This window comes from Fistularia commersonii, chromosome 6, assembly GCF_037954325.1.
Source record: "Fistularia commersonii isolate RoL2024-O1a breed Wild chromosome 6, RoL_Fcom_v1.0, whole genome shotgun sequence".
Taxonomy (NCBI): domain Eukaryota; kingdom Metazoa; phylum Chordata; class Actinopteri; order Syngnathiformes; family Fistulariidae; genus Fistularia; species Fistularia commersonii.
In genome coordinates this window covers 9,504,396-9,575,067 of record NC_141289.1, presented here as the reverse complement: position 1 = coordinate 9,575,067, position 70,672 = coordinate 9,504,396, and the positions used below count along the sequence as shown (strand labels likewise).

Below are 70,672 nucleotides of genomic sequence, written 5' to 3'. Positions count from 1 at the left end.
TGAAACCCGCCTCTCAGCCAATGAAAAGTAAGGTAGACTCCAGCATCCTTGATAAGCAGTATGCCAGTATGACTGGATGAATGAATAAAAGTCGGGTACAAAGTAGAACATCCAAAGTTTTACGAGATAATTCCTCATTGTGTATCATGGTGGTGCTGTTCAAAAACGAATGCTGTGGGACTAAAAAAGACAATCTTATTGTATTATAATATCTTAAACTGCTCTCCTGTAAAGGCAGTAAGGAGAGAAGCCGTGATCTAGTGTTCACGTGTGATGACAGCAAGTTAACCACAACAAAGTCTGCCTCGGGATAAATCGCAGTTCTCTCACCTAAAAAAAAATGTTACTGGTGTAAATTTTGGCATATCTAGCATGAATTAATTTTAACATCTGAAAAAACAAGAAAAAATGACAAGGATGTGTTTTTCCCCATATCATTCAAAGGCCGTATGACTGCAGTGACAACTGTGGCAACTGTGTGTGTGTGTGTGGGGGGGGGGGGGGGGGGGCTTTGACCTTGCATCTATTCAACAACCATCAGCAGTCGGTGCATTAAATTTATAATTTGGAAAAACAGCTCGTTGTCTCACAGGGGTTGACATTAGCATGGCAATACATTCATAAATGCATGGCTGTGTGTGTGATTTCCCCATCAGTATTCTGTACGTTTTTTCGACACGATACCGAGGTATTGACACGTATAACAAACTCCCTTCACCTCCCACACAGGGGGAGAAGGACCGTTGAGATCCGGGGTCGGGGGTCTATATCCATTTCCCATCACCTCTGTTCTTCACCAGAGAGCCTGATTTGGACGTCATCTAGGGGCAGTCCACACCTGCGGCTCATCAGGCGAAGGATAAGAGAAGCCTGCTGGTTGGTTGTTCCTTGCAAGTGCCTTGTCCCTGTGGTCAATGCCTCTCCTAACTAGTTTCTGAGACCCCCTTGACGCAACCACAGAAACAACCCGGCTCCAGCACAGCCCTTTTTTCATTTCCCTAAACCCCTAACGCCTTGCCTCCCGAGTGTATTTGCGTTTAGGTCAGTCAAAATCATGACAAGGACAATCAGTATGGGGTTTGATAAAACTTTGTTGTCCTGTATTAAGTCATCAGTAGGAACACGGCGTATTTGTCGGATTGCGGATTAAGACCCTAAATCTTTACATGTACAAGTGTGTGCCCGTGAGAGGAGAAAGAACAGACAGGATGCCGAACAGAATGACACAATGGAACAGGTGAAAGGGCCCTTAGCTTGTAATCCCTAGTTGCTGCACATTTTAGGATTATTTAACTCCTTATTTAACGTAGCTGCAGAGCTAGGATTCTTGCCGGATGAAAACGCGGACAGAAAACAACATGCCCTTTCTGGGCAGTTAGTACAGACGTAATTATTGGTGATCGAAATTACCTCTCCTTAAATCCTGGGCAAATGTCAATTTTCCATTTATATCTTTCACTTTAGCACACGAACATTCACCTTCACACTCTCTCACTCTATTAAAATACTGAGTGCAGTAAAGTAAAATCGGTACTGCACACGTGTACTTTCAAGGACAGCGACCGGTTTCTATACCTCAGGATACTGTGATACCAGCATTGGTCTCAACGGGTGACAATATTCCTGTAAATGATCCGAGGCTGTGTCGCAGGCACGTTAGCAGAGTGGTAGCGAAAACTAAAAACGAGAAAATAAAACCATTTCCAGTATAACTACAGAACAGATTTGAAGTGTGTGAAAAATGAGCAGTCTGCTAAGTTACTCCAAACACCACCTACTTCCTCTAGGTTATTTAAAGGGAAAGTAAATGTAATTAATTGTGAAATAAGTCTATTCATTCGTTTATTCATTCATACATAATCTATACCGTTTATCATGTATTTTTTTTATCATGTAATAATTATGTCTCAGCTGTCAGTGGGCAAGAGGCAAGGTTCACCCTGGATCTTTCACAGGCCTATATGGAGACATACAACCATTCCCTCTGTTATTCACACAACATATAGAGCAGAAGTGCCCAGTGTGTTGATCGGAATATGTCAGAGGTAATGTTGTCAGATCACATGCCGATCAAAGTCTGCCATCCACCCTCCCTGTGGCCCTTTCCAAGTTGATTGAAAAACTGGGCAGCTATTCTGAGATCTGATATTTTCCTGACATACAATTCACCACGCATATGTATTGAATGGCTTGCAAGCAACTACAAGTTCCAGAAAACAAACCAGCAAGTTCGCCTTTCAAATGATTTACTCTAAAGAAAGGGTAAAACATGAGTGCGGAAGCCAAATCAAGTAAGAAACTGAAAACTCACCACTTCATGTGCTTCGTGTGTTTTTTTTCCACAATGTCATATTTAATGTCCATTCTGTTCCTCTGTCAATCTTCCATTGCCTGTCTGAAGAACAGAAACGCAGGGGGTAACTTTTGGACCATTCACAAAAGTTATGACATGAATTTCCCTCCGAAAAGTGAGCTGAGAAGGAGAAAGGTAGAGGAACTGAAATCAAAGTTGTCCAGACAGCAGTCATTTATCTCAGGGACGATTTCAAAAGTTTGAGACCGGCTACCAGCCGATGCTGTCTGGGATGGCGCTCTGGCTGACTCCATGCTGTCCACGTCATCAGAGTAAGGGAATGACCGAAAATGTACTCTGTAGTGTGCTGTGATGCAAGGTACAAAAACATATGTGTTAAGTGTAGTCGATCTATAAATAAATATAAATTCAGCATTTTTAGTTTCAGTAGATTATTTTTACATGGTGATTTGAAAAGTAGCTGGGGAGGGGAATTAACAGGCAACCATTCACACATCATGCATACTGCTTCAAACTTTTGGACCGGGAAGGAACCGGGAGGAAATCCACACACACATGGGAGAACATGGAGACTCCACGTAGAAGGGCCGCCCTGTCAGAATCCAACCAGGGACCCGTCTATCCACCCATCCATTGTCTACTGCTTACGAGGACCACATTTACAGACAGAAAACCATTCACTCTCTCATTCAAACATCTGAGCAAATTTTTTGAATTGCGTGTTTTTGGACTGTATGTGGACACACATACACTGGCAGAACATACAAATTCCACACAGAAAATTCCCCTTTTGGAATCGAACAAGCGCTAACCACTGCACCACCATGCCTTTCTTCCTAAATGCATCCATCTTCCATAGTATAATTGCACCTCCAAAATGTCCTTAGAGGATTAAGCGGTTGATTGTTGGTAAAGCTTTGTGATGTGGAAAAAAAACACCTTGCTGTAATTTAGCTATGAATGTGGGATGGAGATCCATCTGCTAATGTCAATAAGCTCAATCAATCTGGTCAACATGTGCCGCCGCAGCAGCTGGAAGCGGCAACATCTGGCACCTTAGGAAAAAAAAATGTAAATATGCGCAGAGTTGTTGCTCTTTTGCTGCATAAAACACACAGCCTGACATTTGCACAGGGGGGGGGGGTATAGGATAGAAAAAGTCAAACATCTGCAACTGAAGAATGGACCGTTAGGAGAGTAAACGCCACAGCGGGGATAAACAGGATGCACGCGGTTTAATTGAGAGCTCACCACAAATCCACCTGTATCTGCGAGGCAGTCACATCGAGATACGGACAGGGATATAATTATGTGCGGTAGCTGTTAAGAAGACCAAGCAGGATAAACAGCCTAGAAAGGATTCTTTAATTGGAAGGAACATCACAAGACCAACTGACTTGAGCTACGAGCATCGTCGCCGCAATACGATCTGTGGACAAGTGGTGATGAAATGAGCGCTGCCCCTGTTCCCTGTGTGTTTTTTAATTACTCATCTGAGTGCATTTCAAAAGGGCCGCTGCTAGCTTTGACCAAAACAACCCCTCACCCACCCTTGAACATGATGTAGTACGCCGGAAAATGCTAAACTGAACACAAACAAGGAGAAAAAAGAATAAAGAAACAATTTTTGGTAACAGCGATGTTATTGTGCAAGATACCCATCGGTGGAAATACTGCCAGCTACGAAGGCCTTTCCTATCTCTGTAATTGGAAAAGCCTGTTAAGCTTGATTTACTGTATTTGTGCAGCGCTTATTAGGCTAATTAGCGGCAAACAATTAGCTCGGAACCACCTTTTTCAGATTTTGGCACATCGCTTTTCGCTCCTCACGCTTTCTCCTGTGGCGTTTGTGTGTTGCAAAGCGCTCTTTTCTGACCACCAAATTTGGCCGGCCCCTTGGGCTGCAGAGCCCCCCCGTGACCTCAAACTACGTGGCCGAAAAGCAGCCGAGATCCATTATTAAGAAGGTACATCTCGCATTACATCGCAAGCCAGTGTTTCCTTCTTAACAAGCACAACTCCCCCCACATCTTTTGGAAAGGATTAATCCAAGCGCAGATACTGTTCTGCAGGATTTGTGAAGGTTCAAGTCTCTCTCTCGACCCTAATTAAAACCAAGCGCAGATATTGAAATGTGGCATCAGAGCTGTGGAATGGCACATAAAAAACCTGTATATTAATTAGTTTGCTCTCTTTCAGGGATACCCATTTCTGTTTTCTCAGAAATTCATTAAATGTTGACATTATTCATTGCACATGGTGCCCTCACTTTACTTATCCAACTCAAACACCTATTTTATAGCTTAATTTCTAATTGCCCTATCTCGCGTTTCATTTACATGCCTAATGACCTCTTAATACCTATAAGACCATCTCTTAAACCTCGATCTGGTCATTTTTTGTCAACTTGACAATAGCTGTGTTCAACTCGCCAATTCTTTTTTTTAATGAATTAATGAAATAGCCTTATATTAAATAGAGGTGTTTTTCTTCTTGTGCTACTTCCTGCCTTGACTCTCATGCGTTGCCCTTCACATTCTCCGATCCCCTTTCAACATTCAATTAAATATGTAAAATTGCACAGTGAACCACAATCACATAATTTTTCAAGTATAGGTAATAGATTAGGGCCTGTTTTGACAATCCTGTGATCCACAATAGCACCATCATAATGTATGAGATCAGGAAGTTCTCCCACAAAGTAGCAGGAACTGCTGCGAATGCCTGCAAGGCACCGCAATTTGGGTTTCAACCCTGGCGTCTCATAAATCTCTACCTTAAATAGAACTGAGGAAAGGCACACATTCAAAGAAAAAACAGTCCCAAAATAGACCAAATTCTTTCTCTAGGAAAGGATTTTAATAAAAGACGCATCACAGAGATCAAGAAAAAGTAGACGGCTTGATAAGTGCCGTCTTATCTCTGACCGTGAGGGACGGAAAAATCGGTGTTTAAACAAAACATCTGCAGGACTGATGGCAGTGGGGGGGGTGTTTTCCAGTCATGGCGTAGCGTCTGCGCTGCATTTAGTGCAACAGCCAACACACCACCTCAGCACCTCAGCGATGTCAGATCTTCACAAAGCGGGGACATGGGCCTGAGCTTTAGAGAAGTTCTGAAGCCTGCAGGGCCGGTTGCTAGAACCAGATTATTATTCTTTAGTTTGTTAGACAAAGGGTGGGTTTCTTAGATCTAGAGTAAGTGGTCTTAATTAAAAGTCAAAATCAGATCATATGTATAGTGGAATCTCTCCAATCCACAAAGTGGTTAGACCTTTTGTCTGACAGTAAGAAGGTCCCTGGTTGGATTCCGAATCTTCCGAATCCACACACAAAGATCCATGTTCTCCCCATGTCTGCGTGGGTTTTCCGTTTTTTTCAGTCCAAAAACATGCAGGTTCACTGGAGACCTTAAATTGTTACTAAGACGGTGGATGGCTGCGTGTCTCTATATGACGTGTGAATGAGATTGAATGTTTTTATGCCTTCATATGTGGCCATGGTTGACTGGCTCAGGGTGAACCCAGCCTCTTGCCCAATGACAGCTGGGGTATCTTAACCCTCCCAACAGTAAGTGCAGGACAAGCAGGGTAGATAGTGAATGAAATTAAAAATGACCCAATATGGAAGGACTTCTGTGACATTGACTCAGTTAAATACTAGTGTAATGGTTAGGTATGAGTAGAATTTTTTTTCCAAGTTTCCTGAATTGATTAATTAAGAAAATATACATATAAAATAATTTAAAAAATCTGAAAACTTCACAAGCATGACAAAACCCCATTTTTAAGGTGAAATTGTGCAAGTAAACTCTGAAATCCATGCAAATATTACATAAATCACCTGCAATGACCAAAAACTAGTATCAACATTCAACTATTTCAATGATAGATATAGATCCCCTTTGCAAACATCATTAAAATATACAAGTCCAAAGGTGAAGGTGAAGATACATGCAAACAATTAACATTTCATATACCTTTTTTTTTCTTGGCTCTTTGGAGCTTGGAGAAATTAAAGTGATTCGATAGGTCTGATACACGCAGGCAGGCAGTGACCTTGAACTCCCCATCCACTTAACCCTCCTCCTCCCCTCCCGCCACCTTCACCCGTACTGTTTTGATTGGGCTAATCTCAGCTAAATTATAAAACCTCTCAAGGCAATATGATTGAACGGCGGTCGTGGCACTGCCTTGGTCCTCAACCACCTCAAGGACATCAGGGGCCATGACTGGGCACGGCATCTATTCCACTACGTCGCAACACGTCGAAATCACTCCTTGATGAAAGATGGCGATTGCCAAAGCTGTTGTGAATGAAGGAGCGGGTGAATTGTTTTGAGTCCCGTCTCTGTTCATTCATCCAGCATGTCAAGCCCCAGTGCCACTCCATAAACTATATTTGTTTGCTTGTTAAGGTGCATATTTTCTCGCATTTCTGATGGCCGATCGGACGGTGAAGCGGTGCGGTCGAAGATGACTCAGAATGCCGTCAGTCTACCCTTTCTCGAGACACATTAAAGCTTGCGCGATAAAAAAAGGGTGATTCGGGTTTTGCTTTCATTTAACACATCATTTCCCTTTTAAACGTGTCCAAAGGATGAATCCCCCGCTCCCCCCTTTTAAGACAATGGTTTTAATGAAAAGATGAGTCATCACAAAGGACAACTCTGGCATTTTGAAAAGTGTTTTTTCACTCTGCTGTGACAAGTATATGAGAGCAAGATTCTGAATCTGAAGACACCTTACCACCTCACGATAAGAATCTTTCCTACCTTCAAACTTTGCATCTTCTGCTCAGAAAACGAACTCATAACCCTTCAAACCGGAGTGACACCAATTAAAAATGTGGTTTTCTCACACATTCAAACTTCAGACTGTGGTTTGGCAAAAGTTGGCCAACCACCTCTCGACCAATAACAGTTATTCACATTTCAGTGCGTCGGGTTTAGCTATAGGCCACGAAAATAACCTTGCAAATTTCAAAGATGGTCAAGGTTACTGAGCGACAACTTGGTTCTATTAGGCCGACACGTCTTCTGGACTTCTTCCGTCCTCCTATTGAAAGTTTGCTTCAGTCAAGGCTGAGAACAGGTGGAGTACATCCGCTTTTTCATTTCACAAGGTCTCCCTCTCTCTCTCTGTAACCCATACAAAAATACTCACAGCTCAAATCCCACCACTCCAATCTCTGGAACGGTTGTTTACAACATAATTTTGTGTAGAACACAGACAACTATAATATACAAAAATCTCTATTTAGCTTCAATTAAAGCCTGTCTGTTCATTCATTCATCCGTTCATTATCTATACCACTTCTTCTGATCTTAGCGTCACGGCTGATGAGCTGTCACGGGGTGAGAAGTGGGGTTCACTCTTGTTAATATGAGTTCACCCTTTCATTCACATGTTACAACAAACAATTATTAACTCTCTTTCATGTAATAAAAACATAGCCATTACCTCCCTCATTCATACCTCATTCAAACATGAAACCATTGTCTTGCTCTTTAACACATCATATAGACATAAGAGTAAATCCTCGCTATAACGCGGTTCACCTTTTGCGACACCACTGATTCGCTATTTTTTTTTGTGTGCGTTTTTTTTAATGCTTTTTTTTTTTTTCATAGTACTGTATGTTGTGTTCCGCATCCTAATTGGCTAAAGGAAGGTAGGCTAGTGTCAACAATCTCCATGACATGTCTCTGTACAGCTTGTCAAATTTACTTTTGCAAACTTTCTCCATAACAAAACCCACTATGTCGAACAAATGTTCTGCACCAGCAAAGGCACCTGACGACGCGCCCAAAGTGAAGCAGAAGATGTTAACTATCCCACAAAAAGATTAACTTCTGGTCATGCTGAATGAAAGTAGAAGCTAGGCGGCTGTAGGGCGCCATTACGGAATAAATGAATCTTCGATTCATTACATAAAGAAGAAGGAAACTAACAGAAAGACAACAGCAGTAATAAGTTTTAACAAGGATGCAAAAAGCGTTGTGACTGTTTGCTATTGTACGGATGGAATCTGCTTTAGCTTTGTGGATTAATGACTGCAGGAAAAGAACATTATACTGGATACCAACGTTATCCGCACAAAAGCTAAAAAACTTTATGAAACCTTTGCTGACAGCGATGACATTCATGACAAGCTGACTATTTTGCGGATTTCGCCTATTGCGGGTTATTTTTAGAACGTAACCCTCGCAATAAACGAGGGTTTACTGTACAATCATTCATTCGGTCTTTCACATGCCATATAGAGACACACTCACTCTCATTTACACATCATAGAGACATACCATTCATCCTTTCATTTACATATTGTAGAGATATACAGCCATTCACTCACTCATTTATGTCAGACCTACAACCATTCACACATCATAGAGATATACCAGCATTCATTATCTCAAACACTTCATACAGAGACATTCTACCATTCACTTTATCTTTCACACATCTGGACAATTTGGGGTCTATGATGAAGCTACAGCATTTTTTTGGACTGTGGGAGGAAAGGAAAGCGCAGGTTGAAGAAAGCGGTCAAAGAGCTGGCAGAGGAGACAGAGAAAGGTTTTTGGCTGTGGAGGAAGCTCAGGTGCATGAAAGATCAGCTAACCCCTACAACAGCCGCAGGGGTGACACCATTCAGCTGCAGTGAGTGACCGGGAGACGTCCCTGTTGCTGCCCTGCCACCAGGAGACGTTCCAGGCATAAAGGGGAGAAACATCGACGAATGGTGGTTCCTGGCAGTCGATCTTGCAGCGGGTGTCCCTGCGGCTGACCCACGGGCACCGGAGGAGGTGCGACAAGCAAAAATGCCCAGCAGGAACTCCCACCTACCTGTACATTTTCTGAAAGGATATGGTTGCTATATAGCCAATAGAGCAGTTACATAAGTTGGTCTTTTATCTCTTTCTAAATGTGCTGCCGTACGCTATTTTAAAAATAACACACTTCTGTGGAACGTCATCCTTTAATATGGTAATAGGACATAAAAATCCACGTCAGGGTCTCGAGTTGACAGGAACACCAGATTTGTGTTAACTTTAAAAAAGAAAAAATTCTGACAGTAATGGATTATATTCGGGAGAAAATCATAGCACCTTCTTGAACTCAACTTCAGATTTGACAGTGAAAAAACAGTGGCAGCAACAGCTTGACCAAGAGAAAAAAAAGCATTTTATCCGTTCTGCTTTTTGAGACACTATGTTTTTAAAGCTCATTTGAGAGAGCAAATCATGAAACCTCCGTCTTGTGCTGACTTGGTTATGATATCCACTCAAATGCACTCGGTCGTGACGATAAAGAAGAGTCACTGTTTAATTTAGATTGGTCTCTCTTTGATTTTCTCTGTAAATGGGTCAGGACACCTTGCTGCTGCTCCACCTGCTCTTTTTCTTTGTCATCAAGGACAAGACGTGAAGAGGATTAAACATTCCCCTACCTTTAGTAAAAGAAGATGAGAGGCTTGTTATGCTGGGCCACAATGTGTATTACAGTATGTTACGACTTAATGGTCTGAATATTCTTAAATGAGGCCAACTATGCCACAAAAAATATGAACTCCAACTAACTCCACTAACTCCAGCTTCAAATAACCTATTGCATAGATTGGGAATCGTGGAAAGGAACCAGGTGTTACAGTGGTTCCTGCATCCACTTCACGACAAGAAGGTCCTTTATTTGATTCCAAAAGGGGTACTTTCTGTGCAGGGTCTCAATGTTCTCCCTATGACAGATGAGTGGGTTCTCCGGTTCTCCAACAGTCCAAAAACATTCAGTTCCGAGACCTGAAAGTGCTCAGACTTGAATGAGTGAGTGAATGAATGTATGTCTCTATCTGTGATAGACTGGTGACTGGTTCAGGTTGCACCCTGCCTCTTGCCCAATGACAGCTGGGATAGGCTCCAGGATTAGCAAATGAATGAATGAATGAGCAAACCAAAGAACTGGGGGAAAACCCCAGTGGACATAGGGAGAAGATGTAGCCTCCACACGGAGAGCCAAACGTCGACTCGAGCCATGAGGCCATCGTGCTCAAAACTGCTAAATATAGAAATATATCAAAAAATAAAACCTACTTTAGTCCTTCTGTCAGTCTAGACCGCTTTTAATTTAAAGAAAAACATGTAAAATAAATATTCAAATAAACCACAGCCTTGGAAACCATTCTAATCCCTCCTTGAAGCCAAAACAAACCAACAAGTTTGTTAAAAGTCAAACTTAATTTATTGCGGCTGTTGAAAGAAGTTGCAGGGTTTCCAGCTGGAAAACTTTGAGAAGGACAAGATGGCAGCATTCCGTCTGACCCAACATTACGATGAAAGGGTCTCTCAACCAGGAAGTGTCGGAAAGTGACACAGTGAATTGTGTGAAGTGGAAAAGCTGCTGTAAGGGGAAAAAAAAAGAAAGAAAAGGGGCGACCGGACCGAAGAGGAAGATGGACTGGAAGATTGGATGCTGTTAAAAACCACTGCTGCCGGTTTGTTGCAGGTCACAGCGGGAGTGTCTCAGAAGTTGTAAACAGCGGGTAACGGGAGAAGATCCTGTTCCTCCGTTTCGGCAAAATCTGTTCGCCGCAGCGCCATGCCAATTGGGCAAACCAAAGCAGGTTGTCGAGTCTCCGCTTGTGCCGGATCGGTGCGGTAAAAGCAACTTGCACACTAGCTCATGGGGAATCATCCCTTCTAATATCGAGACAAAGCGAATGATTATAGAAAAAAACATATATTTTACCGGAAACCGATGAGGGTGACAGCTGGGGTAAATTAATTATACACACTGACTGTTTGCAGCTTCACTGTATCTGCTCTTTTCATCTGTCTCTCTCCACCGCGTTTCAGCCGCTATTATTACACCGACTATTACTTATTAAGTGTGTATCATTCCTGTGGCTTTAATTAAATATGTGGCTACAGTACAGCTTCCCTTTAAAACGGCTCAGCTCGATACATGTACCACTAAATAAAGATATTAGATTGGATATTAAGGATATAACTCATTTCTCAATCGGTCTGGCTTTTTTTTTTTTTTTTGAGCTGCTGTGAAAACGATATTGGTGAACAAAAAAACTCACCCCCACCCTCTGCTGTCATCTCAATGGATCCTCTGAGTGAGATGCCGCTATGTTATTTTGTTTGTGTCTGTAAAGGGGGGGAGGTTACTTTAGTTTGTAGTGAGGTTATACTCACTCCGTGGAGACAAAATTAATATGCAGTCATTCCTAAAACAACTAACGCGGTAGAGTTGGAGCTCCCTCTAGGGGGCAACAGTGGGCACACACTCAATTGCCCTCATGCAATGAATTTGAACCATAACGCTTCTTGCAAAACTTAAAACAGAACAAATTTTGAACAGCTATGGAGATATCCACAACAGTTGATATTTTCCAATGATCACATAATCAAAATAATAAACTGTAAGCGGTCAATCTGCATTTCTATTGATGAAAATCCCAATGACAATCCCTTTCAAGAGAGTACTGGATTACCCCGCAGTGTACGCATTTAAATAATAGATTGGCTTCGCAACGAGCAACGGTTTAATAGCAATGTGCGTTGTGTGCTGCTTACGGATGCGTTTCCTGTGATTTTTTTTGTAATGCCGTTGTCGGTAATGTGTTTTGCCCAACAGAATGTCTGCGCTTACATATGGGCCAGAGTGGGCGGAAGGATAACAAATTTGTGAGCTTTACAAAAGAGCACAGGAGGGGAAGCTTACTGGCAATCTGGTGGGTGGTGAGGAGGCTTATAGGTGGGTGCAAAGTAGCGAGTTTTTTTTTTTTTTTCTCCTCATTTTAAAGATGCAAGGACACATAATGCAGTCCTTTATAAGTTATGTTCGGCACACACCCGCCCCATGGAACTGTATGCAATGTATGCACATGGCTGTTGACAGGTTTTTGTGTAGGTCGTTTTGCCTATTCGCAGTCCGATGACGAACAAGCGGCTCTGTCGGTGACTCCCAGCTTCCTCAGCTTGTCCATTACTCGCTTTCCCATCTGGTTGAACTCGGTTTCCTCCATCTGACGCTCCCTCTGGTCCCTGTGACGTACAGAGTCCAATTTACAAAAAAAGGAGCTACCTCAAATTGATAAACAGGTAAATCATTCGAATGGCTGATGAGCTCCACTATGAATTAGTCGAAAACACAATTTCACTGATTAAAATTTTAACACATGCTATTTCTGTGTGTCAGAGTTTTTAATAGCAATTCCTTTCAACTCTTGAGTCCAGCCTGTTTGAAACTGATCTCAAAGGATGCTCCTGTAATTTAAACCCTTTGTACCCTGTTGCTGACCCTTGCCTGAAAACAGCTCTTAAAAAGTTAATTTTTAATACTGTAACCACACTCATTGAGGGTTAAGAAACAGCTTTACGAGCATATGAGTAGAAAAATAACATGGGCCTAAGCAGAGGCTACAACCAGATCCTCACTAGTGCACACATATTTGAACTTGCCATGACATCATCTGCCCGAGTCAAGGATTTGTTTTTTCTTGTGTTTTCACTTGAATCTATTCATCACTTGACTCTATTCAAGATATTTAGTCTGATGAGACGTTCGGCTTCACTATAAAAAGGTCGAAACATCGCTTTTGCATTTTGTTTTGTTTTTCACCACTATTGAAAGCCATTTGAATAAAGTGGTCATGTGTTGACCCACACTCGGCCCTCAGACGGGCTCCTGTGATTGGATGTAAATTTTCAAATTTCTCTTGTCATTTTTTCCCCTTTTTTTTTCTCCCCTTAATTCACTTCAGGCTGTTGCAAGAAAATAACCAATTAAATGTCCAGCCTAAGTGACTAATAATAAATGACCTTTCAAGCTATCTAACTGTATTATTTGTTAAGATTGTCATTATTTACGGCAATATAGTTACTAATTAAATAATTAAATTAAATTTATTTTTCACGTGTTTTAATTCAGATGATGTTGCTTTCTAGTACTATGCAGTGTACATCTTGGATGCCCAACATAGCAATCTATTTGAAATATAGTTTTTTACAATATTTACAAACAGAATACGGAACATCAACAATGTAGCATGAAATTTCATTCAGATCTACAGTGGTCGCATAGAACCCCTGCCTCTAGATGTCTTTTATATGTAAAGAAACTTACACATAGCTGGCTTGACCCGTTGCGCCTCCTCCTGTGGCAATGTTGCTATTGGAGACCAGCGGGTCCCCTGACAGGAACTCCGCTCGGATCATCTGCGCTGTGAGCTGGATTCCCACACCTTCGCACCTGTGTGCAGAACGACATCACCCAACAAACAGGGAAATAAAGCAAAATAAATAAATCAGAGCTGGGTGGGCTGGGATCTTTCTGGAAAATCTCCCTCCTTAGAGGGTTCGATAGTGTGCTGCTTACTGTTTGTCTGTTGGAGCAACCAGATCACCGGGGGGCTCGGTGAGCGGAGGGGGCGCTGCGAGTGGAAGTATATCTGTGCTGTAGTCAATAGACCTACGGGAGACAAGCATACTGCTTTTTTCCATGGAAGCGCAAGACCACACTCGCCGATAAAAGCCAGTTATCCATCTTTCTTAGAGGACGGCTGGTGTTTGTTTGAGATCTCTGTTTGAACAGGAAGGATAAAAACGACACCACCGCAACCGTGAAAGGCAAGGATAGTATTAAAGTGCTTCGTGAATAAAAAGGTTGATTTCTCAATGCAAGCAAGGATTGTTGGGTCACTGTCAGAACATGAGCTCTGGCCAGCTGTTTCAGAAGAAGGTTTTCTTAAATTGAATATATTATCTATTTCATTTCGAAAACCAGGGTTTGACATTCTCCTGCACTGATAGGAGTACAAAATATTCAGGAACAAGGGGGGGAGAGTCAAAGACACTGTACACAAGTACTGTCAAGGTGACCAAATTACATTTTGCCCAAAGGTACATGTAGTAGTCTAAGACCTCTGAACGGAGCTATTTTACATCTTAAAAATCACAATACTATTTATTGGTAACTTTGGCACAGTCTGTTTAGGGTTCCTCACTGGTTGCTCGATATGTTCCCCTCCTGAGCTACAAATCTTGTCTTTAAATACCTGTTGTTTTTCCCTCCCTCTGTGTTTAATCTGGACATAACCGACCATGGCTGCTTGTGGTGCTCGCACCAGCAAGATGTTTCAAATGATAATTTCTTCAGAAAGGGACTATTATAAAAAATGACAGTCATTTTAGGGTTAATGCAGCTTAGATTATTTGTTGTATTTTTAATTACAAAAATCATTTTAATGTAATTTTAGAGGTTCCTGAACTCATGTAGCTAAAGCAGTGCTAGACTCATCATTTCATGAACCACTGCATCAAAAAAAAAAAAAGACAGACACTAAACCTGATATTTTGGTCATAAAATCCATTTAATTTCACCTTTTTCTTCTTCTTCTTCTGCCTGGATTATGACACGACTCGTATTGTTTGTTTGTTTTTATGAGAGATCTGGAGACGCTAGTTGAAATCACTGAGGCAGAGATGGAAAATTAATAAGACTGAGCAAGGAGCCCAGGGGAAAGTCATCCCTTGCATGAACAAAAGTATATATCTATGGTTATCCTGCAGATCAGTGCTGACAGGCATAAAGAGATTACTTTGCCCGGGGAGGTATTTGATTATGTAACAGGCAGAAGGTGAGGAGAAATGGGAATAGGACAGAAAGTTGAGACGGGGAGAATCAAATTTAAACCCGAGGTATTTATACTGTAACTATTCAAAGCAATTTGGATTATACATACATGCATTGTAATGCGGAAAAAAAAAAAAAAAAAAAAAACGTGTTCAAATGTTGGCTTCAGCCCGAGGTCTGTGAAACCACGCAAAAAGCACCCGCATCTCGGAAAGGGTCAGAGGACCAGGGCCTTGCACACCCGGCTGGTGTTAGCTATGACAAAATGCAAATAGGGGGATATGGTGAACCACAAAGAGAGCAGTCCAGCCACATACACCGCTCACTAACACAACAAATCAAAAAAAAACACAAGTTATTTGCTGTCTGTTGTATCTAAAATTGGAATAAATCATTATTTCCAGGGTCGACTTTCTTCTGCATGACCTACATAGAAAGTGCTCCACACATGAGCTGTACAGTAGGAGAAAAACACATGTTTATGGTTGTGAGATTTAATCAGTCCATTAGAATGACAAATGCAAATCCTGTTCATTTACCCGACAATGATGAAAACAGTGTCAGGATCAGGAGAGACTGGCATTCATGAGAACTTCCTGTTTGGTCCTAAATGATTCGATTGTGTCCATTTAGGTAAAGCCAGATAACACACCGAAGCAGTAGATTTTACAGGATTGTTGAACTTTTTAACCCTCATATTATGTTAAGGGTCAATTTGGCCCATTTCACCCATTGACCCAATGGGTCAAATTGACCCTTAACATAATATGAGGATTAATGTAAAAAATGTCACAATTAAATATAACTTGATAATTTTATAAACAAACAGATTTTCAAACAAATCCCAGACATTTTCTGTCATTTTTGTTATCAGCGATTACGATTGTTTTTTTCTCCAAATTCTAGCAGCAAACGGATGTTGTTGCAGCTCTCTTTTCAATAATTTCCGAGTACGAATTGAGGGAGGGACCACTATGTAAAACACTAAATGTAAACCAGGGCTTTTCTGGTCCCGTGATGCACCTCTTAGTTTGTTTTTCTTTACCTCCGAAGGTTAGCGATGCTGGTAAGAGATGATTGGTTGGACAGGCACTTGGAGGTGATCTGGTCAAAGTTCTTCCATGTCATGACTCCTTTGATCACGTCCTATTATCAAACCGAGGAATAGAAAATCAGGGAGAACTCAGCAGGTTAGGGCACCGGGTTGCATTCTCAACCATGTAGAAACTTACCTTGCGATCTAGAAGCTTTCTCTGAGTGTGCAGGGTTGGTGTCTTGATTATGCTTGTGTCGGCTCCCGGGGTTGAATACCTGCAGAAAGTACGGACAGGACCTCATCTCTTCATATCTGGCTGACTTTTTCCAAATATGTACATGGGTTTCATGCTAATGAATGCTGATGTCATTCAGAGCTGGATTGATGTTATGAAAAAAAAATAGAATAATATCAATTAGTTTTTTTTTGTTTTTACCTGGGCAGGGGGCAGAGGTGGAACTCCAAATCACTGTCGAGGTATTTCGGGGTTGGTTTGTAACTCTGGAGCCCAGGAGCTGGGTTCTGAACCAAACCAATGATGAGATTAACATGAAAAACAAACTCTATATCCCCCACGCATCCGTCATTCTCTTATGCACTCATTCATTATCTACGCTGCTTATCACTCTCTCATTCACTTCGATGGGCAATTTAGTTTCAACTAAACATGCTGCATGTTTTTGGTCTGTGGGAGGAGGCTGAAGGACCTGGAGTGAGCAGAGACCCCACTGGGGCTGCCCCCAATCTAAAAACACTAGGAGACGAGCGCGCAAACAACTGCCTCGCCCATTCTGCCCTTTCCCGGTCATGATTAATGAAGAGACAAAAAGCCTTACAAAGATCCGGAGAGGGTGTGCCGGGACAGGTTTCAGCAGAGCGTCAGGGATGCTAAAGGTGAGATGGGCGCCCGTCTCTGTCGTTTCCAGGACCTCCTCTTCGATTTCGTGCTGTCGCTCCCCTGTTTCGGGCTTCAAATACGGCAGTATACATTTCTTAGTTCAACGGCACTGACATAATACTTTGTGGATTTATCAGATTTGAATGACCCAGGTTAAATCTAAAATTCTTCACTGCGTGTCGTGTGGTTACTGGAGGTCCGGTGCGCAGTGGCCTCGCCAGAGTAGAGGGGATGTACAAGTTGTATGCCTCCCACGCAGACATGGGCCGATAACCCATGAGCTTATAGTGCTGTGGTACCTGGAGGGTCAAAACCAATGCCGACACACAATATCGTCAGAACTACTGTCATATTACTTTCATTTTATATTATGTGAATTAGATAGAATCATTGCTGTCATGTATTAAAGCATTCAAAGACATTGTATTTAAGAACTGGTGGGGATCAACACTGAAGAAACCTATATATATCATCTATTTGATCTGCAAAGCATACAGAAAAAGGGATTAGTGACCAAAAGTGCCATTAATAGTTCAATAGAAAAGTGCCAATTAATGGATTTAAGTTGTTTGTTTTAATTTTATTCTTGCTTGAGCTAAATATCAATAGCTAACACCTAAATCCACTATAAGCCAGAGTCTACATATTAAAGGTTCATAATGTAAAATGATGAATGAGACTTTGGCTAAGGGACTGAGTTTTACAAATGCTTAATCAATGCAGAGGAAGTATTTTGCTGGGCGTTGTGCCACTGGCGGAGACCTACTTGAAGCTTGAAGACCGGAACATGCGGCGTCACGTGCACATCAATCGGATCCACGGGCAACGGGGCCAGCTCACCGGAAGCCTGAAATGTCAAGGAGACGTATTACGTTATTTGTTGGACATATTCGCTGCGGGGGATGGGAAATATGGGATGGAGGAAAATAATGACTCATCAATAACTAACCTTACTAATGGGTGATTTCTCATCTAACACTTATCATCTCAGTTTGCTGAGTGTGTGTGTGGGCATACCATCAAAACCCATTCATTAACTTGGATTCTGTCATGTGTGGCAGTTGTGTCACCTACGCACCAATGGGTCATCGTCATTGGCGAAAACGGGGAAAGACGACGGGAAGACTCTTTCGGGGGAGATCGGCTGATTGCATGGCTCCTCTTCAGACGGACGATGAGGAGGTGTAAGCAACAGAAACACAAGTAAAGGTCACTGCTACAAGCCGGTGGCGGTATTCCATGAACAACCAAATGCATATAGCTCCATAAATAGCTCAGTTCCTGAGGCTGGTGGTATGTTTAAAAAGACCCCGCACTCACCAGGGGGGAATTTCATTCAAATTCAAGCTCGAGGAAATGAATTCAATTACACTCATCTTGCCAAAAATGGCATAATGAGATTAAATCTAAATCAGAAGATCATAGGATAATCAAAACCTTTCTGTGCCAGGGGCGACGTCTTCAGACTGTCAGTCAGATCCTTCAACGACGCCAGCCTTCGGTTCATGCGGCACTGGATCACCACCTGCGAAAGAGGGGGTCATTGGGACAGAGGGGGTTACCCTTTTCAAAACCCTTTATAACACTAATAGGCCAAATTGTAATCTGCGAAACCACGAAAAGGCAATCAAAACAACAACAAAAAAGGTTAGTTTAGGTTTGAGATACAGCGTAAACAGCGAAACGTCTGTGCTAGCTTAGGGCATGAGAAAATACTAATTACAGGGGTCATATTATAGGACCCCGTGTTGTTTGATATAAGACTCTTATATCTGGGGACTCTTATTGAAGAATACAAAGAAATATGCTATCTATGGACATTTTTGTGCCAATTTGAAATCTTATTTGCCTCTAACATGTAAAATAGAGTTGTGATTCTAGACAAGAGAAGAAAAAAAGATCCCTTTAGGAGTAAAAATAGTGTTCATCCCTCCAGTAGCACTCAAAAGACTTGTAGAATCTTCTCTGGAGCATGCCAAGGCTGTCCTGGCAGCCACCCTTGAGACGCCCTCCCAAGAAACTGTGTTTTTCGTCTTCAGTACATATTGGAGTAAGAAACTGCTCTTGTGATAACAGAAGGAAAGTGTCTTCTTCTTTGGCATGGAAAAGGCATTGCTCTACTTTTACTGGGATTCTCTGTATCTGGGAAAATTGACTGTACTGTTGAGAATATAGTACATTTAGTCAGGCGGTGGAATTCACACATGGCTGAACTAAAGGGACATGGCCACGGGGACGCTAGCCTTCGAATGAGGCGCAGTGTACGGGTAAATGCTCCTGCATGTGTTGCCTCTGTGACTCCTCTGTACTCGGGTGTGTGTACCTTCCGTGCCGCTTGCTGGAATCCTCTGAGGGCTCTTTGCTTCAGCTCCAGCAGAAAACTTGAGTGAAACTGGAAGGATGGAGATCCCTTAGGGGCCTAGGAGAAGTTCAGAAGACATTTGTTAATTCCATATATTCATTTAGGATTATCACATTAAGTGCACAAGAAAGGACAATAGCATTGTTCAAATTGGCGTGAAGTCCTCTGATATCATTCATACATTTGCAGACCCCCCCCCCCACACACACACACACACGCCACCCAGATGTCCTCCTCATCCTGGCTGGGGACTTCCCCAACATATTCCAGCATATTAACTTTCCCACACGAGGAAACAACACTGTGGACCAGGTCTTCACCACCCAGAAAGGAGTTTACAGGGTCCTCCCCTCCCCCACCCTGGTGCCTCCGATCACATCTCTGTCATGCTAATACCATCATACAGACCTCTGGTCAAAGTCACCTGACCAGTTCGCAAGCAGGTATGGGTGTGGCCGGGAGGGTCCGTGGAGGCTCTCCAAGACATGCTTAAGCGGCCTGCCACTTCCAACAACACCACAGACCTCCAGGAGTACGCTGAGTCTGTTAGAGCATACATCACAAAGTGGGTGGAGGATGTGACAGACATGAAGACCATCACTGTCCAGGGCAATCGCTTACAGGGGGGGTCCACGGGCTCCTGAAGGCTTGGAATAGTACCTTCAAAACCGGTAACCCGATTGGTCTTAGGACAGCATTGGCCAACCTGTCCCTTGGTGTCAGGAAGGCCAAGACGCAATACTCAAGGGGAACTACCAACCATTTCAGCAGAAGCAGAGACAGTCACTGACGGTCTGCAGACCCTGACGGACTACAAGCCCACACCACTGACCTGTAACAGCCACACCTCTCCGCTGAACGACTTGAAGGTATTCTTCTCTCGCTTTGAGGCACAAAACAGCATCCCTGAACAGTAAGCGACATCCCCTCCCAGCAAGCAGGTACTGACACTGTAACCGGACAGCTAGAAGATCCCGTGGCGGGATCAAAACACACAAAGCCCCAGGTCCTGACAACATACCTGGCCATGTACTGAGAGACTGAGTGGAGGAACTCCCATATGTCCTCACGGACATATTCAACACATCACGGAGCCAGGCTGCTGTCCCCACATGCCTCAAAACTACAACCACCATCCCAGTTCTGAAGAAGTCGTCTACTTCCTGCCTCAACGATTACCGTCCAGTTGTACTCACTCCCATCCTCATGAAATGCTTTGAGCAGCTAGTCATGGAGCACATCAAGTCAAATCTCTCCCCCTCCCTGGACCCCTACCAGTTTGCATATCGGTCGAACCACTCGACCGATGACGCCGTCTCCACCACCCTCCACTCAGCCCTCGCACACCTGGACACTAAGGGATCACATGTTAGAATGCTGTTCATCGACTTCGGCACAGCTCAACAAAATAATCATCCAGAAACTCACTGACAAACCGGGCCAGCTGGGGCTCAAAGCCTCGATGTGCAGCTGGCTGTTGGACTTCCTGACGGGAAGACCACAGGCAGTACGGTTCAGCAGGAACATATCAAGTACCATCACGGCAAACATAGGGCCCACCCAAGGATGTGTCCTGTGTCCCCTACAGTTCACACTGATGACACACGACTGCACACCGACGGACAACTCAATCATCTACATCAAGTACGTAGACAATATAACTGTGGTTGGTCTCATCAACAATGGAGACGAGACCAACCACAGGAGCCACCTTGCTTGTGGTGCAGTGCCAACAATCTCTTTCTGAACGTGGAGAAGACGAAAGAGATTGTTGAGGACTTCAGGAGAGAGCACACCCAGCACACCCCTATAACCATCAACGGTGCCCTGGAGGAGATGGTGAGCAGCACCAAGTTCCTGGGTGTGCACATGTCAGAGGACTTCTGGACCAGGCCAGGACCAGCAGACTAAAGGACAGCTTCATCCACCAGGACATCAGGAAGCTCAACTCCCTCCATGCTCTGCCTCCTCTACCTTTTCAGCCTCCCCCAGACCCACATACTATGGATTCTGAGATCCCACCCACCCATCCATGCACACACATCAAGTCATCAAGTACCTGCCATAAGAACTCTTCCATAGACTCACTTACTCATTCACTAAATTAGAACGCAACTGCACTTGTTACCACTGCTATCATTTATTTTTTTCTTCTTTGCAACTGCACTTTAGCACTTCTGTCTTTTCAAAAAAAATCAAACCCTACAATCAATAACTACATCAGCATAACTTGTCGTGGTTCACTGTGACTAATTATTTATAATATTTTGTATTTTTGCTCCGTGGATCTTGGAGTAATGCTATTTCAATGCTCTGTATGTGTGAATATATGGCAGTATAGACAATAAAGTTGACTTTGACTTATAACCATTATCATAACTATTTGACAGTGTATGGTGTAGTTCTGTTCTGGGTCCACTGAATGAGCTAGCAAAAGTCCAGTTTGCTTAAATTATAAAATCTGCATTTATAGTAGTTTGTGCCAAGACCCATGGGTATCTTTCATCTGAAAACAGGCTGTCACCTGATGTATCATGCAGGTGAAGAGATAAAATACACCCCTGCATACACACAAACTAATACATTAAACTAACCTCTATCCACTGTATATCATAACACTTTGATGTTGATTACACCCGTAACATTTGTTGAAGTACTTGATTTGTGAAAATCCAAAAATTCTTGGTAACATCAAATGCTTGGAATAAACCATAAGAAACATTGAATCAATGAGCGCAGTTTCCTATCACAGTATCGGTTCACATCTCTCCATGTCTGTCTTGACACAGGGATGCGCAGGTGCAGCGTGCAGCCATAACACATTTAGACGGGCGCCGTAATGAAAAGTAAGACATTTAACAACACATATGCACCGCTCACACAGGCTGTCTGGCACCGGGTAATGGAATTGTCTCATAGAAACCGCAGAAGAGCCGTTCCCTTACCTCAATAATTACAGCCAGAGAGCTTTTTTTTTTATTTTAACAAATACAAGTGAGGGAGCTTGTGCCCTCTGAGCGCTGACCTGAAATTCATTTTACATCAATAACTCTCACTTTTTATTAGATAATCATTTCAGAGAGGCTTCAAGCTGAATGGCTCCCATTTTAGGTTTTGTTCAATATAGAAAACTCAGTGACAGACAAACAGTGGGATGCAAGGCAAATCAAAACATGAGAAATCATAACCCAATGCTAGGTGGCTGCAAAAGGTAATGGCTTTCTTACGTTTATACAACAAAGCACACGTAAACCCTTGGAGCCTGAAAATCAAAGTAAAGCTGCTTACCTGTCCGGCTTCACAAAGAACCCGTTGAACAGAGAGTTTGGGTTCTCCGCTGGCAAACTCTTCATCCTCCCTTACTTCTTGTTTTACCTTCACGGGAGTCAGTGAAAACCGATTAATTCATTTTCAGCGAAGGGGTTTACTGGTCTCAGGGAGACACATTGTGTAGATACCAAGTCAATTTCTAACAGATTTCATTGTAATTTGACAGAGTCAAAATAAGTATGTATTTGGACGACACACACTTCTGTATGACAGGGAAACACAGTTTAGGATTTGAAATATCTCATACGTCTGCCTAACATCTTTGAGTTTCCGCATATCAGCAGATGGTAGTTGGCCAACAAACAATCGCACTAACACGATTTTTTAAATAAGGCCAACTTTTTTCGCTGGGAAGACAATGTTCTCTTGTCCCGGAAAGAAGACAAAGAATTCCTTGGTTTATTTTCATTATGGAAAAGTCTGACATATGGCTTTTAGAGTGAGAAAAAAAAAGCAGCGTGATGGATAAACTAGACGAGAGTTGAAAGGATTTCGTTGCATTTCATGCCCTTGATGACAGAGAACGGTTTATCTGGTAGGTTATTTAAATCCTGGCCCATAGTCAAGATTCCAAGGAGGACCTGTAGAGGACCTTTACAATCATAAAAAACTACTTGTTCTTGTAAAAATGAAAAAAAGAAAAACAATGTTGAAGAACATGATGCTGTACAAGAATGTCGTGATGCGGAACATTCTCGTGTTTGCGCATCTGTGTGTTATAAACAACTCGATAGAGATGGATAGATAGAGGAAGTGCTGTTTAGTGTCTGTGAGAGTTCAACTGTTCAAATGGCTGTTTTAGAGGAAACACACACACACAAATACAGGCTCATAATTCAAAAATGATATTCGTTTGGTAGGAAAAAAAAAAACAACTGAGAACTAAATCAAGTTCTGACACTGGCATGCGTCTGGTGCCTCGGAGAGCACACAAGAGGTTAGTTCCAATCCATCAAGTAAATGAAAAGCACTGAGATGTCCAATGCCAGGAGGTCACAATGTTAATGTAATGAACATTAAAGAGCTATAATGTTTCTGCTCTTCTAATATATTCTCATATATCTTGACTTTGTCCCATCTTTGTTGACTCTTAATTAAAAATCTCACCTTATATTCATGTAGGACAATCTCTCTTTCTTCCAGTATCTGGCTCCTGGTGTCCTCTGACAGTGGGTCCTTACCCAGGTAAACTTGCCTGTGATACAAATACACACCTTTCACAAGAAAATAAGCATTAATAAATAAAAACAAGTGACCCAGTTCGCTTATCCCACCCTCGTCGGCGCATTTCTTGCTCGTCTTGAAAGTTCTGTTGAAGCTTCTTTGTGAAGAACACCTCCTTCATCTGCCTGTTCTTCAGACCGACCATGCTGCTGCAGGAGATGGCTGTAATGGAAACGCAAAAAGGTATAAGGTTAATTCCGACGCACTTTGAGGGAGGCAAAATGGGGAAAGATACTAAAAAAATAAATTCTCCTTTAAAAATAAAGGAGAATGCACTAGAGAAAATTCATCAACGAGGTTGGTATATGAGAGGTTCTGAAGGTTGCACACCTTCTCTCAGTTGTTTTGGACTGAGTTTTTCTGTGTCTCTGATCAGCATCTTTGCCACCCCTGCCGGAGTAAAAACATCCAGCTGAGGCTTCGGCACAGCTTTGACCCCCGTTGGATTCCTCACCATCTGCAGGGGTGAGGAGGGACATGGCAGAGCTGAATAAAGCATCTTTAACTTGATAAAAACACAGAGCTGTTACAGAGGAAACCACTTCGGAGACATACGGCCCAGGAAAATGTTTTAAAAATTCATAGTTACACACAACATTATCCTCACACATTTATATCGGCCCTATATAAGAAATTAAAACATGAGAACTGATTGAGGTATTAGACTTGTACTTATACTAAATTGCCTCTTGGGCAAAGCGCAAACAACTTGTGATCACCACGCACACGTGAGCACACATGCACACACACGTATAGCTGGCTTTTAAATAGAGATGTTGAATGGAACAAACCTGCTCATTTACAGATCCAGCAATTACGCTGCAGTTCTGGAGAGAAATATCTGGCTCGGAGGGTGATAAATGCCCTATTAACCTTCTTGAAAGGTAATTTAGGTGTTTGGCGTGGACCACGCATTAAAGAGAGGGTTTTCTCTAAACTAAATGGATGTGTTTTCAGAAAGTGCTTTTCATCCATTCATTACTTTATTGTCTATTCTGAGGCCGGCACTAGGGTAACATTGACATGCTCCGGTCAGAACACGGGATGCTGCATTCTGAACAATTTGCAGGCCTTAGAAACTCTTCTGTGGCCACCTGGATAAAAAAGCATTGCAATAATCCGATCACAATGTCACAAATGCATGGATTATGACCTCAGCTGATCTGATCTTAGTGATGTCTCTAAGGTGGAAAAAGGCAACTTTGGTCACCTCTTTAATATGAGAGTCGAAAGAAAGTACACCAAGGCTACTGACTCGAATGACAGTGTGAAGACAGAGTGGAAGACAGAGTGGAAATGCTGTCGTAGAAATGACTCTGCCTCACTGGTCGATAATATTTTTTTTAGTCTTGGCTGAGTTCGAGCAAAAAAAAAAAGAAAAAGCTGATCATCAGCTCTTAAAAGCAGCTATATTGGCACTAAGTTCAAGTGAATCCATTCCATCTATGTTCACGGGCATCATGCATAGTAGAGAAAGTGACTTAGGTTAGAATTAAACAACTGGGCAACCTGACTTGAGATGCCAAAAAAAAAGCTCTCCGGGGTAAACCTAAATAGTAAACTTGCAACAATTAACAATGATTTTGTGAAGCTAATGGGGCACATTGACCCTTCTCTATGGGTTCATTACAGATTATTATTCACTGCATTATTACTTGAGCAATAAATAGATATTGAATTGAAGAAAACTACAACTGGTTATTTTAAAGACATTAACATTCTTTTGTTGGAGACAAAGATACCTCTTGTAATTATTGTCAGGATACAAATACATTTGCTTGTTAATGATTATTAAATGGATCCCTCACGGCTCACCGACTGATTATTACAGCACCTGGAACGAAGCCATAGATGTGTAGCTCTCAAGATGCTGGATGAGATTAGACATACAAAATAAGTTCTCTAAGCTGACCGTCACTGATAAAATGACAATACCTTTGTTTTTGCTTCCTCTGCAGATTTCCTTTTCTTTTTCGTGAAAGGTGCCTTGATGGCAGGGGAGGGAGGAGATCCTGTGATTTCTTTTGCCATCTCTCCATGGCATGCCACACTTTCAAACTGGCTGTAAGATCAGAAAGTAAATAATTAAGACAGCGCATACTTAAGTTAAACAAACTAATCCTGACTGCTCATCGAAGTGCATTTGCAGGCACTATTCACATTGATTGAAAGGGCTCAGTGATGCCCAAATATAACAATAATCATCATCACCACCTACAGTAAATATGACCCTGACAAAAAACAAAATTCTTAAGGGGCACATAATGTGGACAAAATCTAAAGTTAATTTGAAAATGAATACAAGTTACAAGAAAATGGCGCATTGGAAGCCAGTGCAAATGACGTTTCCTTTTTTTTTTTTAACTGGTAGGATTTATAAATCTTTGGAGGTGGGAATCAGCAATATGAATGACATTTCTGCTGTGTAGATTCACCTCTAGGATCAGAATCAAACCTAGCAAGCTAAAAAGTCGCTGGGTAGGGGATTATTCATTGTTAAAAAAATAATATTGATCTTTTGTTTATAATTAAAAGTAAGCTGAGGGTGTCAGGGAGGCGATGAGGTCAGATGATGTTGTAATATCTAATATTGTAGTAAGCTCCATAAGGTATCAGTATTTGGTGTGAACACAACATAAACTAAGTGACGCAGTGATTTATGGTGAGAGCGAGAATTGGTTTGGATTCGGTTTATTAAAGACATGTAAACGTGTCAAACTTTGATACCTTTTACAATAAAAATGACCTGTGTCGTGTCACCTGAGCCACACAGCAGACATTCATTGACCACCACGAGTAAGCTCATGCTGCAAACATGCTGGGTTTGCACGCATAATCCTGAATCTTTCATTCGTGCATTTAGTTTCTCATCTTTTATTTGGTTCCTTGGTGGGGACCAACAAATAGAGGGGGGGGTGTTTTTTATATGCTAAACATTCATCAAGGTGGGAAGCGTATCTATCTTGATATCGCTATACTGGCAACCAAGCTATTTTCATGAATTATTAACTTTCAGCCAAGATAACAACAAAACAGTGCAGAGGATGGAGCCGCAGCCCTGTGATGGATAGCATCCTCTTTCTCATGGGAACAGAATTAAACACTGGGCTTTGTATTGGATATCAAACAACTCGGAGCACACCGGACCATTCTCTCTGACTCCAGCGGGTGTTCACTTTTTATCCTGAAGAGAAACATTTTCTGTTACTTGGCTTACTCAAAGAGCAAGACTGCTTACATATCACTCCAATTATCATTTTATGAATAATTCCTCCTATTTTTTGGCACATAAATATCTATCCAGGAAAAAAATGCAACAATCTGTTATGAAGCGAAAATAGGTACAAAGATATGTATATCTTTCTGATAAAATGTGCTTGATTTTGACGCAATGCAACATTATGTGCTTTATATCTCAACAGCCTGTTCATCTTGACCTGTGCATTAGGATTTTGTACCAGCATGCATAAATCATGCATGAATCACGCATTCATCGATTTTTCACATTGTTTTTTTCCAGTCATTTTGGCTTTCTTTCTTGTGATGATTCAATTTCCTGTGTGCTTGAGCTTTTCCAATAGATAATAATAAAAAAAAAAATGTAAATACCTGAGCGCAAGTTGAGGAGTGGAGTTCCCAACAATGGTACAGAAGTAGGGTTTGGTTCTAAACTGTGAGATGACCAGCTGGATGGTGACATGTGCTGTCTCGTATCGGGTGGGAGTGAAAGTCACCATGATCTCTTCCTGTCCTCTGGCTGGGATCACTCCTGTAAGATCAAACAAAAATATTAGGGTGTGAAAGTGCGTGTGTGCAAAAACTACAGGACTAAACTGTCAAAACAAAGCTAAGAACACTCCAGCAGAACCTCTGCTTATGAACTGAATTCGTTCTTTGACTCCATTCGCAAACCAAAATGTTTGCGAACAAAGTCAATTTTTTCCCAATGCAATCCATTTAAATTGCAGTGATCTGTTCAAAAGACCCCAAAAAAATATTGTACTAATTTTATACTGTAGATTTATTTGTTGCAGATACACAAATGCAGAAAGGATATAAACATAACCTTAATCATTACTGTACCTCTGTATTTGCCATTTCCTTCCACTACCCCAGTGTGCAAAAGTAAAGCCTTCTCATATATGAGAAGACTTGAAAGCTTTGCTTTTTCAATGTAGTCACCATTATAGCCACATCAGCCGTCTTTAGCGCATCTTTGTTCTACAGGATTGTACAGATGGTTGACTTAGCCATGTCATAGTCCTTGGCCAGATACATAACACGGACACCACGTTCACTTTTAGCTATAATTTTCTTCATCAGATCGACTGTTATTCTGAACTTGTTTGAATCACCACTATCACTCGCCCATTTTAATATTTTGGGATCCCTAGTGAGGGCTGACTTACTGAAAAAATCCATAAAAACCCATTACAATAGGAGAACAAAATGATTCGAAATTTTATCAAAAAATCTTGTTCCTAAGCAGATTTGTTCGTGATTCAGGGGGTTGTAAGCTGAGGTTCTACTGTATTTGTTTCAAGTGATTTTTCTTTATGAGCCAAAAAAGAAAAAGTATCTTGGAGAAATGATTGGCCTTTACACTCCGATGCAACGTTGCCTGATATAAAGGTCCTGTATACAATAATGATAAATAATAATGAATTCATCCATCCATTGTCGATATCACTTATCCTGCACTGGATCCTATCCCAGCTGCCATTGGGCAAGAGGCGGCGCTCACCCTGAACTGGTCACCAGTTGATCGCGCTGCCTCATATAGAAATATATAACCATTCATACCCTAATTTACACATCACAGAGACAAACAACCATCACATGTCATATATACCTGTATAACTATTCATTCTCTCATTCATAATTCTGGGAAAATAAGGGCCTCCAATGAACGTCCTGCAGGTTTTTGGACCTCCTTTTTGGACAGTGCATGTACACTTGCGCCCCAGTGTAGCTCACTGAATTTTAATACCAACACATGGCCTCCCCCAGGTTGAGGGATGCAAAGATGTGACTATTTGTAAATCAAAAATAACTTAATGTTGAGTTATGTCTTTTTATGGTTGCTCTGCAAGTGACCGGTAATATACTGTGAGTCACAGGTGCTGTAATGTGTCAGGGTTTATTGCGTAATGAGGACTATGAACAAAAGCACAGTCATAAGAGGAATTGTGGAAACTAAATTTAGTTGGAACTTTTGAGGTCCCCAGTGCTGGATCTGATGTTGTGTTATGATCCTTTCCAGATAATAAAAGCTCCTCAGGCTTCCACTGCAGTGACTTATAAAATAAACAGAACAAAACCAGAGTACATTCAGAGAAAACACAGGTCTTCTGCTGCCCAGATGGGCTGCATTCTAAACAATGATCTGATGGGTTAAATGGTTGCTTTTTACATTTTTGCAAAACAGATAAAAGTAAATAAATCCTGTGTGGCGCAATTAAAAAAACATTTTGACAATTATCGAATTAATTACTTGCGCGCACCTTTGAGCGGACAAATGGAGAAGGTGTCATGGGGCTCGAGGACATCCACTTGGAATTCAAACTCAACGGGACAGCTGCATTTAAGAGGAATGCTGTGGCTAACACTGCAGAGGGTGGAAAACAAACACAACCGCTTTATATGTAGATTATAGAGCGGCAAGTGAATTGAAGCATGGCTGGTTGAATGGATAAATACAAAAAAATGAACAAAAAAAAAGAGCGCACTTATAAAATCCCAACATACATCCTGTACACACACCTGTGTCCAAGTTTAACAGGGGGTAGGTCGACGTGCAAAGGGAAATGCAGGTCATCAATGATGGGGTAGGCATGGACAGGGATTAAAAGGTTCTCCTCTCCCTGAGAGACCAAGTATGTAGATTGGACAGAGAAGAACACAGTTAAAACTGAGCTAGCATGGAAAAGTTTCATGAGAGGAGATAAAAAGAGCTTTTAACTGCTTGTTTGTTTGTTTACCGGACTGACGAATTGTCTGCTTCAAAGTGCAAAGCCGGTGACCAATAACACGGCGCTGGGAAAACCAGGGCAGAGCCATAAAAAGAAAAAAAAAAGTTGCATCATAACCTGGCAGTGAACCCGAACGCAGTCGTAGAAATACCGCCACTCGTCAGGGGAAAACTGGATCTTCACAGTGTAAGCCAGGCCGGGGATGAGTCGGTCCTTGAGAGGAATCAAAAAGGACAAGGTTGGAGTCGTCAGGTGAAAAAAAAAATGTTCTCAATATAGAAAGGGATCTTAAACATACACTATATGGCCAAAAGTATTCGCTCGCCCATCCAAATAATTGGAATGAGGTGTTCCAATCACTTCCATGGCCACAGGGGTATAAAATCAAGCACTGAGGTATCCAGACTGTGTTGTTTTTTTTTTACAAACATTTGTGAAAGAATAGGTCGCTTTAAGGAGCTCAAAGAATTTCAGCGTGGAACTGTGATAGGATGATACCTGTGCAACAAATCCAAACTTCATGTGACCTTCAGATTAGCTCAAGAACGGTGCACAGACACCTTCATAGACCTTCACATCACCAAGTGCAATGCAAACCGTTGGACGCAGTGGCATAAAGCACGTCGTGGTAGGACTCTAGAGCAGTTGTGACATGTTCACTGGACTGATGAATGGCGCTTCTCTATCTGGAAATCTGATGGACGAGTCTGGGTTTGGCGGTTGCCAGGACAACAGTACTTTTCTGACTGCATTCTGCCAGGTGTGAAGTTTGGTGGAGGGGGATTATGGTGTGGGGTTGTTTTTCAGGAGCTGGGTTTGGCACCTTAGTTCCTGCGAAAGGAACTCTAGTCTTTAGTCTTTAGAATGAATTTGAATGGAAAATGAGAGCCAGGCCTTCTCGTCCAACATCTGTGTGTGACTTCCAAATGTGCCTCTGGAAGAATGGTCAAGAATTCCCATAAACACACTCCTGAACTTTTTGGACCGCCTTCCCAGAGGAGTTGAAGCTGTTAAGCTGCAAAGGGTGTAATGACGTCATACTGAACCCTATTAGGAATGGGATGTCAATTAAGTTCACATGTGAGTCAAGACAGGTTAGCGAATACTTTTGGCCATATGGTGTATGTCCATATATAAAAAAAAATTATTAACCTTTTTTGTATATGTTGTTTGGAAGTAGCGGGTTTGGGTGGGGATGATGTGAATATTCAAGGCTTCAGACGTGATGTTGATTAGTTTCTGGTAGGAAGAAGGACATTGATGGATTAAATCACTACCCACTTCTCCACCTAAAGGTCTGCTTTGACAACTGAGAATTTAGACTTCTATTTTTTTTCTTTCTGAGATTAAACCATACACCCAGTGTTGGTGGAATAATGCAAAAATACTGCAACGTGGATATTTTACAATGTGTTCATTTTCTCACCAGGCTCTTCAGGTAATGCTTCCCAAGCTCAAACCTGCTGAAGTGAAGCTCCGATGGCTCCACTTCGATAAGGCTGTTGCTTTTAAGTTTGACATAGATTTCTGCGGCACATTAAAAATGGAAAGAGAAGGAAAAAAATTATATATATATATATATATATATGTTAATATAATACCATGCCAGTCCAGATTCATGTATTAAAGGCCACGAAGGAAAATTATAATATCAAAGTAAGGTCAACAAATGACATGTGAGATATGCAATGATCTAATTTATTCATTATCTATAACGCTTATCATTGGGGGTTCCCCCCAGATCAATCACAGGGCCACCTAAAGAGGAATATTGCCATTCATTCACTCATTCAGACATCCACAATGTATAATCAATGCAATGTTTAATGTAACGACCTCTAACTAGAAAATTCGAATCAGACGATTCTCAAGTCTGTGCAAATGAGAACGACTGTAAGGTAGCAGCGACCTTGACCCATGGTCAGAAAAATTTTATGCTTGTTCCAAATTTGAATGAATTCACTTGAGGCATTCCTGGGAAATATTTCACTTGCATGAATATTCTTGATATCAGCTGAGGGTGTGCTTGACCCCTGAGCACCAGAATGTATGAGCATTATTGGATTTAAGACCATGTCCAAAATGTTCTAAAATTTGGTTTTGGGGTCTTCTGGATATACGCCCCCTTAAAGAATAAGAATGATATACAGTTGGGACGACCTAAAGATATGGTTATGGAGTTTGCATGTTCTCCCTCTGTCAGCGTGAGTTTCCTTCAGTTCTCTGGTTTCCTGTCACAGCCCAAAAGTGCAGCCAAAGTGCAGGATACGCGGTAGATAATGAATAATTGAGTGGTCTAAACTCGTATACCGCTTTCATAACCTTACAGTTTTTAACCAATTTGCACAATTACATTAATACATTAATGACAGTAGAGCTTCCATGCAAGGCGCTAACCAGCCACAACTGGTGGGGTTCAGTGACTTGCCCAAGGACACTTCAAAAGGCAAATAGGAAAAGTTGGGAATCAAACTGGGAATCAAGAGCCTCCTTTAAACCATTTATACCACATTGCTTGGGTTCTATAAGAATTTGGAAAAAAATACATTGCTGCTCTTGCTCAACAAATAGCTCTATCATAAAAGGAGGTAAAGTGAGAAAAAATTAAGGCAGTGTTTGTTTTAAATTTCTCAACAGTGAGCTACAATCTGCAGTTAAATTAAGATCATGCAAATTGCCAAAAGGGAAAATGCAATTGTTGAATGTGAGTAAAGCTGTAACAAGAGGCCTGAGGCAGGGGAAATAATTGATATGCACTTGACTCCAGGAGATGGTTTGGGATGTTGGCTTTGCTCCTGGTGTCCTCCACCAGCGGCCTCAGGGGCAGAGGAGTCCCCTTTCTGAGTTTCGGCGGGGCACAGACAGCCACCTCCATCCCAGCTGTGCCACAGCTCCAGTGTCTTGGGAGGAGAGATAAATAAAAAGTTTTAAAAAATGACAGATGGCTGGAGGACATACCAAGGGGACAGCTAAGTTAGTGGGATAATAATGCTGGTTGAATCTGTGAAATTTAATCAGGCAGTGAAAGCAAGTGGACGGCAGGTTTTTAAAAGCAAATTAAATTCCAGCACTTGTAAAACTTAATGTCACACTGTTGATGAGAATCCATAAAGTACACACAATGGGGATATTACATTCCTCACTATCAGTGAAGTATTTATGCGAGTATACTGAATTAAAAAATAAAAAAAAAAGTGATATACATGACACAAAAAGAATTTGATTGCTTGTCTCAAAATACCAGTGGGTATCCATGAAAATAAGAGAAAATTGAGTCTTACCGATGAACTAGCGACCAGAGGAGCAGCGATTCATATTTAGCATTAATGCAACAACTTCACAGATGGCGACCATCCCCTTTGTGACATCACAGCGACCCCTTCTCTGGAAACAATTTACAACAAAACCCCAAAACTGACTTCTTAACTTCACCGATATTACCGTTTCATGAGCTTCTCTGGGGTGGGGTTTAGGAAAAACGGTTAACTGTCAGCGTGATCGATACTCTGTTTCTCTCCCGTTGGCGAATAAAGACTTTTCTTTCGGTTCTGTTTATTTTTCTCCCGGCCCACGCCAGCAACAAATGTGGTTACCATGGTGACCCATTTTTTTTAAAGAGGCGGGACAACCGTAGCGCGGACCAATAGGATGCGACCATTGCGAGTGCCTCAGTCAAAATACAAAAATATAACCGGAAGCTAGTATTCGTCTCTTTAGCGTAAAAGCCCAGAAAAACATATACTGTGATTTATTGGCTGATTTTTGAATATCGAGTAAAAATCAGATAGATAAAAACATAGTAGCTCACTCTAATACCAATGTGATCCGAGCAGAGTAGTTAACGAATCTTGCCAGTACATAGTAATTTTATTTTGACATCCATTAAAGGATGTACGCACTGCGAACGGGTTAATATCAAAAGCAAAGCATGAATTATCAGAGGAGCAGCACGCAATTACCCACCACCTGAGTGGCCTTTCAGGGTGCACTGCAAGATGTTTGCTTACAGGCTTCATACTATATGATTTTGGGGGATCTGATTGAGGTACCTGAGGATCCTGTAAAGAGGATATTAACAACATGAAGAAAGCTGTGCTTTTCGGAGTGCTTCTCATTCCACAGGTAACTTTGAAACTTCCAAGTCTTTTCACACAAAATATTAATATTAATATTATCAATATTAATAGCACTATTAGTAAAAGCTGTATGTGTTTTATGTTGGTTACAGGCAAAATGGTCATTTGGATGTCATCTTCACTTTCATCTTCTGAGGGAGAAGTGCATGACAGATTTACAACATTATAAATCACCAAAAGCAACAGGTGAGTCAGAAGTTTACTTTACCACTTGTCACATGATACTAAAAACATGATATAAACATATTTAGGGATGAATGAACAGCCAGAGTGAATAAATCCTCCTGGGGATCCCTGGACATAGTGAGAGAGGATATGAAGGTAGTTGGTGTGAGAGAAGAGGATATAGAGAATAGGGTTAGATGGAGAAAGTGGCGACCCCTGAAGAGAAAAGCCAAAAGGAGAGGAAGAAGGAAGAGCCCATCCATCTTTGGTGGTAACGTTGAAACTTGCACCAATGTTTCACTGACACCTAGTGGTAACATGACGGATGCACTCTTAGAAGACTAAGAATTGCTCTTGGAACATCAGCATCATGTTAAAGCAGTCCATTTGTGTTTGCAAATATGTCACAATGTCTCTGAGATGCAGACTTTATAGTGTGTGTGTGTGTGTGTGTGTGTGTATCACAAGAAAACAACACGGTTGTACACTGCAAGGGGATGTGGGATGACCTGAACTGTTGGCCTCCTGCTTCTCTCGGTGAAACTGTTTTCCAACCTTGCCCGGAGGTCTTCAGTGCAGAAGGTGGGACTCTCGGCATCACGCCACACCATCCCCCGTAACACACACACAGGACACCTATTATTCATACCACATTACACTAGTTAATTATTTGCCAGAAAGAAACGGAATGCCCCCCCGCTTCTCCTTCTCTCTCTCTGTCCCCACCTATAAAAATGTTTGCACACATAAAGGCACCAGGTAGCATCCTTGAGTGCTAGGTTTATGCTTGGACATCTAGGTAAGAGATTTCATAATCAGTCATATGATGCACAAAGGGTTTACTGCAGCACGGCTTTGCATCTCAAGCTGAATCAGAATAATAGAAGAACACACTCAGAGGGCAGGGACTGACCCATCATTATATTCTTGTTCCAGGTACGGTGTCTCGTAATTGCACTGCCAGCGGCTGGACAGACCTGCTCATCCCACATGAAGATGCGTGTGGTTACACGTCTAATGAGACACTCCACTTTCTTGCAGAGGTCAGTGCTCTGTCAACTTTGTGGAATGACACAGGACACAAATTGAGTGCAGTGTGTGATTAACACTACTTGCACAATTCTGAGGTTTTTGAAATCAATGTCGCAATATTTAGTATCCCTGTTTTGATAACATATAAAAGAATATCCGGACATTTTTGGTATAAGTAATTATCACAGTATTTATATACGCAGGTTCATAGGTCACATGATTTCCTTGCGTACCTTTTTCGCAGCATTTTACAAACACTTTTATTTATTTTCACAATATCCATGCAAACTAATTGCTTTAACTCATAGTTTCCTAAACAGCCAAAGAAAATAACAATATTGATTAGCAGATTCATAAAATGAATTCAGAAATCTTAAAGAGATTTTCTGTATTATATGATAATAGATGAGTTAGACCACAATGAAGCCTAATATCTGTCGCTACTTACTGGTATATTTATGCATAGTAAAAGATGATGAGGCCTAAGAACCTATTATGATACTTGGTGAGTCAATAACCGCACTTAATCATTGAGGGCTAGTGCCGCATTCATCGTGCGTATGCTTTTAAGTCCTTCAAATATATATATATATATATATATATATATGTATATGTGTGTGTGTGTGTGTGTGTGTGTGTTTGTGACGCTTTACAGATAGACAACTTATTCCAGATTAGATGATTTTCAATAAACTGTTTGTAGTCTGCTGAGGCAGTTGCAAAATGCTAATGCCAATAAACAAACTGAAATAAATCTTGAAATTGTGATTATACTGGGAGTTGAACAGCTGGCTTCTCCTGCTATGAGAGCGGTGGTTCCCTCGAAACAGTTGTTTATTCATTCACTTATTTAATAAGTAATAAATGTTGGTTTAAACCACAACTGTTCCCACTGTCGCATTAAGCTACATTAAGCCTTAAGCAACTGTTGCATTAAGCCAAATGCATTTGACTGTGTTCGGTATTAAAAGAGGAAACAAATGATTTTGGCTCTGTAAACAGACGGAGAAGATTGAAGTTATCCAAATTTTTGATAATCGATGTATTAAATATTATAGATTTCAGTTTATTCATTTAATATGAAGGCCTTGATTGCTTTTAACTCATCTGTTATGGATTGAAGAAAAGCCTGTATATGAACATAAAATACATTCCCACACTAGCTACTACAATACTTGAAGTTCTACAGATTTAAATTATTTCTTTGTGTTTTTCAGGTAAAAAAAAAAAGTTGAATTGTTCTGTCTTTCTTGTTCAGTCGTCAGATTCCCATTTGTATTTCTCCCTTGTGAAAATGATGTACACAGCCGGTTACACGCTCTCCCTCGTCTCTCTCACCATTGCAATCACCATCTTCTGCCTGTTTAGGTAAGACACGTTTTGTGATGCACACGTTCCTTTCCCTTTGTTTTTCCCCACTGCATAAACGGTAATATTTTGAATATCTTAAATATATTTCTCCAAGATCTGCAAATCTCACAGCCAAAAAGATACCGATAAATTCCCAGGCAAGCGTCTCCTTCATTTGACTTCATTGTTAGTTCGGCTGCACATAAAAAGCCTCATTTTGAAAGCATTAAATCTTTTGATATTTCTAATAAACATAATAGCATTACACTGAAATGCGATTTTCGGCAGTACCCTCTCTCTGACCCCATTCACACTCTCCAAGACACCCACATAAATGAGAAGTGCCTGCAGGTTAGCATGTTCTACTTTTTATTTCAAGTGTGTAATGCAATTTGGGACTGGGACTCGCCTCATCTCCCTTTTGCCCCTGCGCCCCTCAGAGACCAAATGTTGTCATTTAATTCTCTCTATTGCCTGGTCTGGGTCACAACTCGGATCTTTGTTTGGACGGACCCCTGACGACAGGATAAATTAAAATGGCGACTGTTTATATTTTCCTCAGGAAGCTGCACTGCACCAGGAACTACATTCACATCCAGCTCTTCATCTCTTTCATCCTGAGAGCCATGTTCATCTTTGTCAGAGACTCTTTGCTGTTTACCAACGAGGAGTTCTACCACTGTGACTATTATCCGGTACCTGTACTGCTCACACCCATTTACATGCAGCTGCAGCATGAAAGCATAGCTCTTTCGTTCTTGTCCTAAAACCAGTAAGAAAGAGATTCTTCCAGGGTTCGCCACAGCCAATCATATATCTCCATCTAACCCTCTCATCTGCATCCTCTAACTTCCTGTCCTTTTCCACTCCATCAGTAAACCTCCTCTCCGGTCTTCCTCTTGACCTCCTGCCTGGCAGTTCCAACCGCAACATTCTATCCAGATCCTCACCATCCCTCCGCCGTCCATGTCCAAACCATCTGAGTCTGACTTTATCTCCACAACATCTTCATCTCTATCTCCTGTCTTTTCTTCAGTGCCACTGTCTCAAAAGCAGACCACAAGGCTGAACTCACCATCATCTTCCATACCCTTCCCAGGAATGAGAAATGGTGGCTAGGATTTGTTGCTTAGCATCTCTTGATTGGGGTGCTATATTTGACATAGTTCTGTTAATTTTGAATTCAATTCCACATCTGACGGTGCTTTTCTTTTTTACCAAGCAATTGCAGTGAACAAGCAACCATCAGCTGGTGCAACTTGAAACCGCAGGTTCTTACCGACTACTCTCAAGCTTGACAAAAATGTAGCATTCTTTGGAGTGATCCCCCCCCTTTAAAATCACAGTTTGAGGAAAAAGAGAAACCTGATCCCAATGTATTTTGATTAGAGTTAGTTCAGGAAACCAACTGATTTAAATATAAATGATCTGATAATTTAAGTTGATTAGAAAAATGTCTGTTATAACATGTAGTAGAATAAACAGAAATTGGGTTGAGATACTGCAACTGAGAGATTAGGGAGTTCACACTGTCAAGAATTTCTGACGTGCGTGGGTGTGCACACTTTAAATAATACACCAACATGTCATCTGTGTATTTACTTTACGGTGCAGGTGGCTTGTAAAGTGGCGCTGATGTTTTCAAACTACTCCATTCTGGTGAACTACAGCTGGCTGCTGGTGGAGGGTCACTTCCTCTTTACGCTGGTGAGCCGCTCCTTCTTCTCCCTGAGGAAATACCTGACCTGGTACATCATCCTCAGCTGGGGTACGGAGGCTGCTGGACAGAAATCACCAGTCACACCCACCTATCTGAACACGACAAATTTTGATCATGTCAAACTTATGACTTTCGTTCGCCGGGCAGGTTTACCGCTGATAGTTATCATCTCCTGGGGGTGTGCAAAGTATTTCTATGAAGATGAAGGGTGAGGATCCCCCGCTCATTCATGCACTTAGGAGGCTATAAACTAATTTTAAAGGGCTTTTTGCTCTCCCCCCTCCCTGAAGCTGCTGGGAAACCAGGAGGCACGAGTGGGTTTGGTGGATACTACGAGTGCCAGTTCTGCTGACCATATTCGTAAATACTCCGTGTGTTATTTTATTCCTTTTTTGATTTTAAAATCGGATTATTTTTAAAACATCCATGTCGTCATTGCAGATGAATCTTATCTTTTTCATGGGCATCTTGAAGATACTGGTGAGCAAACTCAGAATGCCAGACGCACAGAGGAATGAATTCAGCCAGTACAAGTAAGCATGTACTTTCATTCAACTCATATTTTAAATATAAATAACAGATGACAGAAATAGTTAATAAATACTGTGTATTAAATAAATACTGAAATACTGAAAATAAATACTGTGTATTATGGAGCGTGCTAATTATTCTGTATGGGAGGGGACAGGGAAAGCCGTTTGGATTCTGTTGGCCCCGAGTAAAAATTTTAAAGTTCTATTAGTATGAGGTTTTGCAAAGCATTCAAATATGAGAGCGGAAAGTCTGTTATGAATATTAATGAAGGGATCATGTTTCTCTTACCAGGCGCCTGATCAAATCCACGTTTTTCCTGGTGGCCCTGTTCGGTCTTCAGTACATCCTGTTTGTTTTCTTACCGGTCGAAGTCAGCAGCTTGGTGTTCAAGATATGGACCTTTGCTGAACTGGCTTTGTCATCCACGCAGGTGAATAGGCAGCATGGGGAGGGAAGAATCCTGAAAAAAAATATTATCGAAAAGACATAAACAGTCATCGACACCTTTTTTCTAATATCTCCAAGGGCTTCGTGGTTGCTGTTCTCTACTCATTCATGAATGGAGAGGTAAGGGATGCCGAGATCTTCTGATTCAAAGGTGTTTTGCATTACCCTAGTCAATTCCGTTTCAGGTGCAGCATGAGATTCAGAGGCGGTGGAGGAGATGGCGGTTGACCCAGAACCTCCCAAGCAAGCCCAGGCCACACCGGTGCTCTATCAGTCAGAGCACGTCCCCTCACACACAGGTCTCCCTGCTGCCCTGCTCCCCTTCGGGCGGCCTGAGTGGCACCTCACTCCCTGCCGACACGCTGGACATATAACTGGAGATGGAACATCTAACATGGCCTTATTCACTGCATCTTTCACGGCACGATCAAAGAAACCAAAGTAAACTGCTGAGCACCACTGCATATGTCTGTTCAAAACTAAATGCTAATCAGCCGATTTTATTTTCGCAGCACATTTTCTGAACAGTTGGACATTATGTTTTGAAAGATTTTCATGGGGGGGGGATGTTGACATTACACTGAACTTCTTATCACTGCCCTGATCACAGAATAAACAAGGATCCCATTAGCGACAAGTGCCTGTGAGGAAACTGAGTCATCAGGACATGAGAATGGTAAATAAAACGTATGATACATTAGCTCAAGGGGACTCTTGTGGGAGTAGATGTTGCAAAAAATTCTAAATTATCATTCAAAAAAAAAAAAAAGTTCACTGCTGAGTGAACATCTTGCCAGTTGCAGTCCTGTGACCGACGCTCTCAGCCCATCTCCTTTCACTCCTGATTGAGAGCAGAGACGTCGAGCAAATTATCAACTTAAAAATATATTCTTTTAAAATCACTCCAAACATTTACACGCAACCGGTCCTGTCTATAAAAAGTATTTTCTATTGAATCAAATCTGACAAGAAACAAGACTCCAAACAGTTCACGTTGACACTTTCAAGTGTAAGCGGTGCTCTTATTTATTTTTAAAGCATTTCAAATGTTGACTTCCTAAGTACTGCGTATACATACATACATACATCCAGTCGTTAAGTTCATCTTCCAAATGATAGTCAGATACGTGGGGAAAAAAAAAAGATTTTGTGGGATGTTCAAATTCCATATTTTTCCTTTAGTTTTTCCACCATGTCAATATAGGAGGCCTTTGCTTCCTCCCTGGGCAGACCTGTTGGGTCGAGAGCAGAAACAATCTGTTTTCAAGGGGGTTTTGTGAACGTGAATGTCTCGCCCTCGCGACTTTGCTTACCTTTCTTTGCGTTCCACGCGTCCCATTTTCCTCTTCCTTTGAGGTCAAATATCCCGGGACGAACTGTGGGCGTAAAATGCATTAAAATAAATAAATACATGTAACATTCGAGGATACATTTCACACAGCAGCAGTTTTGGTCTATACCGTACTGAGAGGTTGTATGCAAGTACTACATATAGTAGCGTGTGGTGGGGAGACTGGCCAGGGGAACCCCAGAATCCTTTGGGAGTTATGATGACTGTTTTCGTGGTTCTGTATTAGAGAACTCTATTGTTTAAGAGCTGTACAATGTTGCACTTGATGTGTGACTAACCTGCAATGTTAGTTGTCGTAACAGGGCGGTGCACCCTCAGTCTAACTGTTGCCGCTGAGAAAGAATGCCCTTGGTTTCCCCACTTTTATGACTTTTGAATTAAAATCATCTTCTAAAATTTAGAATCCCGAGAGCAACCTATTATTGACTCCGTTTGTTTCTTCGGTTTTCCATACGTCTAACATATATCCCGACTATTTTTCCCCGTGCACACGCAAATCTCTATTTCAGCTGCTCGTGGGCTGTGCAGACATGTAGTCGCCAATACTTATCGGTCGGCCCGGGCAGATCATGACAACTCGTCTGACTTCATTTTTTCCCCTTTCACCACGCCCGACTGGGGAGTCTTCCAGAGTAACCTTCACTACATTCTGCTTTTCAGCACCTGTTCGAGAGAAATTATGTATTCGAGTAATAATTTAGCTCACCTGTGTTAATGTCCCCGAATGTGGCTTGTTTATAGAAACCATAGAGAGCGCTCATTTCTTCATTGTTGGGGGTTTGTTTTAATATCATCGCCTCCGCTGCTGCTTTCTCAAAGGAACCCTGTTAGGATAAGCACACAACTTTGCTTAAAACCATTCTCATCCGATCACAGGGGTTTCTGGATCGCTGAAAGTTCTCCTACATGAAACAAGCTTAAATTGCCCTCGTTACATTGTTCTAATAACCTCATTATAATTGAGCATTTTACAAGTTGGGCAAAATAGTTTCTTACCGTCATGGCCGCAGGCAGAAGTGCACACTGCTTTGTGCTAAACTCAAATACCAGCTTTCCCTTGTGCAGCTCATCTTGCAGTAAACATTTCTTTTTGTTGCCGAGGTGAGATAAAAGTGTGGGAGGTGGTTTCCCTACGTAAAGTTGTCAGACGGGATGGTGAGACATGGAACCGAAGCTCAAGTTTGTCACTCTGGTTTTCAGCACTTGGGTTCTGATCTGTGGCGACTGAAATTTATGGTTTTTGTTTTCACAATACAAATTTACATTTTGCACAGTGTATGTCAGAGAAAGGTCATGTTTGGTCCACTAGTCCAAAATGTCCCATAAGATAAAGGCGCTTCAATAAAGAAGAAAGAAATATTGTTGCGTGTAGCAGAGACTGGCCGGCAGAACGCCACATTCCTTTGCGAGTGAGGCGTGACACTAACCTGCACCCTCAACACAACCGTTAGCAGTAAAAAAAAAAAACAACCTGGGTTCCCCCTGTTCCATGCATGAAAATAAAAGCAGCTCTTAATGAGCTTCACCATGAGCGCAAACCATCTTTGACTTTGATTGTTTCTCTGCTAAACTCCAGCTCGCCACAGTATCATTTGTCCTCTGATAAATTTAGTTTTGCTTCAAACAGTTTGAGCCTAATCAACTGCAAGGGTCTTAAAATGTCAATGACTTTGCTCTGAAATACTATTTTTGATAGCAAACCTTTAACAGTAATTGTAAACATTGTAACAGAAACACTGGTGTCCTTCAAAGTTGACAGATTTTGCGGTGAGACAGACAGGAAAGACTGTGGCCTCCATAGCTCGTCCTCCCCATATGCCTGCTGTTCCCTCACAGTCCATAAACAAGCAGCGTGTATTAATTGAAGACTCAGGAAAGTGACTGTTTGCTACCACATGCGTGGCCTTTTACCCAACATCAACTAGGATCGGCTCCAGCAACCCCTTGACCTCCATGTGCAGGATAAGCGGTCTGAGTAGACAGATTCTCCGCCACAGGAGGGCAGTATCCTCACGCTGACCATCCTCTTCGGATGCTGAGGCAACCTTCCTTAACTGTATCTGCGTGGTGACATTTCATAAGGAATTACCTAACAGGATTTAGGAAAAAAATTAAAAAAAAAAAAAACTTTTTTTTTTTGTTTGTTTGTTTTTTTTAATCAATGTCCCACTGAAATCTTTACATTCATGTCTTTGTAATTGGACTGAAAATAAATCTTTGGCAAGATCAGATATAAAATAAAAACATACTTTAACATAAGACAGTTTGAAATGGCAGCTTTCTATCACATTGGAAAAAATTAAATACTTCCTTTCAGGACAGTTTAAAACCCGGTAAATTATTCAAAACATTATATGGCATCAAAAACAAATCCAATCTAGCCTTTTTTCCCCAAACTGTAGGAAGAAGCCAAATCTCCAAGAATCATCTCGCAGTGGCTGAAACCATCTGGTAACAGTTTTCCCTAACGCAGTGAACGCAGTTATTTGTGGTTAACTGACAGGTGCTCGCAGATGCAGGGAACCTGGTTGGGAGCGCCATTTTCCCTTTGGGGAAGCACTCGGGTGACTTACAGGCATTCTCAAATACAAGTCTTCTAATGATGAGAAAACAGTATGTGTGAGGAAAACTTGTGGATGCTTAATTCCAGAATGTATGTTCTTGGGAAATCCTCAGAAACACTCAGATGTGCATGCGTTGTTACATTAGTGCCTCTTATGTGGCAACAAATGCTTCTTTTCTTAGATGATCTCGCTAAGCAACAGTGAAACCCTGGAGTACGTCTATACATGGGCTGTAATACATTACTATTTATTAAGAGATTATGAAATCTCATAAACAGTTTGATGCTCGGTGTTCAATTTCTGCAGCGTGACAATCTAATTTCTCCCTGTTTATTAAATCAAAGCCCACAGTCCATAGTAAGTTTCAGGGTTTCACATCATATTGCTGGCAAGATTTCCCGCTAAAGTATAAAATTAAGCTTTTTTTGCAAAGGTAGTTCATGGCTTGCTAACCAGGAAACAGAAACAGCTGATCACAAACTATCAGAACAACTGCTCCATCTGCATAGGATATTAAATCAATCTAGGTCCTCTTCATGGGGGCAACTCGATTTTGAAAAATCATGGAATTCAACAGCAGGATTGTATAGTTTCTAACATGGGACCAAACAGTACGGTAAAAATTAGATTTGAGGAAAAAAAAAAAAACAATGAAATCTTTGCCTGGTTTTTCAAGATCATCAAGAACTGTAGCCAGGATCTCAGACATCACGAAGAAGCGCTAAGGTGGGGAAAAGCAAGGGCAGCATGTTGCCCCAATCCCATTGTTGTGCAGTGAACATATTGTTCTTCAGGACAAAGTTTTAAATACTGCTTTTGTTTCTCCTTTTAACATAAACATATGTAACAAGTTGTTCAATAATGACAGCAATGATAGATTCAGGAAAAATGACCACTTCAGCAGCCATTGTAAGTTTACAAAATGTAACAGTGGTGCTGGATGCTCCCTGCCGCTGATATAATCCAATTGTCACAGGCTCAGTTTTGCAGCTGGGAGACGATAATGAGCAGAAAAGGTGACCCAGGCTGACTGATGGCAGGGGAACTGAAACTTAATCTTTTAAAATTCACCTGTTAGCCAGGCAAAGGAATTGCCCTTTTAAAAGTAATGTCTGCTGGTTAGGACGTTTCTGAGAAATGGCCACTATCCATTCAAACATTAAGACAGAAGAAGAGCGTCAAATGAAAAGTAACGCAGCAAAAGCAGAGGGTCAAAGTAACTTTTTGAGGTGAGATTATCCTCACTGTTATATGAGAAGACTTAACTATTCCATTTAGTAGATAGAAAAACAGTAATTGTGTCAACATTTCACTGTGAGGATAGTAGATTTCACTGAAAGCTGGCTGCCAAACATTTACGTAATAACATAACATGGAAAAAAAGAACACTTCAAACCCTCCATTCAGTTGCACTACTTCAGCTCAGAGTACTCAGCAGGTTCACTAGGAGTGAGAGTGAAGCAAACAAGGTAATACAGATGAAACAATAAATTATTGGAGAAAGTATAAAGACAAACTAAAACATCTGAAGAGAATGCATAGTGCAAGACCTTTGATTAACTGCTCCTTAAATATCTCTAAACATAAGATAGATATACATTCCATTAAACTACACGCTAATGTGTATAAATCATTTAGCATTTATGTGCAGTCATAAACTCTACATGGGCATAGTGTTCCTCACACATTACTGACATCCTCTTGGCCATTCAGACAGTCCTCGCTTGGCAGGGTGAAGCGGATGTGCCTGCTTTTCTCCCAGCCGCGGCGGATATTACGGAGCCGTCCAGCCGTGCAGGGCAACAGGAGCGCCAGGCGTCCCACCAGGACCACAAGTGGCAGTATGAGGACCAGTAGGAAGGTGGGAGGTAGGTGGAAGCGATACCGGTCCAGATCGAAGGCCCGGTCCCAGCCGAAGAGGAGTGTGTGGATGGTAGCCATGGACAGAGCGCAGTAGCCAAGTGTAGACTGCATAAGAGAAGACGGCCCTTATCATGATATCACTTTCCTAAATATCCAGATTCAATTTTCTGCTGCAAAGACGGGGGCTGAGGGGGGGGTTAAGATAAGGCAGCTCCTTTTCAGCCTCTGCACTTCATTAGCTCACTGTGCCACAGCTCCTGAACCCCGGGGAGGCACACTGACCTACCACCCGTGACCTAATACCAGTGTTTGCCTGCGTGTGCTACATATAACTCCAGGGCCTGCTAATTACAAAAACTTCTCAAGGTTGGCTCTGGCTGCGGACAGATGCTCAGAATGCCCCCCGCTCTTCGTCGTCTGTGCGATGACTGGGCTGAGCGCGAGGCATTCCGCTTCGCATGACTGGTGACTTTTTCGTCACACTTCTTCAGCGTGAACAAAGGGGAGCTTTGGTTATTTATAAACATTTGTTATGATTTGGATTCAGACCCCTAGAGTGCATCTACTGATATTTGAATGCCAAATGAGTAATAATTCTCACAAAAATAATTAGAGCGCATACCAAAAAAAAAAATTAATTTGACCAATGGCTTGGAAAGAATAATTTGCTCAGTTCTTGAAATATATTCAAAATAACACAAAGTCTCATCACATGATCGAAATAAATATAATTTTGCTATGCCATAATTACTCATTGTCTGTCAATCATTCAGCTGCCAGCTTTAGCTGATGAAAGATTTCAGAGTTCACAGCTAGGTCTCATAGTTTGTTAAGCCCTTAAAGCAAAAATGTTACTTTCTTTCATTTTGATTGATTATTATCGAATTATATTGAAATGCAAAATAAATCAAATTGAAAAAAAAGAAAGGGGGATCAACATTTGGGTTCTTGAGGTCAAAGGAACAGATTTTCCACCCAAGAATAAAAAAATAGCCTGACATTTTTGCTGTTATATCATACCACAACAATCTCAGGCTTAAAGTTAATTCTTAAATTAAAACTTGCATTTCACAAACTCTATACCAAATCTTATCAGGGAAAATCATGATGCCCATCAAATGCGCCACACAATTTCAAGATCTGTATGTAGGATGGGGCTCCATCTAGTGGTGATCAGCCATGGACAAGGCAGGGTAGCCAAACGTGCTTTGTCTACTTGGCTTTGCTGTATTGTTACGTTGCAGTCTTTTTGTCTGCTCCCTATGAGCAAGACCTACACTTGTTCATGTCATAAACATTGATGTGTTACTCTGAGCTAACTTGTGCTTGCAACCATCTAGCAAGACAAAATTGTGGCCAGCACCAGTAGTCACTATCTCAAATTTACAAAAACAATGGAAACTATTCAGTAGTGATTTCCCTCATCAATTATATTGGTCCTATTGTCCTGAATAGTATGCAACGTCAATGTACACCTGGATGTACTACTAGAGGGACACACAGCCCTTACACTGACAGCACATGAATACAAATATGGAACAGATTTGAAATTTACCAAGGATAAGCAGAAAACATCCAGATAATGGTATTATTTGAATGGGGTTTTGTACAGGAATACTTTCAGTCTGTCCTTGTCTTCTTCCTATTTTGCTTTCTAGGAGTGTGACTATATTCATCTTGCTGATTGAAGCAAGCATCTCCAAGATCACCTCTATGGAATGTAACTTTTAAAGATGCCTCCTGAACAAACTCAATGTAGCTAAAAGTCACAATCTTGTCTCTTTGTAAATATTCAAAGTCCACATTTTCAAATATGTTGGGCTAGATGAATGTTTTTCTCAACTGACTGTTACAAACAGGTCAAGGTCAAATAAACAGTATTCAACGACTAAAGTAGCGTGTGTTATTGATGCAATATGAATGGGGGGGTGACATTACCACTTATTCCAAAAGATGAAAACAATGCAAACATGCGCATCAAACACAGTAGGTGAACACAATGTCCTGCAGTATGTCCGAATATGCTGAGCAGAAACTTTCAACACAGACTGTAGCCGGACACGTGATAAATCTGACAGGCAGCGGATTAGTTGATCGGCAAGTTGAAAAAGAAAAACAGATGTGGGGGAGAGGAGAGGAGAGGAGAGGAGAGGAGAGGAGAGGAGAGGAGAGGAGAGGAGAGGAGAGGAGAGGAGAGGAGAGGAGAGTGAGTCATAACAGTCCTGATGTCTTTGCAACAGCTCGATGGCTAACAGAATCTGGGGCAGCAGAAGAAGCGCTAACACTTAGAGTCAAGGTTGTTTGTGTGACCTCACAGAAGGAGAATCTGTCGACACAGTGTGCCGTCAATCTGCTGAGACGCCTGAACGTCAAGTGTGTCAGCGCGCTGCTGTCTTTCTGTTGTCTCTTTGAGTGCCTTTGCGTACCTGCACAAAGCTGAACTCTCTCCAGTTGATGCTGTCAGCAACTGAGGGCAGCGAGGCGACAGCCAGCAGTGCAAGCAGCCCGAATGCCATGATGCCAACGGAGAGGTAAAGTTCCATCCTCCAAACCTTCTCATCATTCCAGGAGTTGTTCACCCCCTCCTGTACCTGGAAAGACATGAAATTACATGATTTGGCGTCTACATTTTGTAGGAATGGACTAAAAATAAGGCTGACCAAAATGAAGATATACATACAAGTGTGCTTGAGTTTGATAGATGAATGTTGTTTTTTTATGGCAAATTATTATACCAAATAATTATTACTTTGGAATTTTCATGTTCATTACAGTCCAAAATAATGCAACTGATTTAAGAACTGTGGGGACAATGTCCGAGTGAAGGCAACTGGTACCCTTTAAAAATAAATAAATAATTGAATATTATTGAGAAATTAGTAAGAATTTGTCTAAAAATCAATTTTGATAACAGCCTTCAAATTAATAATAAAAAATACTGAAAATCCGACCAAATTAACCACATCAAATTACCTACCAATTCATTATAAATGAATGCCTATGAAGACATCCAAAATACTTGGATGGTTTTATTTCTCTTGCTGAGATGAGATTCTGCTTCCTCTTACCTGTTTGAAAGCAGCGTTGAGGAGTTCATAGCGGGCTGATATCCTCATGGGGAGGCACAAGCTGTAGATGACATGCAGAACTGCACACAGGAAGCTGCATAGCCCCAACTGCTTCCTCTTGGTGAGCCACTGGTCAAGCCAGCTAGGAAAGCGGTTGTACTTGGTGCCCCACCACAACTGGAGCACAGCGGCAATTAAACCCGGCATGTAAACCAACGCCAGCATCACCAGGGCAACAGATGGGAGAGTGACGTTAACAGTCTCAATGGGCATTTTGTGGAAAACATTCCTCCCCGCGGTAACATAAGGCTGCAGGATGTCTCGGGTGAAGTTGTACAGGTAGAAGAAGATGAAGAGGAACAGGGTGCAAAGGATGGGGCTACGCCAGGATGGAAATAGATAGAGGGGGAGGTTTTCAATCTCTAGAGAGGAGGAGAGAAGGCCCATATCCACAGGTATGAAGCCCATTCTGCGACAGAGCTGTGTGACAGAGTTCTTGGCCTTGCTGTTGTTACTGCACAGGAATACCTACACGAAGATGAGCGAGAGCAAAGTTTCTTATTAAAATCCTTCCCCTGATATTTTTTCATTTGAGATTAAAAAAAATGTACTCCTTTACTTTCCATCTACACCATACAAAATAAATGTTTTGCTCCATAATCAAAGTTTTTTAAAATGAGTATTACATGAAACTGCTGGGAATATATGAGCCATTGCAAGATGTAAAAGAATTAGGTAACTTACCTGTCGACTTCCATCTCGAGGTCCGGTCTGGAGGGTCCAGGCAGAGATAGTGTTGAACCCTTTGACTACAAAACTCTCTGGAAACAGCTCGGCCAGTTGTTCTGCATTGGATGGACCCTTGTGTTTTATCTGCAAACCATTGCTTATGTCCACCAGTGTTTTCCCTGTGAGGGCTGGCTTCAGCTGCACTAGTGAGTAGTGATGCTCAGGAAAGACAGCGACAAAAACCAGGTCCGCCTGGTTGGCTGCCTCCATCTGGGAGGTCACCTGGAGGACAGAGACAGGCACAGTCATACTTTGGAAGTGCATTTAAATTGACACTGGAAAGTCATGAATTATTAAAGCTGATCCAATATAAGGAAAACTATCGTACAGCAAATAAGGTGAATATGATAATGAAATCCAATGGAACTTTTTCATAGAAAATACCTGCCGAAAGGGCTCAACTAGTTTTTAAACTGAGCTCTAAAATGCATTACATCACAACATTTTTATAGTGTTTATAACAGTGATAAAAACTGGAATAGTTACACAACAGTAATGGTTTCCCAATATTTCTCATCTTTATGTTAAACTAGGCGTGCCCAAATGACTAATAAAGGACATTACCTCACCCACACATGTCAATTGTTCTATTGTCAATCATCAATTGTTGCAACTACTGAAATGCATAAGAAAAAACGGGATTTTCCTCACAAAGCAAATGCAATTAAATTGAAAGTCCACCATAAAAAATAACTTTGGTCGTAATTTTTCATGTCTCACTACACAATAACCCAACATGCCTCAAGTTGGCCTTATGCAGGCATAATTTGTTGATTAAGGCCTGCAGTCCAATGTCATCGGGCCTATTGCTCAACTCCAGCGATACATTTAATTTGGCCGGAGCAGCACCGAGAAGGTTCTCTGCTAGCCAAAACAAATGTAATCACTTTGTTAACAAATGCTTAAGTGTTGCAAATAGGCTGCAACATAGAAGCAGGTTTGTGCATCTGAAGCTGCCCTGTGGCCAGTACAGTCACTTGTCCATATCAAACTCAGAGATATTTTGACCAATGACAAAAAGCCTTTACACCAGAAAAATAAACAAAGTCAAAAAAATAAATATGATAAAAATAATAAGGGAAAAACAGCTTCACACTTCCAAATTCAGGTGCAAAATAAAGGTCCTCTACTTTGTATTATTCACATTTAATCATATTTATGACAACCTTTGACAGGCAGACTTCGGCCTAATTCAGAAACGGCTGCCCATAAGTATTTCACAGTTACGCAGTCTGGTCCTTTGTGTAAAAATGTTGGACATCCCTTTATCTAGCCACTGAATACATGAGACTTGACACATGGGCCATCTAAAACATAATTCGTAGAATAGGAAATATATATTGCACGCAATATGATTCATTTAAGCAATACTTAATCTCCCATCTCAACAAAGACAACATTAATTCATATCAGTCTCATAGCAAAACATTTTGAATAACAAAGAAATGAAAACATCCTATCAGCAACAGAGGTAATGGAAATAAAAAAACATGTTTCAGTTGTTAAAAAGCCAACTGGGGGAGCTGACGATAGAACAACAGCCATTAACGCTGAGTCAACGCAGACGTATAATTACCACCAAAAGAAGACAAATGAAAAACGCCAATTATGTTGTGCATGTAGTGTAAGCCTGAGTATGAGACTACTTTTGCATCACCTCCGCTTCCTCGGGGAACAGAGCCACCGAGCGTTTGGGGGTTCGACTCCCCACCACCACCTGGTATCCTGAAGCCACCAACCGTCTGGCCAGCGAGCGGGAGAAGTCACCCGTGCCCAGGATGCCGATCACAGGAGCGCCGGGTTCAGGCGCGAAGGCTTCCAGGTGTCTGGATCCCTCCGATACGGCACAGATTAAGGGTCTTGCCATTTCATCAGGCATTGGTCACTGACAAGAGATACATGATCAGTTAGTAATAATAATAACAACTCAAAGCACATCTGTTTAAAGTGCCATGTTCCATCTGATGCCACTATTTTTTTAACCACTTCGTCATTTTTACTGTTTGTATTTTCATTGTTTCTTTTAAATGTGTATTTTGTGCCTGTATGGTGTCATAAGACGCCTTAAATAAAATGCTTTATTATTATTGTTTGTGGAGATTCTCGGTCAACCATGTCAGTGTAAATTCTTGTGAAAATCTTCCTCTCATGGCAACTGGGCTTAATATTCTTTCCTTGAAGAGGTTTCACTTCTCATCCAAGAGGCTTATTCAGTTCCTCACTGAAGAAGCCTGGAAAATCAAGTCCAGTAAGAGAAGAAAATGTTGATGAGAATTAGTATTGTTATTAATAATTCAGGCTGGCTTCTAAATACACTGGAAATAAAAATCTATGACGAGTAATTGATTAAGATATTATTCTTTAACTGGTTGATAATAAATACCATAAAGTTTGCCATTTTTGTTCTCATCCATGAAGTTGAAAACCAGGAATCCAGGTATGTGTGTGTCAAATGACACATCCTACATCAGGAAGTGTATTGTGATCCAATAATAGCATTAGCATCAATCATAATACATCTATCGCTCTCCATAGCAGGTGAGGGGGCAGCTGGCGACTGACTCGGGGCTTAACGAGGCTACGTTCCGTTAACAGGGAAAAATGTATACTCGGGGCTTTAACTTAACGAGGCTACGTTCCGTTAACAGGGAAAATTTTCTCTTTTTTTCTCAATGTAATTTTCGCGGAAATGTTTATAATGTTTCCCTTTTAAGTCGACTTTACCCACCCTATCTGTCATATTCGGATACGTGACGTCCCCGCGTGTGCTTTAGCAGCAAGCTAATCACATTAAAGTGTCAAAAAAACAATGGAAGTTCTCTTTGTCAACCACCTTGCTTTGATGTCCTTGTCCCAACTGGTGGAAAGTTTACCTCCGAAATAAAGTTACGCGCGGTTTGCGCTCCAATCCCACGCGTTAACTTTCTGGCTGAACGTCGTTCTGTTCGGTTACGACGGTGTTCGATATCAGGCTAAAATAACGACTTATTTTGCAGGCACACTTACCCCGCTTTCCCGGAGCTGCTGCGCTTCTTCCTGATAAGATGACGCAACTGCCCAAGCCACGCCCCCGCCGTGCGGGCGCGAGATAAGGGGGCAACCGCTGCGCTACATGCTGCCAATTGTTGCCTTCTCGACTGAAAAGGAAGATTAAAAACTGTTAGATGGTCAAGTGAATTATTTAAAAAGAAAACTTTTTTTTTTAACAATGTGCTGGCTCAGTTGGTGGAGCGGGTGTTCTGTCAATCAGGAAGGGTAGCGATTTGATTCCCTGCTTCTTTTGTCTGGATGCCGGAGTGCCCTTGGGCCTGACACAGAACCAGCTCCCCAGTTTCGCCTGATGGCCGGGTTAGCGCCTTGCACGGCAGCTCTGCACCATCGGTGTGTGAGAGTGCGTGTGTGAATGGATGAAAGTGATTTAGCGTAAAGCACTTAGAAATTGTAAAGTTTGTATGCACTATATAGGTTGAGACCATTTGCCATAGGACAAGGCTTCCTGATCATTTGGTTTGTCTTACATGTTGGGAGATAGTGGTGCCGACTGACCGCATTAGATTGCTACAAGTCAACAAGCTGTCATTCGTAACTACACGGAAATGAACCATACTGTGAAGTTAAAGGGATGAATCGTTGAAATTAGATGGAGAGCAGGGAGCATTCTTGAGCAGTGGTATGTTTTCATTCCAAGAAAGTGTACTAAAGATGCAGCTTATTCTTTGACAATGTTGATAGAGAAGTACAGAGAATGTCAGCTGGAGCGGCACTGCACCTTTGTAGGACTAGAAAAAGTATCTGACAGGGTGTCAAGAGACGAACTATGGCATTGTAAGAGGAACTCTCGAGTGGCAGAGAGGTATGTTAGACTGGTGCAGGACATGTATGCCAGCTGTGAGACAGCGGAGGTTTGTGCAGAAGATGTGAGGTTGAGTTTAATGTGGAGATGGGACGACATCAGGGATCAGCTCTGAGACCCTTCATATTCGCTTGTGACAGACAGGCTAACAGATGAGGTTTTGAACATGAACAGAGGAGGGATGGGGAAGATCAAGGTAGCAGGATGCTGAGGTTGGAACTTTCAGACGGGAGGCCTAGAAGAAAACCAGACTATCTCTTGTTTTGCACAGTTACCCTCCTTAAATCCATTGGCTGCTTCATTCGCAAAAAGAGTGGTTTGCTAAAATCAGGCCTCCGGATTGAAAAAGAAAAAAGCAAAATTGTGTCTAAGGATATCTGACCAAAGGTTACGCACTGTCAAAATGACTTCATCATGTCTGCCTTTGCCACTTGCAAAAGGATGAATCCCTCCGGCTCTCCGCACTGCATCAGTGTCACGCTCAAATTCATATACACAGACACAGACACACACGCACGCACACACACAAACACACACACACACATAGTATATCGCTGCTGTTCTTGCTCGCCCTGTTGTTTGCTTAGCATGCTCAGGGTCACAGCGTTGTACATACATATGTTTATTTTGAGATATTTCATTCAAAAGGTGTTAATTACTGGTATTTCCTCACATAGCAAACCATTAATCATAGGATTCGAGACAAATGAAGGTGGCCGAGGGTTAATTCACATTTACTCATCAAATCTAACACTGTTGTTCTGGTTGGAAAAAAGGTTAGAAAGGAAAAGTGATATTTTAGTGACTATCACGACGGCAGTCACTAGAGCAAGGTTACAACCAAGGAATGAGAAGGTCATTTTGATGCAGGTCAGAGGGCAAATTTAGATTTACATTTTTAAAAAATGAAAAATCCCTGACGCACTTTCAGTAAGACAAGCACACTGATACCCTTAAAATGTTACGTCCTCATGTGCCCTCATTACCCATTTAATAGATATAAAAGCCATTTATGAAATTGTTTCAGATTTTGTTTGAGGCTATTGGATCAATGATGATTTTCTATGTCACTGTGCCCTCGCCTTATATATTCTCATTTGAATAGCATTTTGAAAGGGCTTTATATGTATATTTATAATTCTTATTAATATTATTGGACTGACATGAATGTTTAGAATGGTTATATAAATGAAATACACACAGAACTATACTTACATACACACACATGAATATGTACAAATGCTCTGCTTTTCCTATTCAACCTCAAGGTTTAAGGTGTGTAAACGGTTAGACATGAGCTGTACTGAAGTGAAGGTGTAATCACAACAGGTTAGCCGCTTGATGCTAATGCGTGACAGCGCTTCAGTGACAGAAGGCCTCATACAAGAAGGCATTTCTTTCTGCGCTTTCCATGTCGGAGGTGTCTTCTCCCCCTCACGGGGTATTGGGGTCATGCACCGAGACAGGAGCTGATGGCGCAAGTTCTAAACAGCTTGCTCTTCCGTGGCGGTCCGGGAGGATTCCTGCAGAGACACGCAGAAATAATATTGGACACTACATTGGGGGGGGTCAAGAACCCCGAGGGCATCACATTGTATGCATGTTGAAATCATGATTTGATCATTAAGTTGGAAAAAGATCACTAAAAACAACAAAAATGATTGAAATTGTCAGGAATCGCTTGTATATTAACATAAATCATAAATAAAACTTGCAAAAAAATAAAGGAGGATATTAAGCAATTGTGATAACTCTTTCGTCTTTTGAATGATGGGTAAAAAAATTTCGGAGCTGCAACTTCAGACCATTTCCCAGAAATAAAGTCAACCACAAAAGGAGAAATAGTTTAAGAAAAATAGAAATAGAAAAAAAAAAGTTGGATTTTGAGCACGAAGGCAGTTAATCATGGACCACACCATCCGTGTCTCCGTGACACGGCAGTCTGCAGAGATGTGGTGGTCCTGGAAGCGGCGTAGTGCCACAGGGCAGGCGAGGACGTGCTGTACTATGCGGATGTGCATGCTGTGCTTGGCTCACCATAGCCTTAAGACACGGTTCACTGTACTAATCCCGAATAAAGGTCACTTCTGCAATCGCGTTGAATGATCGGGAGCATTAAGAAACCTTTCCGCATCTTGAAGGTTCGGTTTTTACATATCATTTATCGTCTATTCCAGTCAGCAAGGAAACAAACATAACAAAAGACTTGTTTTGATGGCTTCGGCATCAGATGTGAACCTCGATTTAATTTTAACCTGGCTCACATGGTGTGTCACACCGATTCTCACCTTCAGACAAGAGCAGCTCCGGCCGACTCCTGTTCAGCGGAGTTAAAGCTGAGCTGAACATGGGCTGAAATTGCTGAAGGCGGGGGCGTGGGGTGTGGGGTGCTCCCACAGTCTGGCCTTGGGGGCTTCAGCTAAGCCTTGTGTCAGGCATGTGAAGATTTCACCACATCGCCTTGAGCTCTAAAGCCTCTGTTGTGGATACACGGCCAGCGCTCCAATTCCACTACGCTTAGCTCGCAACCTACACTTTCTGAAGTATTTTTGGTCCTTCAGAGGAAAATTTGAGCTCGAGGACAAAATCAATAGGCACTTTTATTTTTCAATGAGCGACGGCTATCTTTATTGAGTACCTCAACAGTATGCGCATGACCACAGAAACTAATTATAATCGTCCTGTTGAGCTGGTGTTTGATAAGAAAAAGAAAACACATACAGGCCTTGGTAGGAAAAAGGACTAAAAACGGCATAAAATGGAGAGAGACATCTGCACACACATATTGTCAGAACGAAGTGACTGAATCATAATTCGTGGAGGAATCAGAATTCAGTGTTCATTTCCCTCCACCTTGTGGAACAAGACATCAAATATACCCCAGCAGCTGGGGAGCCTGGCTGAAGGTGTTGACAGCCGTCAGACATCTTGAGACAATTTCCTGCATATATTATCTGCTTTGACCGCCCTCACCCCAGGGGAGGCAGGTTCAGTTGTGCGGGGCTTCCTCACTGTGACCCTCTCAGCAATTCCACATTCCTGCTCGGCTCATTTTTTGTTAAGTTATGCATAATATTTTTCACCCCTTAAACTTAGTAAAAGGAATCAAACTGTAATTCCTAATAATGTGTTTGAGTATGTAGACACGAACCCTTATATTCAATTCTAAAAGACAGCTTCCTGAAACTCCCTTATTTTTTACATGAATTGCTTCATCCTAATTAGGTTATGATTGAAAAAAATAAAAAGCATTCAGCTCCTCATGGTTTATATACTGTTTCTTAAAAGTTGATATTCATAAATGTTTTTGACCCTACAAATTCCTCTAATGCGTCACATAGAGACATACAACCTTTCACCCGCTCATTCACATGTCATATAGAGACATGCTACCATTCACTTTCTCATTTAAACATAATTTAAAAATGTAACAATTCACTCTCTCATTCACATGTCATATAGTGGCATAAAACCATTCACTCTCTCATTCACACCACTGGACTTTTCATGGTCTCCAAAGAACCTAATCTGTGTTTTCGGACCGTAGGAGGAAACAAAGGAACCCAGTGGAACTCAAACATGGAGGAATAAGGAGACTCCATGCAGAAAGGTCCCATTATGGAATCCAACCGGGAACCTTGTTGCTGTGAGGCAGTGGGGTAATCTATGCCGCACCATTTTTTTCAATTATTTGAATTTTAATGTTGTATGAAAATCTTGCCTGCCTCTCTATATAGTCATTCTCAGATATCTGTTATCTCAGCTGTTTCTGTTGGATGTTGGAGGAAATCAATCTTTCCCTTCCTTTTACAATCAATTTCCAGTGAACTTTTACAAATATATACTTATTCTTTGAACTGAAAAACAGAAAAACTACATATTTCTCTCATTCGGTTATCAAACCGGCAGGTATTAATTCCAACAATGACTTCTTCTTGTTTTTCCTATTAAGTCACTTGAACCCAGACCACTTTCTGCTTACAGTTACTACAGTTACTACAACTTTGACTTGTAAATTTTGAAATGTGCTGAGCATCTAAGCCTTTATACAGAAAATGCTGGACGCTCGAGTGCTGTTTTCACTGAAACTAGTGTGTGTAGAGCATATACCGGGTGTGATCCCATACAGACACACACACTCACACACACACACACACACTAACACACACTCACACACACACACACATATATATATATATATAAATGTATACACACATATACATACATGTATATGTTCTGTATGTATATATTTATATACAGGACTGTCTCAGAAAATTTGAATATTGTGATAAAGTTCTTTATCTTCTGCAATGCAATTACAAAAACAAAAATGTAATACATTCTGGAGTCATTACAAATCAACTGAAATATTGCAAGCCTTTTATTATTTCAATATTGCTGATTATGGCTTAGATCTTAAAAAAGGTCCAAAATACTATATCAAAATATTAGAATATCATGAAAAATATTTTTTGTTTCATTAATTGCATTACAGAAGATAAAGAACTTTATTACAATATTCTAATTTTCTGTGACAGTCCTGTATATGTACACACACACCAGACACACACACACACACACACACACACACACACACACACACACACACACACACACACACACACACACACACACACACACACAACACACACCAGACACACACCAGACACACACACAGAGCGTGATATCCTCTTTCACAGTAAACCGGGATAAAATGACATGAAACAAGACGGATCCACAGTGTGCATGTGTTCTTGTTTGTGTTTTTGCGTAAAAATCTGAGAGGGAAAAGCAGTAAATATAAGTATACACGTGCAGGAGAGGCGGTATGAATAATGAATGAATGGATGGATATAACTAAACACTATTATTATAGCTATTACGCAAATAACTACACACAATCATTTGGTATGAACTATTTGCAGTGCACGCTGTAAAGAGTAAAGCTGTAATTGGTTTTTCTATGCGCCTCCATGCACACGCACGACCACTCTCACACACGCACTCCATTTTTTTTTCTTCCCCCAAATCAACTTGCTCGCATCCCCTGCTCGGGATTGAACCGGCAGCCGCAGAGCAGCTCTGCGCCACGACCACGTTTTAATTTGAAGGTCAGCCCTCTTCCTTCCGGTCTCCTCTTCGGAAACTTTGACAGCTGGACGCAGCCGTTCGCGCTCTCTCCATCCATCTCTCCATCCATCTCTCCATCCCTCTCTCCATCCTTCCATCCAGCCAGTCGGGCGGAGAAACCTCCGGCTGCGCGTCCTCCGGTCCTCCCGTCACGATTCCCCCCCGGCGGGGCTCCGCGGCTTTCCCGTCGTCCGCCGGACCCCGCGCCGCGCGCCGGAAGTGCCCGGTGGTGTCGGCGGTGGCCGCCGCCGCGATGATCCTGCTGGCGCTCACGGTCGCCGTCCCGCTGCTGCTGCTGCGCGGCCCGGGCGCCGCCGCGTACCGCTACGAGATGATGGGCACCTGCCGGATGGTGTGTGACCCGTACGGCCCCAAACCGGGGGCCACCGGCGGCGCGGAGGTCATCCACAACGCGCTGCCGCAGCCGCCGATGGCGCAGGGGAGCCGCGGGGAGCCCGGGCGACCGGGGAAACCGGGGCCCCGGGGCCCGCCGGGGGAGCCGGGACCGCCGGGACCCTCGGGGCCCCGAGGGCCGCCCGGGGAGCGCGGCGCTGGCAAGATGTCCTTCCCGGCGCTCGTCGGAGCCACGGCGGGGGACCGCGGGGACCTGGACGGCGTGAACTCCACCGCCGGAAGCCCCAGGATCGCGTTCTACGTGGGTCTGAAGAACCCACATGAAGGATACGAGGTTCTAAAGTTCGACGACGTGATTACAAACTTGGGGAGCCTTTACGACCCGAGCACCGGCAAGTTCACCTGCCACGTCTCCGGAATATATTTCTTCACGTACCACGTCTTGATGCGCGGCGGCGACGGCACCAGCATGTGGGCCGACCTCTGCAAAAACGGCCAGGTGGGTCAGCGTGTTTTTTTTCGTTCGCTTGCCTGACAGATTACGTTATTTGTGTGATAGAAGCGAAATCGCTAATGGAAAAAAAAATAAAAAGGGGAGCGTGGAGCGACGCCGTGCGCCCTCGGTGCGTAAAATGCGCATTTGGCGCAAACAAGCTCTCTTTCGCTTAAGGCAGATTTTTTAACGCATCACAAATGAAACGTGCACACACGCACTCCCCTCCCGCCGCTCCGGCGATTTTCACACGTTAACAGATTCAAGGTGACTCCGCGGGGGGTTTGGGTTCAACGCATTGGGAGTGACTCGTCCCCAAATCGGTTCGGATCACTGATTCCTCTGATTCCTCCGTGTGGCACGCAGCCACCACGCGTGTGCTTCTAACGTGCACGTATGCATGGACTGAAAACACACCCTGGTCATTTTTTTTTAACTCCGTGCACTTGCTATTTCAACTAACCAAACCCCAGACGAGAAAAATCACTTGGAGGGGTTGACATAGCACTTCCTGGCGCTGACCCTTGACCTGTATTCAAACCTAGTTGTTCTTATCGTATCGCCCTGCGAATGACCATCCTTTACTTTGCCCCCCTTCCCCCACAGGTCCGGGCCAGCGCGATAGCTCAGGACGCAGACCAAAATTACGACTACGCCAGCAACAGCGCCGTGCTGCACCTGGACTCGGGGGACGAGGTCTACGTGAAACTGGACGGCGGCAAAGCTCACGGGGGCAACAACAACAAATACAGCACCTTCTCCGGCTTCATGCTGTACCCTGACTAACACACAGCTACCGGCGGCAAAAAAGTGTTCCCATTAAAGTGTGTGGTAAAAAAAAAGGTTCCCCTTCTGTTTAAAGATGTCATTTTCACAACACACACAAACACGAAACTACTTTCTGATTAAATATGGCAAAAGTTGATGTTTGGAGGGAAAAGCTGTTTACGTGAAATATTGAGCACCATCCAATATCAGATGAGGGCACATTTTAGCTTTTAAAGTGTTAAAGATAAGTTTCCGACTGCATTTGAAGAATACTGGAACCGCTCATTACAATAGGGGTCGTTTTTGGCGAGTGGATCAGCTTTCAGTTATCTAACACCGAGGACAAATAAGGACAAAAAAGATCCTCAGATTATAATTCACCGAAAAAAAAAGATGTCTCTAAATTTTAAGGCAGTCGTAGAAACGCGGGTAATTGAATTGTCCTGTCAATGCATCGGAAATGGAATGATTCAAAATGTTTATTGTCATATGTACAGTGTGGAAATGTGTTACCCTGTACAATGAATTCCACAGTACGTTTGGATTTGTAAGGGCAATAAATAGGTATTGTAAACATTATTATAAATATGAACGGTGTTGGAAGTGTAAGTAAAACACTGAGTGCAGCTTGGTGTGCAGGAAAGAAAGACGCTATTGTGATAGCATTCAGTTTCAGAGAGCACAGAGCCACAGGGTCGGCGGGGTTCAAAGCTGACAGACTGATGTATGGTAGTTGAAGTACTTTCTTTTTCTTTTTTAATTGCTTTTAACAAGTAAAGCGTCTGGTATTGTACAAAGAGTACAAATAAACTGGTCAAAAGAATCAGTGCATCACTCCACCTTTTTATACGCAGGTAAAAATACCTTCGAAAAATCATGAATGACTGGTTGTTTTGTGTCTGAATGAGGAATTGAGAAGTCATTTATCTGTGCTTTTATTTTGTGATTAAAAAAAGGTGGGAAAATGCATGATTTTAATTTGATTTGCTTCAGAGGACCTAATGTAGAAAGAGCAATAAAGAAAAACGAGTCAAAGAAACTAACTAAATAAAAGCAGGATGGATGATACACAGAGTAAGATGGATGTTTTGCATAACCTTTGCTCTCATATTAAATAATAGAGTTCTGATTTTGGATTATGATCCAAGACATCAGGCCTGCAGGAGGTCCTGATGGAGAGACACCAGGTTTGCCCCACTATTGCTGTTTCCATGGCATCAGATATGCTTGTGGTTAACCAGAGTCAAGGCCAAAAGCTCCCTAAAACACAGATAGCTTGTCCAAATGCGTTTTTTGAGTCGCAGCCTAAAGGCTCGGGGTCAGAGGACGCAGTGTGCCCTTCGCCGCTGCTCACAGGTTCCAGGTGCGGCCCTGAATGTCCTCTCCTTTGTGGTTGCTTGCAGTTATTTTTATTATTATGGGAAAATGCTGGACATTCGTGTTGTGTGCAAAAAAAAGAACCAAAATATGGCTGTATTTATTTCAAAATGTAACCAAGGACTTCTCTTTCTTGTGGTGTTGAATAGGAAGGCAGTTCTATTTTTTTGGTGTGTGCAAGATGGGCAGGACATTAATTCAAATGTGTGGGAAATGATGATCCAATAAAACAAAAATGTTTCAAATGTATTTTGTTTCTCATTTGCATGATTTTAATTCATATTTCAAGATTATAGTCAGCAGATATACACCTGGTGACTTTGGATTAGCCTTTTCTGCAGGGAAAAAGCTGCACAAATAGTCTGAAAATCAGAAAAAAAGAAAAAAACGACTGGCAAAACACACGTGCTATTTGCCAAAACCCGCCTGTGAGGTTTCGGGGTTTTTTTTTTAACATGGATTCTATATATTGACTCGTATTGAGTGATCGTGTTTCCTTTATCTCCGGCATCTTTCTTTTTCTTCCTGTTTGTTTGCTCTTTTCTGCGCCGCCCTTCAGTGAATCCTGTCCTCATCGATGTTGCTCCTGAACCAGCTGTCGTTAAAGTAGGGCTTCAACACAGCCTTTGCCATTTTCCCAGTTTGTCTTGTGTCTGTCTCGCCTCGTTTTTATGTTAATTTAATGAATAATGCTTATTCAAGAACCCTGGCCAGCTCTGATTGGCGAGCAGAAGTCTGCCTGCTCTGTAGCAGTGATAAAACGATTGTTCAGGGTTAGAAATTGCCCTTCATGCAGCTGCACATGCAATAAAACCGGTTGCTTTTTTTTTTTTCCTTGTACCGTACTTAAAAACCAAAAAGGAATCCAGGATTTAGCAGCTGTTGCTCTGAAACCTTGGAAAGTCTCTCCATGTTCTAACAGATCTTTCAGATCTATGGCTTGGAAAGACTGCTGAAAACTCACATTCATATAGTTTATTATTTACAGTAGTTTTCAACTATTGCTCTCCTACATCATTGAATCTGGTATGAAGATGTGCATGTGTTCACACCTCCAAGTCTGCAATTCACCCTCAGTAAGAGGTGTTTATTGACTGTTGGGTTTAAAATAGAAATAAATTATGGCTACTATTATGTTGAGGTGTTTGTGGAATCACCTTGGTCCGAATTCGGAAGGTCTCATGTGACTTAAAACTGCTGTCTTTAAGTGACAAAAAGGAGTGGGCGGTGCAGTGTTTAGCAGTAGTTAGCGCTTCTGCCTCACAGCAAAATGGTCCCTGGTTTGGTTCCACCAGGATGCCTTTCTGCGCGGAGTGCCCATGTTCTCCCTCGTATCTGCGGGGGTTCTCCAGTTTCCTCTCACAGGCCCAAAACAACTTAGGAGGTTCATTGGAGACCCTAAATGGCCCGGACATGTGAATGAGAGGATGAATGGTTGTTTGTCTATATGTGACCCCATGATTGATCCAGGGTGAACACTGCCTCCCGCCCAATGACAGGATAGGCTCCAGCAGGTCTGGATAAATGTTGCAGATAATGAACGAATTAAAAAAGCAAAGTAAACGTTAAAGACTGTTTTCCAGTTTGACAGTTGGCACATTGTTACAGAAAAATGTTTTTTTTTCATATATATATTTTATGAAGCTGAGATTGGAGACTTCTGACATGAACAATGTAGAAAAGTACACTGCTGTTCTTATAGTCGACATAATTAGTCGAAGTAATTCAAGATAAAAAGTAAGCAAACCTAGTTTTTTTATTTCTTATTGCATTTTTACATTCGTCTTTTAAGAAACATCTATAATATCATATAATAGTCTTTCAAAAAATATACAGAGTGTTCATGTTTGTCAGGTGTTGACATATGAAAATCAAGTAGTTTGGCAACAGGGAAGACTGAATGAAGGTGGAACACCAACAAAACTGATGGTAGTTACCAAGATCAACCGTACCTACAGTTATTTTAGTCATTTTTTATATCTTTATATTAACCAAGCGAGAATAAAAAGAGCTCTCAACGTGGATTGGGCCAGTTGGTGGGGCACAGGGACATGAGCCAACATCTTAATAGAGGTTTATCTAAGCAGCCGTGCTAATATTTGCTTTCCATGATTTCCATTTAAATGAACAGGCTGAAGTGTAATCAGCTGTTTAGTGCTCGATTCCAGTGGCCACGGTTTGAGGAGGTTAAAAAAATAAAGTAAATCCCAACAAAGGCTTGCAGTGATATCTAACTGTTGAAGGACTGCGCATCTCAGTATGACTTAATAGCATATAATTACACAACAGTCATTGGATACTAACATGCATGATATGAGTTCTTGCACAAAGGAAGGACTGATCTAGAACAATAAACTAACCCCAGAAATTCTCGAACACTCAACTGATGCTTTGAGTTATGAGTTTGAAGCTTTTCGTTCACAACATTTAGCACAAATCTTTTTGCTCGTCTGTATCGGTGAAATGCCAGATGACTCGAGGTAAGCTGAGGTTACCCAAACAAAGCCCCGAGACGGTAACAAAAAAAAAGGCAAAACACTGCACTTGCAGGCCAGCGTTACGTAAAACTAAAAACGATTTTCCTCTACAAGAGAGAACGTAGCCAAAAGGGTATATTCAAAATAAGGACATTATGGAAATACCAAAGCGAACATAACCCCTTTCGACAGAGTCAAATCACACTGACAATGTGCAGTTGAGCGAATAAAACATGGTTTGCCAAAATCATAAAGCCATTAATTTGCCTTCATTTTAGCAATTACACAAGAATGTGTCCGGCAGATTGGGACTTAAGCAGTGGACTTTGTTTATGCATTTACAGTTGTGATCAACAACTACCGAATGACACACATACATCAAACATCACAATATAGCCTCATTATGTATAATGAAGTCTTGTGACTAATATACTAGTGTAAGTAATAAATGTTATGTCTGCTGATCAGAGAGGCTAGCTGTAGGGTTTAATCCACAGTGAGATTGATCACTAGGTTTTTAAATGTCGGACTTTGTGTTGTTGTTTTTTTTAATAAGCTACAGCAATCTACACCAGTACTGGTGGGTGTGGAAAGAAATTATTAGTCATTGTATTCATAATAGCACTTATAAGATACAAAGTGCTTCGTGACACCCATTTTATTTACAAAACTGGTAAAATCACTGTATTTAAGGCAACTCTATGAACAGCGTGTTCTTGTTCTATTTTGCCATTTGTGTGACCCCCCCCCTCCATATTATCAATTATTTACCCAAGTCTAGCCTAACTATGCAGATAGCAGCTGCACACCCCCAGCATACCAGGAGGTGTGAGACTCTGCTCGCTTTTACTACCAAAATAGGCCCTTTGGAATTATTTGATGACCTCCAGACACCCCTGTATTTGCACACCTGAGTAAATCAAGAGAAAACATGCAGGGATGGGCTTAAAATTACCTTTAAAACTCAAAAGAAGCCGGTACGTGTTCAGCTCCCAATCTCATCCTAATGTGTAACAGTATTTCAATGAGAAGAGCCCCAACAGTTGAATGTGACAGATAGCTGTGAGTCATGGTAACTTAAGGGACACAAGAGTCACTATCTTTCCAGGAAGATGCAAATGCCATTTATTTCACAGATAATGTTTCAGCTGTTCCCTTCAGAGGTCGACACAGTGAATCATCTTTCTTCATCTAACCCTCTCCTCTGCATCCTCTTCTCACCCCCTCACTCCATATCCTCTTTCCCTCCATCCATAAATCTCTCTGGTCTTCCTCAGGACCTCCTATCTTGCAGTTCCAACCGCAGCATCCTTCCACCCAGATCTTCACCATCCCTCCTCTATGCATGTCCCATATCCATAGTCATTTAAATAAACATAAATTCATAAACACATATGTGTGTATACATATACCCGCATATATACATATCCATACACACAGGTATATACATACACACACATATATACTGCTCAAAAAATAAAGGGAACACTTAAACAACACAATGTAACTCCAAGTCAATCACACTTCTGTGAAATCAAACTGTCCACTTAGGAAGCAACATTTATTCATTTTGATCTCATTTAAGGACATTGCATCAAAGTTGGATAAGCCTGTAGAGTTTTCCCACTTTCATTTTGAATGTGACTCCAAATCCAGACCTTCATGGGTTAATAAATTTGATGTCCATTGATAATTTTTGTGATTTTGTTGTCAGCATACAACTATGTAAAGAACAAAGTATTTAATAAGACTATTTCATTCATTCGGCTCTAGGATGTGTTATTTAGTGTTCCCTTTGGTTTTTTGAGCAGTGTACATGTATACCTATATATATTTTTATATACCTACACGTGCATATGGACATATTTCCATATATAAACATGAATATGTATAGAAAAATATCAACACCACTTTGAATATATACAAATTTTATGTAGAACCCACATCTGAAAAATCAAGCTATACATCATGTGGAAGTACTTTCTTCTGAAACATTGCGAGCTGAATTTATATCGTATAAGCTGGATAATATTCAAGAAATACAAATATCCCATAACTGTATGATACATACATTTCAATTTTCATTTACAGTAAGCTAGTTCTTCAGAAATATTACTTGGGGGGTTGACATTCAACTTGCTTTAACATATCCATACCTTCTACTACCACAATGGCATAGACAATTATGAGGGTACATTTTTAAAAGTCTGCTTATTAGCCAGGGTTTCATACAATTGAATACAAATGTAGGAATAAGGCACTTGGTCCAGAGCAATACCCCCAGAGGTAGAATCGCTCAACTAACTGAGTGTTTGAGTCTTAAATAGATATGTAGATGCATAATACTCACTAGAATGTAAATGGAAACTTCACTTGCCATGGATTTCAGAGAAATATGTTTGTAAGATTATGGCCATCGTTTGGGTGCAAGCCCAACCAATTTGAAGTGGAGTTGATGATAAAGCCGCAAAATCATTCTATGAGGGGCCCTGAACACTCCGTGACCCTTGGAAGGGTTTCAGACCCACAATTATGCAATTTAAGCCAGGTATTAGCCTCTTGGGGCTCTATTATTAATCTCATGGACAATGGTCAATTTTTAACATTGGAAATGTGTTAATATCCAAAAATACAGCTCCTGGGTAACTATATCATTTCCTCACAATGAGCTTACCCTGTAGTAGATGGTAAGCTCTATGGTGTTGCGGTACTCGACTGTTCAGGTAATTCATTTATGGATAGAAGCTACATAGGATGAAGGCATGGCTGGTGGGGCGAATTCTAGTGTTTCGACAGCGGCGGTGGAGTGTACCTGAAATGCCAAGCCACAGCCTCTCGCAGACAGAAGATGGCTGTCTTCAAAGCAGGAAGCCGACTTGCACTTGTGAAGCATTCATTAGAGGACACGGGCAGTCAAAATGCAGTGGCACCACAAGATTTGAATAAAGTTTGGAAGACCTCGGGAAGTGGCGAGGCTCTGTAGCCTTGGAGGCCAAATCAAAATCCCCTTTTTTCTAGCTGTCACAGGCCCATGGGTTCCCTTCATGACAATTTAAGTCAGAAATCTCCGGCAGTTACCTCAAGTTGGAAAATAAGGGTCCGAAATTGAGACGAGTGAAATGGAAGCGTCATTGAGGTATGGAGATGAAATCAAGTACTCGATAATGGTGATATTCTGAGAACCCTGAGGAATGCTGCCATCTAGTTAGCTTAACCATTCAGGATTTTGTAGAGCCAGAGATTGTACGTGCTGACTCATGCACTGTGGTAAACTAGTCTGTGCTTGCTATCAGCTATTATACATTTGTAACGTGAGATGAGATGTATGGTTTAGAGCCCGCGGCACTGAGGACCGTTGGTTATCTATGGGAGTAAGCAGGGTGGATAGGATCAGGGACAAGTCCAGAAGGACATGTTAGCTTGGAGAGGAAGTCATCATAAGATGGTTTGGACTTGTGCAGAGGGATAGTTAAGATCTAGGTAGAAGGCTGCTGAGATTGGACCTGGCAAACAGATCTAGAAGACTAGATATATGGAGTGAGACCATGAAGCTAGTTAGTGTGAGGGAAGAGGATGCAGAGGGTTGGATGGAGGCAGGTTATTGGTTGTGGCAACTCCAGTAGGGAGCGCCAAAAAAGATGTTTTCCGGTACACCAGAATGCCTGGGGAACCCATGGAGGCAAGGGGGAAGCATGCAAACTCACTCAAACAACACAATGCACTATAATGGATGATCACCATGGGAGCAATCAGTCGAGCCAGTTTGTGTTCTAGTGTGCTTTTTTCTTAGCTTTATGAAGAGTTGTTTTTAAAAAACAGTAGATGCTGCTTAAAAAAATCTGGTTTCCCTTTCTTGTGAGAAGCATCCCGTCTGGCTGGAACTGGATCTTGTTGAAAAACCTCAGGAGGGGATGTTCAATAACTTCCCCTCGAAAACAGCCAATTATCATTCTTATGCATTGGTTGACAGTAATCCTGTCTTTGTTTACCTTCCACGGCTGTTTACCTCGCCACACTTTACGCACATTGATGATGGAAAATGCTATTTTCATTCGAGGAAATCTCGTATGCACGAGCATCAGATCCCTCTGCATTAAATATGCAAGTTCCATGCAAAGTATCTGTCCGAGATCATTGCCACCGGCATGGATGACCAAAATGTCTGGGGGACTTTGATTTTCCAACTTTGCAAAAAAGCAGGGAAGGACATCACCCCAGCGCATTCCAGCCACACCAAACCAGTGGACGTTGGCATCTAGGGCAAATTTCCGGTTGAACTCAGACACCACTTCCTCTGCATTTTGAATGTAATCATCTCCAATTATCCATATGGTCGCCAGAGGGTTGACAACGGGGGAAGGTGCCGCATTAGAGTTGCTTGGTAACTCTTTTACTTTGTCTTCCATGTGCACAGTCTTTCTCCTTTTCCTTTCTGGGGACCTAATGCCAGGGATTCTGTTACAGGACTGGGAAACCTCACCATGGAGTCTTTTTACAGAACATCTCTTTGCATCTGAGTTGCTATTATTACACTGTAAAACCTCACCATTGGGCCAATTTGCTGGCCTAATGGTGAGGGACTTTAAAATTGCTTGTAGATCCTTAATTTCAGCAGAGTTGTGGCTCTCTCTGCTCTTTCTACTTGAAATCTCGCTACTGAACAAGTTTTTCGAAGATCTTTCAAGACATAGCTTTCTCGACTCCATTGTTCCGCCAATTTACAGATAGGCCCTTGCATAGTCTTGTCCTAATATGGATTCGTACAACTGTTTTCATAAATCAGCTGTGATGTGCGGAACTGTGAAATCAGCGCTACCATTTTTGTTTAATCAACATTGGACACAAACTAACAGAAATACTACATGGTCCACTTACTAGAGGTGATCCAAAGAGTTTGAGGTAATTCCTCCTTAAACCACTGACTGGAGTCATAGAATAACATCTATTTTTTTCTCTGGTATGCATATAGAGTTCAACATGGTTTCCATTCACAGTTCCATTACAGATAGCTGCGCCTTTGCAGCATCACAGTTTTCACCTTTATTATGTGTCCAACAAAAGCAGGGCGGATCTTGGACCTGTTTCAGTTCCAGTAAAACCAAGTCAGTCAGTCAGCGTCCAGTCATGATTGCAAAATGTAACACTGTGTTTCTCCGTGGGACATAACAGGTGTCCCTTTTACAGCACCTGAGCTGAACGCCAAACTGAACACCCGTCCAGGCACAGGAAGCTACTCTGTGATGTCTCCAAAAAAATGACAGTAAAATCCATTGCATTGTACTGTAATGCCTTTTTCTAAACAACAACAACTAAACATTTTTTTTTTGATCAAGAGAATGGCAATGGAGTGAGGTTAGACCTCCAACTTAAGCTGGGCTCACATCTACTGATTTTCACAGTCACAGACTTAACACTGAAAATCGGAGTGAAATCTTAAAAGCTCCTGTCATTTTGGTTTTTAAGTATAAGGTGGTAATCTGAGCTGTTTAAGATCAGACTTTTCCAATAAAACCTAGGAAACCTTGTAGACAATCACCTAGGGATGTTATGAAAAAGGTTATAAAGAGCACAGCCTATATTCAGAAGGGAAAAAGTGTTTTCTTTCATCGTTTTGTCGAACAATTGCCAAGCCATCTTTAGTGTAGGTTTGCATTTATGTGATCTGAATGTGTTTCTTTTCCCAAAGCCGCATACACCAAAAATATATGAATTATTGTACTTGAAGAGGGAGTAGTGTGAGCAGAAATGACCAAGAAGTTTGGGGGTGTGGCTGATTCGAAAAACACACATCAGTCGATTAACTCACAGGCGTTGACAACTAACGCGACAGGAAGTCAAGTAACCTAGGAAACAAGGGGGAACAGGAATCCAAAATAAAACAGGAGGTGACAAAATCTGGGCTAAAAGAACAGGAAAAAATAAAACCTAACGGAATGCACACCACAAAGCTACAACTGACAAACAGTAAAATAGATATTTATATTTTTTAATCAACTTCATTTTTGATTGATGTTTTCTTTTATGTTTTTTCCTTAGCACACGACTTCTTTCGCTGAGACAAACTCATGGAAGTACATTGTTGGACACTTCCTGTTAGAAGGACTCCGCAAAGCAACGAAGTACCCTATACAGTAAATACATTTTCGATGAAGTTTCTATCGCTGAACAAGAAAAAACAGTTAATGTGACTTTGTATGAATACACCCACTCAGCCCATCCAAATGGTATATTAACTGAACCTTCACAACAAACTGCAGATTGCGGATGACGGTTACCATGTCATTTTTCAGCAAAACGTATAAGTGAGTGAGTTTAGAGTGAGAATATTTTTGCAACACATCTCACCTCGTCTGAATATAGGAAGCCCGCTCTGTTATCAAGGCATTGCAGGAGCCATGAAATTAATGAATGGACCTTTGGCTGGCTACTCTGGGATAAAAACATATAAAACAGCACGTAACATGAAAAGGACTGTCAGATGAAAGGGAAGGATATGCAGCAAATAATATTCACAATAACAATATCTATTGACCACAAGTGTCTGGAACCTTCCAAGAATGTCAGTCGTAAAAACATGCCATCGCTTTGTAATTTCAAAATAAATAAATAAATCGCTCAGCTCCTGCCTGAGGGCAGAGAAAAGGAATGCCATTTTTATGCTCTCAGGTCTGTCATTGAATCACTGCGTGAGGGAAGTACGACAAAAACGTGATCTGCACATGTTTGACCACTGCCTGTTAATCATTGCAGCAAAAGGCAAAACAATGTTTTTTGTTTCAGACAATTTGTCATGGTCATGGTGGGAGTTTTCAATTTACCATTGTTTCTGATAACCTTTATTTTGATAAGTGCATTTAAAGTCCTACAGTTTGATTCCTTTCACTCAGCTAACAACAGAGAAATAACATTATAATCGGTCTCATTTACCTTTACAAGCTATCAGTTTTTGAACTAATGTGATGATTCTTCTCCCCCCAGCTCGAGGATTCTGGGACATGAAGTAATCCGAGGAACTGGATCCCGTTATTTCCCTAACCTGTTTTCTGTGCATTTCTGACTTGGAAGGCCCCGCGGTTGTGAAACAATCTGTTGCTTTGTGAATCATTCAGTTGATACGTGAGGCGATACACCCCCGAAAAAAATATAAAAATCAGGTTTGGTAAGTTTTTCAGGTACTAAGAAAAAGAGTAGCACAGAATAAGCTCTATATTTTTGTTTAACAATAGATTGGCTGTGTCGTGTTTTGAACCAGAACAGTACGTCTTTGTCTCCTAACCTATTTATTTTCCTGGCAGAAGAAAGACAACTGGGCTAATAGAGCAAAAATGTTGGAATCATTAAGTGTAACAGAGAAATATGTTAGCCATCTCCAGGACGGAGAGATGAATTCAATGTGGAGAACAGAGGAGAGTTAAATTCAGTCCA

At 41.6% G+C, this 70,672-nt stretch overlaps 5 protein-coding genes across 10 annotated transcripts; 2 read left to right on the top strand and 3 right to left on the bottom strand.

Annotated features, from left to right (window-relative positions):
• Positions 1-10,145: 10,145 nt before the first annotated feature.
• cfap221 (cilia and flagella associated protein 221) lies at positions 10,146-38,195 on the bottom strand. The gene is made up of 28 exons (XM_086148033.1): positions 38,062-38,195; positions 34,587-34,713; positions 33,740-33,834; positions 33,058-33,160; positions 32,534-32,676; positions 31,203-31,303; positions 30,929-31,015; positions 29,894-29,989; positions 29,568-29,668; positions 29,309-29,412; positions 27,414-27,573; positions 25,740-25,866; positions 24,135-24,261; positions 23,855-23,966; positions 23,688-23,775; positions 22,539-22,625; positions 19,212-19,307; positions 18,326-18,413; positions 17,967-18,049; positions 17,655-17,735; positions 17,080-17,187; positions 16,827-16,958; positions 16,427-16,512; positions 16,187-16,265; positions 16,000-16,100; positions 13,698-13,790; positions 13,446-13,571; positions 10,146-12,364 (listed from the first exon to the last, which is right to left on the bottom strand). Exons 5-28 carry the CDS (start codon positions 32,649-32,651, stop codon positions 12,241-12,243), a joined length of 2,505 nt encoding a protein of 834 aa, XP_086004159.1. The 5' UTR covers positions 32,652-32,676; positions 33,058-33,160; positions 33,740-33,834; positions 34,587-34,713; positions 38,062-38,195; the 3' UTR covers positions 10,146-12,240.
• sctr (secretin receptor) lies at positions 33,720-39,717 on the top strand. The gene is made up of 13 exons (XM_086148039.1): positions 33,720-33,898; positions 34,005-34,098; positions 34,546-34,659; positions 35,014-35,120; positions 36,368-36,477; positions 37,022-37,154; positions 38,074-38,227; positions 38,327-38,387; positions 38,470-38,539; positions 38,621-38,712; positions 39,005-39,143; positions 39,239-39,280; positions 39,346-39,717. The coding sequence occupies exons 1-13, from the start codon at positions 33,857-33,859 to the stop codon at positions 39,532-39,534; spliced, it is 1,347 nt and encodes a 448-aa protein (XP_086004165.1). The 5' UTR covers positions 33,720-33,856; the 3' UTR covers positions 39,535-39,717.
• Positions 39,075-41,637, bottom strand: LOC147233342 (acyl-CoA-binding protein-like). Of its 2 annotated transcripts, XR_015106270.1 has the most exons (5): positions 41,508-41,637; positions 41,218-41,335; positions 40,474-40,536; positions 40,247-40,392; positions 39,075-39,173 (listed from the first exon to the last, which is right to left on the bottom strand). XR_015106270.1 is itself a non-coding variant. In XM_086148040.1 (4 exons), exons 1-4 carry the CDS (start codon positions 41,511-41,513, stop codon positions 40,319-40,321), a joined length of 261 nt encoding a protein of 86 aa, XP_086004166.1. In that variant the 5' UTR covers positions 41,514-41,637; the 3' UTR covers positions 40,149-40,318. The 2 variants fall into 2 exon arrangements, 1 of the variants encoding a protein (XP_086004166.1); XM_086148040.1 differs by lacking the exon at positions 39,075-39,173 and having other exon boundaries at positions 40,149-40,392.
• An 820-nt stretch (positions 41,638-42,457) lies between these two features.
• Positions 42,458-51,834, bottom strand: LOC147233341 (metalloreductase STEAP3-like). 5 transcript variants are annotated; one of them, XM_086148035.1, is made up of 7 exons: positions 51,802-51,834; positions 50,453-50,680; positions 48,751-49,017; positions 48,007-48,534; positions 47,365-47,529; positions 44,760-45,043; positions 42,458-42,571 (listed from the first exon to the last, which is right to left on the bottom strand). In XM_086148035.1, exons 2-7 carry the CDS (start codon positions 50,672-50,674, stop codon positions 42,562-42,564), a joined length of 1,476 nt encoding a protein of 491 aa, XP_086004161.1. In that variant the 5' UTR covers positions 50,675-50,680; positions 51,802-51,834; the 3' UTR covers positions 42,458-42,561. The 5 variants fall into 5 exon arrangements, with proteins under 5 accessions (XP_086004161.1, XP_086004160.1, XP_086004162.1 ...); XM_086148034.1 differs by lacking the exon at positions 51,802-51,834 and adding an exon at positions 51,629-51,784; XM_086148036.1 differs by lacking the exon at positions 51,802-51,834 and adding an exon at positions 51,669-51,688.
• A 5,924-nt stretch (positions 51,835-57,758) lies between these two features.
• Positions 57,759-61,015, top strand: LOC147233340 (complement C1q-like protein 2). Its single transcript, XM_086147475.1, has 2 exons — positions 57,759-58,631; positions 59,232-61,015. The coding sequence occupies exons 1-2, from the start codon at positions 58,032-58,034 to the stop codon at positions 59,409-59,411; spliced, it is 780 nt and encodes a 259-aa protein (XP_086003601.1). The 5' UTR covers positions 57,759-58,031; the 3' UTR covers positions 59,412-61,015.
• The last annotated feature ends 9,657 nt before the right edge of the window (positions 61,016-70,672 follow it).

What these genes read in the sequence shown, in the direction of transcription:
- sctr (XM_086148039.1), top strand. Translation starts at nt 33,857, where the DNA reads ATGAAGAAAGCTGTGCTTTTCGGAGTGCTTCTCATTCCACAG. An exon ending in TAAATCACCAAAAGCAACAG is followed by an intron (nt 34,099 to 34,545) that starts GTGAGTCAGAAG and finishes GTGTATCACAAG; the next exon opens with AAAACAACACGGTTGTACAC. An exon ending in ACCACTGTGACTATTATCCG is followed by an intron (nt 37,155 to 38,073) that starts GTACCTGTACTG and finishes TTTACGGTGCAG; the next exon opens with GTGGCTTGTAAAGTGGCGCT.
- LOC147233340 (XM_086147475.1), top strand. Translation starts at nt 58,032, where the DNA reads ATGATCCTGCTGGCGCTCACGGTCGCCGTCCCGCTGCTGCTGCTGCGC. An exon ending in ACCTCTGCAAAAACGGCCAG is followed by an intron (nt 58,632 to 59,231) that starts GTGGGTCAGCGT and finishes CTTCCCCCACAG; the next exon opens with GTCCGGGCCAGCGCGATAGC.
- LOC147233342 (XM_086148040.1), bottom strand. An exon ending in ATTCGGGGACATTAACACAG is followed by an intron (nt 40,537 to 41,217) that starts GTGAGCTAAATT and finishes TTACGCCCACAG; the next exon opens with TTCGTCCCGGGATATTTGAC. An exon ending in CGCGTGGAACGCAAAGAAAG is followed by an intron (nt 40,393 to 40,473) that starts GTAAGCAAAGTC and finishes TCGACCCAACAG; the next exon opens with GTCTGCCCAGGGAGGAAGCA.
- cfap221 (XM_086148033.1), bottom strand. Translation starts at nt 32,651, where the DNA reads ATGGAGGTGGCTGTCTGTGCCCCGCCGAAACTCAGAAAGGGGACTCCT. An exon ending in GCGTTCGGGTTCACTGCCAG is followed by an intron (nt 29,669 to 29,893) that starts GTTATGATGCAA and finishes TTGGTCTCTCAG; the next exon opens with GGAGAGGAGAACCTTTTAAT. An exon ending in CACACCCTCTCCGGATCTTT is followed by an intron (nt 16,513 to 16,826) that starts GTAAGGCTTTTT and finishes GGTTTGGTTCAG; the next exon opens with AACCCAGCTCCTGGGCTCCA.
- LOC147233341 (XM_086148035.1), bottom strand. Translation starts at nt 50,674, where the DNA reads ATGCCTGATGAAATGGCAAGACCCTTAATCTGTGCCGTATCGGAGGGA. An exon ending in TGTTCCCCGAGGAAGCGGAG is followed by an intron (nt 49,018 to 50,452) that starts GTGATGCAAAAG and finishes TCTGTCCTCCAG; the next exon opens with GTGACCTCCCAGATGGAGGC. An exon ending in CTCGAGATGGAAGTCGACAG is followed by an intron (nt 48,535 to 48,750) that starts GTAAGTTACCTA and finishes ATCTTCGTGTAG; the next exon opens with GTATTCCTGTGCAGTAACAA.